This window comes from Ranitomeya variabilis, chromosome 5 (assembly GCF_051348905.1).
Source record: "Ranitomeya variabilis isolate aRanVar5 chromosome 5, aRanVar5.hap1, whole genome shotgun sequence".
Lineage (NCBI taxonomy): Eukaryota > Metazoa > Chordata > Amphibia > Anura > Dendrobatidae > Ranitomeya > Ranitomeya variabilis.
The window spans coordinates 518,572,081-518,644,169 of record NC_135236.1 but is presented as its reverse complement, the minus strand read 5'-3'; positions in this window follow the sequence as shown (position 1 = coordinate 518,644,169).

Sequence of the window (72,089 nt, the reverse complement as noted above, 5' to 3'; positions counted from 1 at the left end):
CTTCTGGCATCATTGTTTGGCTGCCTGCGCCTCTGCGGCCGCCCTGACCCACACAACGCCCCTCGGTGTCTTATTTCTTGGGACTGCGAGGGTGTGATTGATGGGCATGAGCAGTGCATCACTTCGTCTGTCCCTCATCTCCTTCCGCCTTCTTCAGACTGTGCGGCTTCATGGCCGTGGCATGCGATAAGGGATCAGCTGACGCCGCACAGTCTGAAGCGGGTGTAAGGACCCGAGTGTGAGAGGCGAACATATGTGCTGCGCCAGGCCATGAATCCCAGCCCCGCAGTGTTTTAACAATGTTAAGACACTGCGGGGCTGGGATTCATGGTCATCGCGAACCGCACCGGCCGACATTAAATGATGTCAGAAGATGGGCAGCGCTAACAGCGCTAGGCCAGGGGATAACACGACAGCGCAGACTCCTGTACAGCAAATAACAACGCTCAGGAGGCTGCACCCAGCACCAAGGTGGGATTCTTGACATCTGTGCTGCGTCTCATTACAAAGGGAACTCGCGCCTCCAACACAGTTTGACTGTATAAAGGGCTAAATGTTATACTTGTTTCATTCAGCGTGTGCAAGGAGCAAAATTAAAAGAGCAACCTTTGACTTGTGCAGCACTACTGCTGCATAAGCTGTGGCTCTTCTACTTTGTATCCCCTGAGGGGGGGATAAAGGTTACCTTTGAAATTGGTTCAAGTAGGCTTCGGCCTACACTCTGCTCCCCCTGCAGAGCCCGGGCTCCAACACCGCCAGTTGGGGCCCGGTACTGCTAGCTGCACAGAGCCAAACACCAGCCAATGTGTCAGTGGGGTTCAGCACCGCCAGCTGTTCCCCTGCTGTGCAGCCGGCAACGTGTCCTGCAACTGCCACGCAGGCACAACAGACCCAAAGCTGCCGCCAGTGCAGGCTTCGGCCTACACTCTGCTCCATCTCCTCCTCCTGCTGACCCCGGGCTCTAACACCGCCAGTTGGGGCCCGGTACTGCTAGCTGCACAGAGAAAAACACCAGCCAATGTGTCAGTGGGGTTCAGCACCGCCAGCTGTTCCCCTGCTGTGCAGCCGGCATCGTGTCCTGCAAAAGCCACGCAGACACAAGAACTGAAATTGAAGGGAACCTGTCCCCCCTCCCCCAGGCGTTTGTACGTTTTTAAGGCCACCTTTTACAGCGGTAATGCTGCATGTGTGCAAGGTGGCTCATAAACGTATTCTCCTCGCACATGTGGAACTGAAAACACGTCTAAAATGTGTCCTCTGTGTGACCATTTAACCGTCCCGGTGGTGTGACTTTCCTTTGTAATGACACGCTGCAACCCCCTTGGTAGCGCTGCCCGTCTTCTGGCATCATTGTTTGGCTGCCTGCGCCTCTGCGGCCGCCCTGACCCACACAACGCCCCTCGGTGTCTTATTTCTTGGGACTGCGAGGGTGTGATTGATGGGCATGAGCAGTGCATCACTTCGTCTGTCCCTCATCTCCTTCCGCCTTCTTCAGACTGTGCGGCTTCATGGCCGTGGCATGCGATAAGGGATCAGCTGACGCCGCACAGTCTGAAGCGGGTGTAAGGACCCGAGTGTGAGAGGCGAACATATGTGCGGCGCCAGGCCATGAATCCCAGCCCCGCAGTGTTTTAACAATGTTAAGACACTGCGGGGCTGGGATTCATGGTCATCGCGAACCGCACCGGCCGACATTAAATGATGTCAGAAGATGGGCAGCGCTAACAGCGCTAGGCCAGGGGATAACACGACAGCGCAGACTCCTGTACAGCAAATAACAACGCTCAGGAGGCTGCACCCAGCACCAAGGTGGGATTCTTGACATCTGTGCTGCGTCTCATTACAAAGGGAACTCGCGCCTCCAACACAGTTTGACTGTATAAAGGGCTAAATGTTATACGTGTTTCATTCAGCGTGTGCAAGGAGCAAAATTAAAAGAGCAACCTTTGACTTGTGCAGCACTACTGCTGCATAAGCTGTGGCTCTTCTACTTTGTAACCCCTGAGGGGGGGTTAAAGGTTACCTTTGAAATTGGTTCAAGTAGGCTTCGGCCTACACTCTGCTCCCCCTGCAGAGCCCGGGCTCCAACACCACCAGTTGGGGCCCGGTACTGCTAGCTGCACAGAGCCAAACACCAGCCAATGTGTCAGTGGGGTTCAGCACCGCCAGCTGTTCCCCTGCTGTGCAGCCGGCAACGTGTCCTGCAACTGCCACGCAGGCACAACAGACCCAAAGCTGCCGCCAGTGCAGGCTTCGGCCTACACTCTGCTCCATCTCCTCCTCCTGCTGACCCAGGGCCCTAACACCGCCAGTTGGGGCCCGGTACTGCTAGCTGCACAGAGAAAAACACCAGCCAATGTGTCACTGGGGTTTAGCACCGCCAGCTGTTCCCCTGCTGTGCAGCCGGCATCGTGTCCTGCAAAAGCCACGCAGACACAAGAACTGAAATTGAAGGGAACCTGTCCCCCCTCCCCCAGGCGTTTGTACGTTTTTAAGGCCACCTTGTACAGCGGTAATGCTGCATGTGTGCAAGGTGGCTCATAAACGTATTCTCCTCGCACATGTGGAACTGAAAACACGTCTAAAATGTGTCCTCTGTGTGACCATTTAACCGTCCCGGTGGTGTGACTTTCCTTTGTAATGACACGCTGCAACCCCCTTGGTAGCGCTGCCTGTCTTCTGGCATCATTGTTTGGCTGCCTGCGCCTCTGCGGCCGCCCTGACCCACACAACGCCCCTCGGTGTCTTATTTCTTGGGACTGCGAGGGTGTGATTGATGGGCATGAGCAGTGCATCACTTCGTCTGTCCCTCATCTCCTTCCGCCTTCTTCAGACTGTGCGGCTTCATGGCCGTGGCATGCGATAAGGGATCAGCTGACGCCGCACAGTCTGAAGCGGGTGTAAGGACCCGAGTGTGAGAGGCGAACATATGTGCTGCGCCAGGCCATGAATCCCAGCCCCGCAGTGTTTTAACAATGTTAAGACACTGCGGGGCTGGGATTCATGGTCATCGCGAACCGCACCGGCCGACATTAAATGATGTCAGAAGATGGGCAGCGCTAACAGCGCTAGGCCAGGGGATAACACGACAGCGCAGACTCCTGTACAGCAAATAACAACGCTCAGGAGGCTGCACCCAGCACCAAGGTGGGATTCTTGACATCTGTGCTGCGTCTCATTACAAAGGGAACTCGCGCCTCCAACACAGTTTGACTGTATAAAGGGCTAAATGTTATACTTGTTTCATTCAGCGTGTGCAAGGAGCAAAATTAAAAGAGCAACCTTTGACTTGTGCAGCACTACTGCTGCATAAGCTGTGGCTCTTCTACTTTGTATCCCCTGAGGGGGGGATAAAGGTTACCTTTGAAATTGGTTCAAGTAGGCTTCGGCCTACACTCTGCTCCCCCTGCAGAGCCCGGGCTCCAACACCGCCAGTTGGGGCCCGGTACTGCTAGCTGCACAGAGCCAAACACCAGCCAATGTGTCAGTGGGGTTCAGCACCGCCAGCTGTTCCCCTGCTGTGCAGCCGGCAACGTGTCCTGCAACTGCCACGCAGGCACAACAGACCCAAAGCTGCCGCCAGTGCAGGCTTCGGCCTACACTCTGCTCCATCTCCTCCTCCTGCTGACCCCGGGCTCTAACACCGCCAGTTGGGGCCCGGTACTGCTAGCTGCACAGAGAAAAACACCAGCCAATGTGTCAGTGGGGTTCAGCACCGCCAGCTGTACCCCTGCTGTGCAGCCGGCATCGTGTCCTGCAAAAGCCACGCAGACACAAGAACTGAAATTGAAGGGAACCTGTCCCCCCTCCCCCAGGCTTTTGTACGTTTTTAAGGCCACCTTGTACAGCGGTAATGCTGCATGTGTGCAAGGTGGCTCATAAATGTATTCTCCTCGCACATGTGGAACTGAAAACACGTCTAAAATGTGTCCTCTGTGTGACCATTTAACCGTCCCGGTGGTGTGACTTTCCTTTGTAATGACACGCTGCAACCCCCTTGGTAGCGCTGCCCGTCTTCTGGCATCATTGTTTGGCTGCCTGCGCCTCTGCGGCCGCCCTGACCCACACAACGCCCCTAGGTGTCTTATTTCTTGGGACTGCGAGGGTGTGATTGATGGGCATGAGCAGTGCATCACTTCGCCTGTCCCTCATCTCCTTCCGCCTTCTTCAGACTGTGCGGCTTCATGGCCGTGGCATGCGATAAGGGATCAGCTGACGCCGCACAGTCTGAAGCGGGTGTAAGGACCCGAGTGTGAGAGGCGAACATATGTGCTGCGCCAGGCCATGAATCCCAGCCCCGCAGTGTTTTAACAATGTTAAGACACTGCGGGGCTGGGATTCATGGTCATCGCGAACCGCACCGGCCGACATTAAATGATGTCAGAAGATGGGCAGCGCTAACAGCGCTAGGCCAGGGGATAACACGACAGCGCAGACTCCTGTACAGCAAATAACAACGCTCAGGAGGCTGCACCCAGCACCAAGGTGGGATTCTTGACATCTGTGCTGCGTCTCATTACAAAGGGAACTCGCGCCTCCAACACAGTTTGACTGTATAAAGGGCTAAATGTTATACGTGTTTCATTCAGCGTGTGCAAGGAGCAAAATTAAAAGAGCAACCTTTGACTTGTGCAGCACTACTGCTGCATAAGCTGTGGCTCTTCTACTTTGTAACCCCTGAGGGGGGGTTAAAGGTTACCTTTGAAATTGGTTCAAGTAGGCTTCGGCCTACACTCTGCTCCCCCTGCAGAGCCCGGGCTCCAACACCGCCAGTTGGGGCCCGGTACTGCTAGCTGCACAGAGCCAAACACCAGCCAATGTGTCAGTGGAGTTCAGCACCGCCAGCTGTTCCCCTGCTGTGCAGCCGGCAACGTGTCCTGCAACTGCCACGCAGGCACAACAGACCCAAAGCTGCCGCCAGTGCAGGCTTCGGCCTACACTCTGCTCCATCTCCTCCTCCTGCTGACCCCGAGCTCTAACACCGCCAGTTGGGGCCCGGTACTGCTAGCTGCACAGAGAAAAACACCAGCCAATGTGTCAGTGGGGTTCAGCACCGCCAGCTGTTCCCCTGCTGTGCAGCCGGCATCGTGTCCTGCAAAAGCCACGCAGACACAAGAACTGAAATTGAAGGGAACCTGTCCCCCCTCCCCCAGGCTTTTGTACGTTTTTAAGGCCACCTTGTACAGCGGTAATGCTGCATGTGTGCAAGGTGGCTCATAAACGTATTCTCCTCGCACATGTGGAACTGAAAACACGTCTAAAATGTGTCCTCTGTGTGACCATTTAACCGTCCCGGTGGTGTGACTTTCCTTTGTAATGACACGCTGCAACCCCCTTGGTAGCGCTGCCCGTCTTCTGGCATCATTGTTTGGCTGCCTGCGCCTCTGCGGCCGCCCTGACCCACACAATGCCCCTAGGTGTCTTATTTCTTGGGACTGCGAGGGTGTGATTGATGGGCATGAGCAGTGCATCACTTCGCCTGTCCCTCATCTCCTTCCGCCTTCTTCAGACTGTGCGGCTTCATGGCCGTGGCATGCGATAAGGGATCAGCTGACGCCGCACAGTCTGAAGCGGGTGTAAGGACCCGAGTGTGAGAGGCGAACATATGTGCTGCGCCAGGCCATGAATCCCAGCCCCGCAGTGTTTTAACAATGTTAAGACACTGCGGGGCTGGGATTCATGGTCATCGCGAACCGCACCGGCCGACATTAAATGATGTCAGAAGATGGGCAGCGCTAACAGCGCTAGGCCAGGGGATAACACGACAGCGCAGACTCCTGTACAGCAAATAACAACGCTCAGGAGGCTGCACCCAGCACCAAGGTGGGATTCTTGACATCTGTGCTGCGTCTCATTACAAAGGGAACTCGCGCCTCCAACACAGTTTGACTGTATAAAGGGCTAAATGTTATACTTGTTTCATTCAGCGTGTGCAAGGAGCAAAATTAAAAGAGCAACCTTTGACTTGTGCAGCACTACTGCTGCATAAGCTGTGGCTCTTCTACTTTGTATCCCCTGAGGGGGGGATAAAGGTTACCTTTGAAATTGGTTCAAGTAGGCTTCGGCCTACACTCTGCTCCCCCTGCAGAGCCCGGGCTCCAACACCGCCAGTTGGGGCCCGGTACTGCTAGCTGCACAGAGCCAAACACCAGCCAATGTGTCAGTGGGGTTCAGCACCGCCAGCTGTTCCCCTGCTGTGCAGCCGGCAACGTGTCCTGCAACTGCCACGCAGGCACAACAGACCCAAAGCTGCCGCCAGTGCAGGCTTCGGCCTACACTCTGCTCCATCTCCTCCTCCTGCTGACCCCGGGCTCTAACACCGCCAGTTGGGGCCCGGTACTGCTAGCTGCACAGAGAAAAACACCAGCCAATGTGTCAGTGGGGTTCAGCACCGCCAGCTGTTCCCCTGCTGTGCAGCCGGCATCGTGTCCTGCAAAAGCCACGCAGACACAAGAACTGAAATTGAAGGGAACCTGTCCCCCCTCCCCCAGGCGTTTGTACATTTTTAAGGCCACCTTGTACAGCGGTAATGCTGCATGTGTGCAAGGTGGCTCATAAACGTATTCTCCTCGCACATGTGGAACTGAAAACACGTCTAAAACGTGTCCTCTGTGTGACCATTTAACCGTCCCGGTGGTGTGACTTTCCTTTGTAATGACACGCTGCAACCCCCTTGGTAGCGCTGCCCGTCTTCTGGCATCATTGTTTGGCTGCCTGCGCCTCTGCGGCCGCCCTGACCCACACAACGCCCCTCGGTGTCTTATTTCTTGGGACTGCGAGGGTGTGATTGATGGGCATGAGCAGTGCATCACTTCGCCTGTCCCTCATCTCCTTCCGCCTTCTTCAGACTGTGCGGCTTCATGGCCGTGGCATGCGATAAGGGATCAGCTGACGCCGCACAGTCTGAAGCGGGTGTAAGGACCCGAGTGTGAGAGGCAAACATATGTGCTGCGCCAGGCCATGAATCCCAGCCCCGCAGTGTTTTAACAATGTTAAGACACTGTGGGGCTGGGATTCATGGTCATCGCGAACCGCACCGGCCGACATTAAATGATGTCAGAAGATGGGCAGCGCTAACAGCGCTAGGCCAGGGGATAACACGACAGCGCAGTCTCCTGTACAGCAAATAACAACGCTCAGGAGGCTGCACCCAGCACCAAGGTGGGATTCTTGACATCTGTGCTGCGTCTCATTACAAAGGGAACTCGCGCCTCCAACACAGTTTGACTGTATAAAGGGCTAAATGTTATACGTGTTTCATTCAGCGTGTGCAAGGAGCAAAATTAAAAGAGCAACCTTTGACTTGTGCAGCACTACTGCTGCATAAGCTGTGGCTCTTCTACTTTGTAACCCCTGAGGGGGGGTTAAAGGTCACCTTTGAAATTGGTTCAAGTAGGCTTCGGCCTACACTCTGCTCCCCCTGCAGAGCCCGGGCTCCAACACCGCCAGTTGGGGCCCGGTACTGCTAGCTGCACAGAGCCAAACACCAGCCAATGTGTCAGTGGGGTTCAGCACCGCCAGCTGTTCCCCTGCTGTGCAGCCGGCAACGTGTCCTGCAACTGCCACGCAGGCACAACAGACCCAAAGCTGCCGCCAGTGCAGGCTTCGGCCTACACTCTGCTCCATCTCCTCCTCCTGCTGACCCCGGGCTCTAACACCGCCAGTTGGGGCCCGGTACTGCTAGCTGCACAGAGAAAAACACCAGCCAATGTGTCAGTGGGGTTCAGCACCGCCAGCTGTTCCCCTGCTGTGCAGCCGGCATCATGTCCTGCAAAAGCCACGCAGACACTTGCTCTTGTACCTTCTGCTCCCCATCCTGGTTCCAGTACCGTCAGCTGGTTCCGGGCAGAGCCTTTGGCTTAGGTGCCTCCCTCTGGGTATCCGAGTTCCACCAACGTCAGGTGGTCCTTGGTAGTGCTTTCAGGCACGGGTACCTCCTGCTTAGTAACCGGGTTCCAGTAACGTCAGCTGGTCCTCGGTAGTTCCATTGGCTCTTGGACCTTCGGCTACCCATCCGGGTTCCAGCACCGTCAGCTGGTTCTCGGCAGTGTCTTTTGCTCTTGTACCTTCTGCTCCCCATCCTGGTTCCAGTACCGTCAGCTGGTTCCGGGCAGAGCCTTTGGCTTAGGTGCCTCCCTCTGGGTATCCGAGTTCCACCAACGTCAGGTGGTCCTTGGTAGTGCTTTCAGGCACGGGTACCTCCTGCTTAGTAACCGGGTTCCAGTAACGTCAGCTGGTCCTCGGTAGTTCCATTGGCTCTTGGACCTTCGGGTAGCCATCCGAGTTCCAGTTCCATCAGCTGGTTCTCTGCATTTTCTCAGCCTTCTTGTACCTTCTGCTACATTTCCAAGTTCAAGAGACTAAACACGATGACCCGGAAGACCACCCCTAAGATGACGACGACACCAGAGACGACAACCACCGTGATGACGACGACCCTGGAGACGATGACCCTGAAGACCACCCCGATGACGACGACCCCGGAGACGACGACCCTGAAGACCACCCCGATGACGACGACCCCGGAGACGACAACCCTGGAGACGACGACGACCTGGAAGACCGAGAAGCAGAAGAACAAGAGGCTGCAGAACAAAGAGCAGAAGAACATTAAGCATAACACTAAATATCAGAGCAAAAAATATTATCTAAATTATAAGCAGAAGAAGACTAAGCAGTGTATGGGGGTGAGTCCGTTCCTCCTCGTGGTGCCCCTGGATAAAGCCTGATGCTGCAGGCCAAACTGAACGCGGACAAATGTAACTGTTTTGTGACAGGCAGAACGGAAGGTGTAATCTTCAAACTTTTAAAGATAACAACTACGGGAATGCCTGACACAAATAAGAATATGATGAAGAAGTAGAATATGATGAAGATAATAGTAAAATAAAAAGAATATGAACAATGTAACCCAAAAAATAATAGGTAGAAGATGAAGAAGAAGATGAATAAGGTGAAGAAGTTGATGTCAAAGAAGCTGATGATGAGGATAATGAAGAAGAAAGTGTGGGAGAAGTAAAAAAGAAGGTGAAGGGCGTGGAAGTAGTGAAACATCAATATCTGACAAAATAAAAAAAAAATTAACATAGTCAAAATCTTTCTAACGCCGAACGTCATAAAAAAAAAAAAAATCCTGCTATTCTATTAGATTGGGCTAAACCTCTGTGCCTTTAATGTCTCCGCCACGTCCCCCAATACAGCCTATATTATTCTTAGTTGTTTTCCTTCATGTAGAATTAACCTACAAGGAAAGAAAGGGTTTATTTTAATTCCGATATTTTCGTCCCATTGACTTGCATTGGGATCGGGTATCGGTATCGGATTAGATCCGATATTTTGACGGTATCGGCCGATACTTTCCGATACCGATACTTTCCGATATTGGAAGGTATCGCTCAACACTAATGGTGAGATCAGTCAAGGACAATCCTCAGACCACCTCCAGAGAGCTGCAGCATCAACTTGCTGCAGATGGTGTCACTGTGCATCGGTCAACTATACAACGCACTTTGCACAAGGAGAAGCTGTATGGGAGAGTGATGCGAAAGAAGCCGTTTCTGCAAGCATGCCACAAACAGAGTCGGCTGAGGTATGCAAAAGCACATTTGGAGAAGCCAATTTATTTTTGGAAGATGGTCCTGTGGACTGATGAAACCAAGATTGAGTTGTTTGGTCATACAAAAAGGCTTTATGCATGGCGACAAAAAAACACAGCATTCCAAGAAAAACACTTGCTACCCACAGTAAAATTTGGTGGAGGTTTCATCATGCTTTGGGGCTGTGTGGCCAATGCCGGCACTGGGAATCTTGTTAAGGTTGAGGGATGCATGGATTCCTCTCAGTATCAGCAGATTCTTGACAACAATGTTCATGAATCAGTGACAAAGTTGAAGTTACACAGGGGATGGATCTTTCAGCAAGACAATGATCCAAAACACAGCTCCAAATCTACTCAGGCATTCATGCAGAGGAACAATTACACTGTTCTGGAATGGCCATCCCAGTCCCCAGACCTGAATATCATTGAACATCTGTGGGATCATTTGAAGAGGGCCATCCATGCTCGGCGACCATCAAATTTAACTGAACTGGAATTGTTTTGTAAAAAGGAATGGTCAAAAATACCTTCATCCAGGATCCAGGAACCCATTAAAAGCTATAGGAAGCGACTTAGAGGCTGTTATTTTTGCAAAAGGAGGATCTACTAAATATTAATGTCACTTTTCTGGTGAGGTGCCCATACTTATGCACCTGTCAAATTTTGTTTGAATGCAGATTGCACATTTTCTGTAGTAAAATAAACCTCATTTCAAGGCAGAAACATTACTGTGTCCAACAGTTATTAGATATATGAAACTGAAATAGCTGTTGCAAAAAAACAATTTTTGTAAAACATTAAGCTTAAGATTAATAGGGGTGCCCAAACCTTTTCATATAACTGTATATGTGCAGCCTGTGGCTCCAACTTATTTCTGCTGCCTCCAAATACTACAGTCTGAACAGAGAGTTTGAATCCCAAGTAAAAGCAGACTTCAAGAAAAAAGAAGGATATGTTAATTAATGAATGTTAGCATGTACAGAGCACAAAGATGCTGTCCCCTTTAATAAAGTCAGAGGAAGAATAGGAACTACTGAGCAAAGAACTCAGTAACACATGCAGGGGATGAGACATCACAGATAGGGAGTAAATTGAGATGAAAGTCGAGACATAGCCCTGACCTAGCGTAACATCTCACCCAAATCGGGAGTGTCCTGCTGGATCCAGGATGGTTGGGAGTGATGACTTCTGATTGGTTGATACCACCACACTCTTAAACACCCATCTACTTGAGTTAGTTCCTCATACTCTTGTTTGCTAATGCTTCTCATTCGGACAGTGGATTGGATCAATGCTCATGATTTCATGAACTATTAAAGATGAAAAATAAAGGCCCACCTAGGCTGAGGTTTGCATGGGCATGGGCATGAGCATGAGCTATTTCTATTGAACTTACACCTTTGGGTAAAGAAAGCCTTAATGGATCTTATGACCAATCCTATTGGCAAAATATTGCCACTGATAAGGCTTTATTGTTTTTTTTTATTGTTACTACCAATATTATTAGAATTATTATTATATAATATTTTACAATTTATTTTATTAATTCTCCAAGCAAAGCCTTCTTGTGTATGCATCCAAGTACCTCTCATCTGACATCTGATATATATATTTTTTTTTTTTAATTTGCTACTGTTACATTTATGATCAGCATTTTTTAATTGTTCAATGGATAATAAAATACCTCCTCATGTATTTCTGGAGAAGGAATGTACCACACAAATTCTTAACTTGGTTTAGTTATCGAGATGGGCTTCAGTGAAGAGGTCTGAACTGGATTGCAAAACTGTAAACGCTATGAAATAATAGCTCATTTACTATGTTCATGAATCACTTAGACATATATAGTGTACATACCGTATGTTTACATAGAGTATGTAAGATAAATGTTTGGTTAGAAGAATATTTCATTGCTGGTATTGCATAAATATGTGTAATCCATTCATCTAAGTTCACCATTGCTGCCTCCTGAGTTTAATGGAACTCTGTACACAACTTCTTTGTCCGCCCTCTCTGTAAAATGTTCTCATGCTAAAAATATCTCATCTTGTCCATTGTTATCATCTAACCGTAAATCTATAAAAACGCATTCACCAGAAGTTAGCTGAAATACCAGCAGACACATACATGCGAGACGTCTCTGCTGCTTTCCCAGAGCTCAGTTATTCTGTACTTTTTAGATAAAGTAATCACGAAACCCTTTTCTTCCTATGTGCCCCTTTCCTGGTTTTCGATTTCAGGTGCCAACTTTTTAGTAGGCATTTCAATGGGTGCTGATTTTCACACCATCTCAGATAAGGTTGTCTGCAGCCAAAGGTTGTGAAACATACAAAGCTTGTTTACATTCTAATGCCAACATGGAGGTCATGTTTAACAATGAAATAGAAGGCTCTATGTTTGTATCAACGCAAAGTGGCCTCAATATGCTGGCAATCTAACATTTTAAATGTGGAAATACAAGTGTTGAAATAAAAAGGACTAAAGATTCTTATCTTTAGGGAAACTGAAAAATTCTATGATTAATAAACAAAATGTAAAAGGGTCGCAGAAGGGTTCCATAATGAGAGGTAGAAGAGGAACAATTAGAGAGGTACTGTGTCTGCAGTGTGATTCCTATAAGTGTTTCCTAGAAGTGTGAAGATTACAGTAGAATTAAAACCTGAAAGATGTATACATACTGCTACCTGCCACCATCGCACTCTAACAAGCATCTCTATTCTTCCGACAGGTATGTTCATCCACCCAGCTCTCCTGCTCTCCTGCTGTCTGTCTATGAAGTGCACATAGTACATCACCCAGCTTTGCACATAGACTCACCTCTGCACCTAGCATTCACATGGTATGCCTTTCAGCTAACCCCAGCTTTACCCCACCCGTGTTATTTATGACGTTGTTTGCTCTGGCTTGATTGTATGCATCTGGTCCTCTCTTAATTCTCTGACCATGATGAGCAGAGACCACTCCTCTCTGCTTCACACCTGAATGCACTTAGTTGTACTTATATTGCATAGTTCAAGTCTGCATAGACTTCAGTCTGCAGTGTGATTCCTATAAGTGTGTCCTAGAAGTGTGAAGATTACAGTAGAATTAAAACCTGAATTGAACCTGAAGGGAACTGAAGGTAACTGGCCAGTCACTGTAAACAATGTTTCTGTTTATTTTTACTCTCACCCCTATAATCCTTCACATTATGCTACCTCCCCTAATCCCTACACCAAGTAAGGAACTGTTTATTTCTGCTTCAATCCTCCCCATCCATCTCACCTCCTCCTCAAAACTGGTCCTTAACCTACAATCCTCTGCCTCCAAACACAGACAGCCCCCTCATGCCCTCTCCTGCTCACACCTGTTAACACTTTCTCTGCTCCTTCTCACTGCTAGTGATATCTCTTCAAATCCTGGTCCTCCTCACCACATTCCCACAGTCATTTCTACCTGCCATCCACGATCTATCACAAAGTTCCGTAACCTCTCTAACCTTATACCCATTCACCCAGCCCCCACTTCCCCAGTCCCACTAACAGGAGCTCTGTGGAACGCTCGCTGTTATGATCCGGTGACCTTAGAGCCGCATGAGACTTTCTCAGGAGTAGGTGGTACCTGTACTGACCGCAAACCCTAAACTGTCACCGCAACTAGAAGTAGCCGTGGGGTGTACCTAACACATCCTAGACACCTCGACACAGCCGGAGGACTAAATACCCCTATAGATGGAAATGTGAATTCTATCTTGCCTCAAAGCAGAACCCTAAAGGATAGGCAGCCCCCCACAAATATTGACTGTGAGTATTAGAGGAAAGACACACGCAGGCAGAAATCAGGATTTAGCAAAAGAAGCCACGCTAGCTAAATAGGAAAGGATAGGACAGAATACTAAGCGGTCAGTATTAAAACCCTAAAAATATCCACAGCAGATAATACAAAAATTCCACCATCTAACTAAAGACATGGAATGTATATCTACATCTCCTGGGAATCCAACTTGACTGAAATATCCAAACACAGTCTAAGCTGGACAAGAAAAAACATTGAATAGTACTGAATTGTAAAGCACACAGCATGTGTGCTGTAGAAACAAAACCAGACACTTATCTTTGCTGATTGGGAGCAGGGCAGGAGGAACCAGACAGAGATGCAAAACCTCCAAGAACAATGGATAACTGGCAAGGGCTAATGAATCCTGCACACCTAAATATCCCAGTCAGAGCTGCAATCAGCAGGGACACCTGCCCAGGATTGCAACCCAGGGACAACTGCATTACTACCAACAACCACCGGAGGGAACCCAACAGCAGAATTCACAACAGTACCCCCCCTTGAAGAGGGGTCACCGAACCCTCACCAGAGCCCCCAGGCAGATCAGGACGAGCCAGATGAAAGGCACGGACCAAATCAGCAGCATGGACATCAGAGGCAAAAACCCAAGAATTATTCTGGCCATAACCCTTCCATTTAACAAGGTACTGAAGCCTCCGCCTTGAAAAGCGAGAATCCAAAATCTTCTCAACCACATACTCCAACTCCCATCAACCAACACAGGGGCCGGAGGATCAACAGAGGGAACAACGGGCACCACATATTTCCGCAATAAAGATCTATGGAAGACATTATGGATAGCAAAAGAAGCCGGAAGGGCCAATTGAAAAGACACCGGATTAATAATCTCAGAAATCCTATAAGGACCAATAAAGTGAGGCTTAAACTTAGGGGAAGAAACCTTCATAGGAACATGACGGGAAGAAAACCAGACCAGATCCCCAACCCAAAGCCGGGCACCAACACACCGACGACGGTTAGCAAAACGTTGAGCCTCCTCCTGAGACAATACCAAATTGTCCACCACATGAGCCCAAATCTGCTGCAACCTGTCAACCACAGAATCCACACCAGGACAGTCAGAAGGCTCAACCTGCCCCGAAGAAAAACGAGGATGAAAACCAAAATTACAAAAGAAGGGCGAAACCAAGGTAGCCGAACTAGCCCGATTATTAAGGGCAAACTCGGCCAATGGCAAGAAAGCCACCCAATCATCCTGATCAGCAGACACAAAGCATCTCAGATAAGTTTCTAAAGTTTGATTAGTTCGCTCGGTCTGGCCATTTGTCTGAGGATGAAATGCGGAAGAAAAAGACAAATCAATGCCCAGCTTAGCACAAAAGGCCCGCAAAAACCGAGAAACAAACTGGGACCCTCTGTCGGACACAATATTCTCCGGAACACCATGCAAACGAACCACATGCTGAAAAAACAACGGAACCAAATCAGAAGAGGAAGGCAATTTAGGCAAAGGCACCAAATGGACCATCTTAGAGAACCGGTCACAAACAACCCAGATGACAGACATCTTCTGGGAAACCGGAAGATCAGAAATAAAATCCATAGAAATATGCGTCCAGGGCCTCTCAGGGACCGGCAAAGGCAAAAGCAACCCACTAGCATGGGAACAACAAGGCTTGGCCCGCGCACAAGTCCCACAGGACTGCACAAAAGAACGCACATCACGTGACAAAGAAGGCCACCAAAAGGACCTACCAACCAAATCTCTGGTACCAAAAATACCAGGATGGCCAGCCAACACGGAACAGTGAACCTCAGAAATCACTCTACTAGTCCATCTATCAGGAACAAACAGTTTCCCCACTGGACAGCGGTCAGGTTTGTCAGCCTGAAATTCCTGAAGAACCCATCGTAAATCAGGGGAAATGGCAGAAAGGACCACCCCTTCTTTCAGAATGACCTCAGGAGAATCAGGCAAAAAACTCCTAGAGTGGGCATCAGCCTTAATATTTTTAGAACCCGGAAGATACGAGACCACGAAATCAAAACGGGAAAAAAACAAGGACCATCGAGCCTGTCTAGGATTCAGCCACCTGGCAGACTCGAGGTAAATCAGATTTTTATGATCGGTCAAGACCACAATATGGTGCTTAGCTCCCTCGAGCCAATGTCGCCACTCCTCAAACGCCCACTTCATAGCCAACAACTCCCGATTGCCGACATCATAATTGCGTTCAGCAGGCGAAAACTTACGGGAAAAGAAGGCACACGGTGTCATCAAGGAACCAACAGGATCCCTCTGAGACAAAACGGCCCCTGCCCCAATCTCAGAAGCGTCAACCTCAACCTGAAACGGAAGAGAAACATCTGGTTGATGCAACACCGGGGCAGAAGTAAATCGGCGTTTAAGCTCCTGAAAGGCAGAGACAGCCGCAGAGGACCAATTTGTCACATCAGCACCTTTCTTCGTCAAATCGGTCAGGGGTTTAACCACACTGGAGAAGTTAGCAATGAAACGGTGATAAAAATTAGCAAAGCCCAAAAATTTCTGAAGGCTCTTCACAGATGTGGGTTGAATCCAATCATGAATGGCCTGAACCTTAACTGGATCCATCTCTATAGATGAGGGAGAAAAAATAAAGCCCAAAAAAGAAACCTTCTGTACTCCAAAGAAACACTTAGACCCCTTCACAAACAAAGCATTATCACGAAGGATCTGAAATACCATCCTGACCTGTTTCACATGAGACTCCCAATCATCGGAAAAAACTAAAATGTCATCCAAATATACAATCATGAATTTATCAAGATAAGTCCGGAAGATATCGTGCATGAAGGACTGAAAAACAGATGGAGCATTAGAGAGTAGTGTTGAGCATTCCGATACCGCAAGTATCGGGTATCGGCCGATACTTGCGGTATCGGAATTCCGATACCGAGATCTGATACTTTTGTGGTATCGGGAATCGGAATCAGAAGTTCCCAGTGTATGGTTCCCAGGGTCTGAAGGAGAGGAAACTCTCCTTCTGGCCCTGGGATCCATATCCATGTAAAAAATAAAGAATTAAAATAAAAAATATTGGTATACTCACCTCTCCGGAGGCCCCTGGACATCACCGCTGGTAACCGGCAGCCTGCTTTGCTTAAAATGAGCGCGTTCAGCACCTTCCATGACCTCACGGCTTCTGATTGGTCGCGTGCCGCTCATGTGACCGCCACACGACCAATCACAAGCCGTGACGTAATTCTCAGGTCCTAAATTCCTAGAATTCGGAATTTCGGACCTGAGAATGACGTCACGGCTTGTGATTGGTCGCGTGGCGGTCACATGAGCGGCACGCAACCAATCAGAAGCCGTGACGTCATGGAAGGCCCTAAACGCGCTCATTTTAAGCAAAGAAGGCTGCCGGTTACCAGGGGTGATGTCCAGGGGCCTCCGGAGAGGTGAGTATATCAATATTTTTTATTTTAATTCTTTTTTTTACACAGTAGTATGGATCCCAGGCCCTGAAGGAGAGTTTTTTCTCCTTCAGACCCTGGGAACCATCAGGATACCTTCCGATACTTGGTGTCCCATTGACTTGTATTGGTATCGGGTATCGGTATCGGCGATATCCGATACTTTTCGGGTATCGGCCGATACTATCGGATACCGATACTTTCAAGTATCGGACGGTATCGCTCAACACTATTAGAGAGCCCGAATGGCATCACAATGTATTCAAAATGGCCTTCCATTCATCACCCTGCTTAATACGAACAAGATTATATGCCCCCCGAAGGTCAATCTTAGTAAACCAACTAGCCCCCTTAATCCTAGCAAACAAATCAGAAAGCAGAGGTAAAGGGTATTGAAACTTGACCATGATCTTTTTCAAGAGGCGATAATCAATACAGGGTCTCAAGGAGCCATCCTTCTTAGCAACAAAAAAAAATCCTGCTCCCAACAGTGAAGAAGATGGCCGAATATGTCCTTTCTCCAAAGACTCCTTAACATAACTCCGCATGGCGGTATGTTCAGGCACAGACAGGTTGAAAAGTCGGCCCTTAGGAAACTTACAGCCTGGAATCAAGTCAATCGCACAATCACAGTCCCTATGCGGTGGAAGGGATCTGGACTTGGGCTCATCGAATACATCCTGAAAATCAGACAAAAACTCTGGAATTTCAGAAGTGGAAGAAGAGGAGATTGACATCAAAGGAATATCATTATGAACCCCCTGACATCCCCAACTAGTCACAGACATAGACTTCCAATCCAACACAGGATTATGTGCCTGCAACCACGGAAAACCCAGCACGATAGCATCATGTAAATTATGCAACACCAGAAATCGACAATCTTCCTGATGGGCTGGCGCCATGCACATGGTCACCTGTGTCCAGAACTGGGGCTTATTTTTAGCCAAAGGTGTAGCATCAATGCCCCTTAAAGGAATAGGGATCTGCAAAGACTGCAAAGGAAAACCACAACGCCTGGCAAACTCAAAGTCCATTAAGTTCAAGGCGGCACCTGAATCCACAAAGGCCATGACAGAAAATGATGATAATGAGCAGATCAAGGACACTGATAATAAAAATTTAGGTTGTACAGTACTGATGGTAAATGAACTAGCGATCCTCTTTGTACGCCTAGGGCAGACTGAAATGACATGAGAAGCATCGCCACAATAAAAACACAACCTATTCTGACGTCTGAATCCCTGTTGTTCCGTTCTAGACAGAATCCTATCACACTGCATTGACTCAGGCATCTGCTCTGAGGACAACGCCACAGCGCGCACAGTTCTGCGCTCCCGCAAACGCCGATCAATCTGAATGGCCAGAGACATAGAATCACTCAGACCGAAAGGCGTGGGAAACCCCACCATAACATCCTTAACGGATTCAGAAAGACCCTTTCTGAAAATTGCTGCCAAAGCATCATCATTCCATTTAGTCAACACAGACCATTTTCTAAATTTCTGACAATACAATTCTGCCGCTTCTTGACCCTGAGACAGGACCAACAAGATCTTCTCCGCTTGATCCACAGAATTTGGTTCATCATATAATAATCCTAAAGCCTGAAAAAAGGCGTCTACATTAAGCAAGGCCGGATTCCCAGATTCCAGGGAAAATGCCCAATCCTGAGGATCACCACGCAGCAGGGAGATGACAATTTTAACCTGCTGAATGGAATCACCAGAGGATCGAGGTCTCAGAGCAAAAAACAGTTTACAGTTGTTTTTAAAACTCAAAAATTTGGACCTGTCCCCAAAAAACAAATCACGAGTAGGAATCTTAGGCTCTAAAACTGGAGTCTGAACAATATAATCCGAAATACCCTGTACCCTAGCAGCAAGCTGGTCTACACGACAAGCTAATCCCTGAACATCCATGCTAGCACAAGACTCCTCAGCCACCCAGAGAAAAAGAGGGAAGAAAAGACAAAGCAGGCTACAGAAAAAAAAATGGCTCTTTCTTCCCTTCTTCTGAGATGCATTTAACTCATTGTGGGCCAGTTGTACTGTTATGATCCGGTGACCTTGGAGCCGCATGAGACTTTCTCAGGAGTAGGTGGTACCTGTACTGACCGCAAACCCTAAACTGTCACCGCAACTAGAAGTAGCCATGGGGTGTACCTAACACATCCTAGACACCTCGACACAGCCGGAGGACTAAATACCCCTATAGATGGAAATGGGAATTCTATCTTGCCTCAGAGCAGAACCCCAAAGGATAGGCAGCCCCCCACAAATATTGACTGTGTGTATTAGAGGAAAGACACACGCAGGCAGAAATCAGGATTTAGCAAAAGAGGCCACGCTAGCTAAATAGGAAAGGATAGGACAGAATACTAAGCGGTCAGTATTAAAACCCTAAAAATATCCACAGCAGATAATACAAAAATTCCACCATCTAACTAAAGACATGGAATGTATATCTGCATCTCCTGAGAATCCAACTTTACTGAAATATCCAAACACAGTCTAAGCTGGACAAGAAAAAACATTGAATAGTACTGAATTGTAAAGCACACAGCATGTGTGCTGTAGAAACAAAACCAGACACTTATCTTTGCTGATTGGGCAGCAGGGCAGGAGGAACCAGACAGAGATGCAAAACCTCCAAGAACAATGGATAACTGGCAAGGGCTAATGAATCCTGCACACCTAAATATCCCAGTCAGAGCTGCAATCAGCAGGGACACCTGCCCAGGATTGCAACCCAGGGACAACTGCATTACTACCAACAACCACCGGAGGGAACCCAACAGCAGAATTCACAACAGCTCGCTCTGTCCGCAACAAGCTTTCCTACATCCATGATCTTTTTGTTACTACCAAACTTTCCTACCTTGCCATCACCGAAACCTGGCTCACCAGTTTTGACACAGCCTCCCCTGCTGCACTCTCTTATGGTGGCTTCCACCTTTCTCACACACCCCGCCCCAGCAGCAAACATGGTGGAGGAGTTGGTTTTCTCCTGTCAGATAACTGCTCCTTCACCCCAATCCCACTGCCACCCTCTGTTACCCTCCCTTCCTTTGAGGTGCACTCTGTGCGCATCTACTCCCCCTCCAACCTCCAACTGGCTGTCATTTACTGCCCCCCAGGGCCAGCCACCACCTTCCTTGACCACTTCACCATCTGGCTACTTCATTTCCTTTCTGCGAACATCCCCACTATCATCATGGGCAACTTCAACATCCCCATTGACACTTCCCTCTCAGCTGCCACTAAACTTCTATCTCTCACTTCCTCCTTCAGCCTCACTCAATGGTCTTCTACAGCCACCCACAAAGATGGTCACACACTGGACCTCATCTTCACCCACCTCTGCTCCCTATCTAACCTCTCTAAATCACCTCTTCCTCTCTCTGACCACAACCTTCTCACATTCTCTTCCCTCTCCACTCCATGTCTACAATCCCCACCCCACAAACTTTCACACCCTCGCAGAAATCTTAAACATCTTGACCTACATTCATTCTCTGAATCCCTCCTTCCTCTCACAGATATAAGTTCCTTACACAATGTGGATGACGCTGCCGCTCTATATAACACCACAATAGCTGTAGCTTTGGAATCTGCTGCCCCACTTACACATACCAAAGCTCGCAAAATCAACAGACAGCCCTGGCACACCAGCCTGACCAAAGAACTGAGGCGAGCTTCCAGGGCTGCTGAGCGCAGATGGAAAAGATCCCACTCCAACGAGCACTTCATCGCATTCAAACAGTCCCTCACTACTTTCAAGACCACACTCGCCACAGCTAAACAAACCTACTTCTCATCTCTCTATCCTCCCTGTCTCACAACCCTAAACAGTTATTCAACACCTTCAATTCTCTCCTCCGTTCCCCAGCACCTCCTCCCTCCCCACTTATCTCAGCTGAAGACTTTGCCTCATTTTTCAAGCAGAAGATTGATAACATCAGAGACAGTTTTGGTCAAAACCCCCCAGAGCCCTTCCTCCTGACTTCCCAGCCCTCCACCTCCAAAACCAACTTCTCCACTATTGCAGAAGATCAACTCTCCACTCTACTCTCAAGATCACATCTCACCACCTGTGCACTTGACCCGATCCCATTCCACTTCATCCCAAACCTCACCACAGTCTTCATCCCAACCCTAACCCATCTCTTCAACCTATCACTAACAACTGGTGTTTTCACCTCAAGCTTTAAACATGCCTCCATCACACCTATCCTCAAAAAGCCTTCTCTTCGTCCATCCTCTGTATCTAGCTAGCACCCTATATCACTTCTCCCCTATGCCTCAAAACTACTGGAACAACACGTCTACCTTGAACTGTCCTCCCATCTCTCTTCTTGCTCCCTCTTTGACCGCTTACAATCTGGCTTCTGGTCACACCATTCCACTGAAACTGCCCTAACTAAGGTCACCAATGACCTCTTAACCGCCAAGAGCAAGCGACACTACTCTGTCCTCCTCCTCGACCTGTCGGCTGCCTTTGACACAGTGGACCATTCCCTATTATTACAGACCCTCTCATCCCTTGGCATCACAAACTTGGCCCTATCCTGGATCTCATCATACCTAACAGACCAGACATTCAGCGTCTCCCACTCACACACCACCTCCTCACCTCGCCCCCTATCTGTCGGAGTCCCACAAGGTTCAGTCCTAGGGCCCCTGCTCTTCTCCATTTACACCTTTGGCCTGGGACAGCTCATAGAATCTCATGGCTTTCAGTATCACCTCTATGCTGATGACACACAGATCTACATCTCTGGACCAGATATCACCTCCCTACTAACCAGAATCCCTCAATGTCTGTCCACTATTTCATCCTTCTTCTCCGCTAGATTTCTGAAACTTAACATGGACAAAACAGAATTCATCAGCTTTCCCCCATCTCACGCAACCCCCCCAACGAACCTATCCATTACAGTAAATGGCTGCCCACTCTCCCCAGTCCCACAAGCTCGCTGTCTCGGGGTAATCCTTGACGCTGATCTCTCCTTCAAACCACATATCCAAGCCCTTTACACTTCCTGCCGACTTCAACTCAAAAATATTTCACAAATCTGTACATTCCTCAACAAAGAATGTGCAAAAACCCTAGTCCATGCCCTCATCATCTCTCACCTTGACTACTGCAACCTCCTGCTCTGTGGCCTCCCCTCTAACACTCTCGCACCCCTCCAATCTATTCTAAACAATGCTGCCCGACTAATCCACCTATCCCCCCTGCTATTCCCCGGCCTCTCCCCTCTGTCAATTCCTTCATTAAAAGATTTAAAAACCAGTGTTTACTTAAAAATTGTTACAGATTGATATTTTTTCCAAAAAATTCCATGTAAAATACACAAAGGTTTTCTTGGATCCATCATTAGCTAGAAATAAAAGGGATTTTAAAGAGGGGTATTATAACAACGTCCCAAAGGGATTTTCCTAAATTTGGATTGATGTCTGAAAACTAGGGACAGTATCAGAGAGACCAGCACAGCCAGCAAAAGATAAAAAGTGCAGGTGCAACATGACTCCGTCCCAATCCCAGGGACCAAACAGTCAAAAAAAGAAAATATGTCAGGAGCTAAAAAGATAATATCAAAACATGTGAGGTGTCTATTTCACACAAAAAATGCAACATTTCGACCAAACATAACAGTAATGTGGACTGAACTGCATTATGCATCCTCCCACATACAAGTAAATTAAATAAGCAAAAAAGTGCAATAAAACATATCAAATACATCCCTTGCATGGTCCGCAAACCATATTTATAGACAAAAGTAGATAAAATAGTGAAGACAAGTGCCCTAAAAAAATTCATATATAATTACCAAAACACTGTTCTCTGTGTCTGGCTGGATCTTATGTGCACGCGCCTGTTCTGTGTGATCTTTTGGTTGGATTTGGTTAGGTTTGGAGCTTCAAGAACAACAACTCGTAGAAGGTTGTTGTTTTTTATAATCTTTGTTATTAATTGTTAATAAAAGGCTGCTGTGGCCAATTTAATTCGACATCAGTGCATGGTGTGGTTATTCAGTGGAGTGGGATAACATGGCAGGGAGATCAATGGAATGGGTGTTAAAGTAAGCTGACATGACTCACAAATATCCCTTTGTCATGTCACTGTCCAAATATATTTGGACCTAACTGTAGATTATTTAATACATCAACCTTTTCAGAGTTTATTGGGGCTTATTAGGGCTTATCATTCAGCCCCCAGACAATGATGAACTAATTAAAATGTAATTTGGATTTAAAATGTTTTTTTCCTGCCTATGCAGCATCAATAGTAAAAAGATAGAATGTTAAAAATAATAAATAAATAAAAAATCGTGATATTCTCACCTTCCGGCATCCCCTGCAGCCTTCCCGCTCCTCGCGATGCTCCCGGCAGCTTCCGTTCCCAGTAATGCCTCACAGCAATGACCCCAGATAACGTAGCGGTCTCGCGAGACCGCTACGTCATCACAGGTCATTGCCCCAAAGCATCCCTGGGAACGGAAGCATCGCGAGGAGCGGGAAGGCTGCCGGGGACACCGGAAGGTGAGAATATCACGATTTTTTCTTTAAATTCTTTGTTTTTACAGGTATTTGGTTCCCAGGGCCTGGAAGAGTCTCCTCTCATCCACCCTGGGTACCATCTGCACATGATCCGCTTACTTTCCGCATGGTGGGCATAACCACATGCAGAAAGTAAGTGGATCAATGCATTCCTATGTGTGCGGAATCCCCGCGATTCCGCACAAAGAATAAACATGCTGCGTTTTTTTCCAGAATGTGATTCCGCCAGGAAAAAACTCATCATGTGCACAAAAATTGTGGATTGCATTCTAATAATGGGATGCTTAATGTATGCGTTTTTTTTCGCGGTTGTATCGCGTTTGTATAGCGAAAAACCACAAAAAAAATGCGAAAAATCCTGAATGTGTGCACACAGCCTTAGAGCTGCCAGGTGACCATAGAGCCATTTTAAGTTCACCCTAAGACAGTCAGTTTCAAGTCAATTGACGTACAATTGTTAACATGAAAATGTGGTCTGTTCTCTGCTATACTGTTGCCTCTTCTATGTAGTGTAGACCACCAAAGAGTTGTAGTGGAGACCACCAAAGACTGTAGGAATAAAATAAGCCAGCATAAATTCATAATAAAATAAATTACCATATTTCCTGCCGTAGTGCGTTTTTTTGGCACAATGTTGCCCAACTCAAGTTTATGATCATTGACAGTATGAGCCAACCACAAAGGTAAGGTGAAAACTTGTTGAAGTGATTAGAAGTTAAATGAATTTGTAAGCTAGACACCTTGCACCCTGAGGGAGTAAGTAAAGGTACCTTCACACGAAACGACGCTGCAGCGATAGCGACAACGATGCCGATCGCTGCAGTGTCGCTGTTTGATCGCTGGAGAGCTGTCACACAGACCGCTCTCCAGCGACCAACGATGCCGAGGTCCCCGGGTAACAAGGGTAAACATCAGGTTACTAAGCGCAGGGCCGCGCTTAGTAACCCGATGTTTACCCTGGTTACCATCGTAAAAGTAAAAAAAACAAACAGTACATACTTACATTCGCGTCCCCCGGCGTCCGCTTCCTGCACTGACTGACTGACTGAGCGCCGGCAGTAGCAGGGCACAGCGGTGACGTCACCGCTGTGCTGTGCTTTCACTTTCACTTTGCGGCGCTCAGTTAGTGTGGGAAGCAGACGGCGGGGGATGCGAATGTAAGTATGTACTGTTTGTTTTTTTTACATTTTACACTGGTAACCAGGGTAAACATCGGGTTACTAAGCGCGGCCCTGCGCTTAGTAACCCGATGTTTACCCTGGTTACCAGTGTAAAATATCACTGGTATCGTTGCTTTTGCTGTCAAACACAACGATACACGGCGATCGGACGACCAAATAAAGTTCTGAACTTTATTCAGCGACCAGCGACATCACAGCAGGATCCTGTGTCAAACTAAACGATATCGCTAGCCAGGACGCTGCAACGTCACGGATCGCTAGCGATATCGTTACAAAGTCGTTTCGTGTGAAGGTACCTTAAGGAATTTACAATTGGGATATATTAGCTATGGCATATTTATTGGGTTAGAATAGGGAACTATTAACCCCAGTGAGATGATTTGAAACCTCTTTAATAGGAAATGGGTGGTCATATTACCAAGTTTTGAACATTAAGAGCTTTTTATGACGTTGTGCATTTTTTATATTTATTTGTTCTTCCTTTTTCAAACAAGATGTGTTGCATTGCATCGACAGACCTAAGGGCCCCATTTTTTTCTTTAACGATTTAAATTTTTTCAAAGGCTTGTGAATATGGTTTATCTATCGTTAAGTTTATTTTTGATATGGTGCTAATGTGAGTCTACATATTATGACCACGTATTTCAGATCTGCTTAACTGTACCAATTGCAGGGGCATTAGCTCTAATAAATTCTAAAAAGTTTCTGTGACCGATGCTATTAATTCAGATTAAATTATATATGTGGCATGCGCTCGGTCTTTTGGGGAATTGACACTGTGTACACTAATGCGGTTTGTTTAGTGAGAAGGAACTCCAAGTTCTTGATCCATCATTTGGATATTCTTTAACTCACTTTTTGTTTTTTTAGTGGTGACAGTTTTACCCCAAATTCTGGTGTGTGGTTCATGAATTTTGTCCAACATCCAAAATTGTCTTTACTTTTTTTTTCTGCAACTTTTTAGTGCAAAATGTAACATGTTCCACTAAAAAATAACATGTTCCACTAGAATTTTTGCTCAAAAATTTCAGAGACTTACAAAAAGGTGCAAATTAAAAGAAAAATTACAAATGAAAAACAGACAAAAACATCATAAGCTATGCAAAAAAAGCCCAAATTTAAAAATGAATTGAGCCTCAATTGTTTGCTGGTCCTATCAATATTCAAGGGATTGTTCAAGTGTTTTAAATTGATAGCCTGCCGTTAGGATAGGTGGATAGGCTATGAATATCTCATCGGTGAGAGTGTGACACTGTGTTTGTTGGAAACTGCATATCTGCCTCTTATTCAAATCAAGTGGGGGTCGCACCCTCATCAATTAGTTATTGATTATTATTATTATTACTTATTTATATAGCACCATTGATTCCATGGTGCTGTACATGAGAAGGGGTTACATACAAGTTACAGATATCGCTTACGGTAAACAAACTTACAATGACAGACTGATACAGAGGGGCGAGGACCCTGCCCTTGCGTGCTTACATTCTACAGGATGGTGGGGAAGGAGACAATAGGTTGAGGGTTGCAGGAGCTCCGGTGTTGGTGAGGCAGTATCTCCGATAGTGATGAGGTGGCAGCGGGGTCAGTGCAGGCTGTAGGCTTTCCTGAAGAGATGGGTTTTCAGGTTCCATCTGAAGGATCCGAATGTGGTTGATAGTCGGACGTGTTGGGGAAGAGAATTCCAGAGGATGGGGGATATTCTGGAGAAGTCTTGGAGGCTGTTGGATGAGGAGCGAATAAGTGTGGAGGAGAGAAGGAGGTCTTGGGAGGACCGGAGATTACGTGAGGGAAAATATCGAGAGATTAGTTCAGAGATATATGGAGGAGACAGGTTATGGATGACTTTGTAGGTCAGTATTAGTAGTTTGAACTGGATGCGCTGAGGGAATGGGAGCCAGTGAAAAGATTTGCAGAGGGGGGAAGCGGAGGAGTAGCGAGGAGAGAGATGAATTAGTTGGGCAGCAGAGTTAAGGAAGGACTGGAGAGGTGCAAGGGTGTTAGCAGGGAGGCCGCAGAAAAAGATGTTGCAGTAGTCAAGGCATGAGATGATGAGGGTATGCACAAGCATTTTAGTAGATAGACGGTTGAGGAAAGGACGGATTCTGGAGATATTTTTGAGCTCGAGGCGACAGGAGGTGGACAGAGCTTGGATGTGCAGTTTGAAGGACAGCGCAGAGTCAAAGGTTACTCCGAGGCAGCGGACTTCCGGTACAGGGGAAAGCATGATGCCGTTGATTGCGATAGATAGGTCAGGTAAGGAGGATCTATGGGATGGAGGAAAGATTATGAGTTCAGATTTGTCCACATTGAGTTTGAGGAAGCGAGAGGAGAAGAAGGAGGATATGGCTGATAAACACTCTGGGATTCTGGACAGCAGAGCGGTGACGTCAGGGCCCGAGAGATGACCTATTGTAAGGATTGACTATCCATGTGAATGTCATCAATGTCCCATTAGAGGGGCTTTCTACAAAAAAAGTACATTTTCATTACTAGAGCTTGGAATAATTAGTTACACAATTGGATGTGCTAAAAAATATGCTCCTGTGCCGAGATAATCTTATATATGTGCGCCTTTTATGTACTGGTTGCGTCTGACAGTGCTGGGAGATGGGTGTCCATTAGCTGGGTTTCAGTCATTCTCAGCCCCTTTTTAGGGTCATCTTGATGTGATGGGATGTCTTTTATTTTTATTCAAACTTATGTTAACTATATTATTTTCATGCACTATTGCTATTTATTTATTGCAGGGTATTTGCTTCCTTTATTTACATCTTAGGTTTTGTCTGTTTAGTGGCCAGTATGAACATGCTCCTACATGCTGCATGCACACCAACTTATATTCCAGTTCATCTCTTTAGGTTTTCGTGCATGAACATGGCTTGAGCATACCACATCTCCTGGTATACAGACATTACTGCAGGGGATCTCAGCTGATTCTTTTTGTGCAGCAAAACATTTCCCTGCCTGTTTTTAATCAATGTTTTACCTCAAATAAAGAATCAGCTGAGATCCCATGCTGTCTTATCTGTAAACTCTCTTGCTTCCTCCCCTGCCCAGGAGATGTGGTATGATCAGACCATGTTCCTGCATGGTCAGACAAGGCCATTACACAGTACACAGCAAGGGAACATTTTTAAGATTATCTCAGCACAGGAACATTTTTTGAAAGAAACATACAATTGTGGAGATTATTATTGTTTCCAAGATCTATTGATTAAAATTAACTTTGTCTGTAGGGAAACTCTTTTAACTCTTCTCTATATGAATACCATTCTATACAGATTGTTTGCTCAATTACAGTTACAGGGATCATACAGAAAATTGCTGTTAATTATTTCACAACATGTTATGGATTTTTATCCTCTTTAAAACATTCACTATGTATTATTTGCATTTAATAATGTCCACAAATGATAGATGGAACCTTATAACTCCTGTCAATATGTCATATTAAAGTGTATAAATCATCATGAGGAAAGGTGGCACCTCTGAGCTCAGCACAACCATGTATAGATGTGTAACATCTCTGCCTACTGACTTTATTGGGCATTCTGTAACAATATATACCCTTGCATTCTTGGAGTTATTGCAGCGTGGTCTGCTCACTGTCTAAGAAACCTACTAAAGGACCAGGGTTTCCTATGGTCCTAGGGTTTGCTTGGCAACCTCCAACCGTGTGGAAGGAAAAGGAGACTATATCCTGTAACACACAAGGAAGATACTGATACTAATGCTTCCTTCACATGTCCTGATTTTACCAATACTGGTTATCAGGGTTGTGTGTCTGTGTGACATACTTATGGCACATGTGCTTCGTGTGTGTGGCATCCCTGTGCTGTCCGTCTGACACATACCAGAATAGAATGCCGAACAGTTTAGGTTTTAAAGGTGTTATAGATGTGCAAAAATATAGATAGATAGAACAGGCCGGCATTCACAGGAGATCTACAATGAAAAGCATGGGGGGTCTTCTGCTGAACCCTGGCTGTCATACCAAGCCATTGGCCCCCCTTGATCACATGACAGGGGCACCGATGGGCGTGTGTTATGACACGCTTCCAGAGTGCTTGATTTAAAAGGAACCTGTCACCCCCAAAATTGAAGGTGAGCTAAGCCCATCAGCATCAGGGGCTTATCTACAGCATTCTGTAATGCTGTAGATAAGCCCCCGATGTAGCCTGAAAGATGACAAAAAGAGGATAGATTATACTCACCCCTCTCTGACCTTTCCCGGCGCCTGCGCACTGCAGTACTTTGCTCTTCCCTCAACAGGGCAGACAAGGTATGCCTGCGCCGGAGCCTCAGCGTGACTACAAGAAGAGGACATGATCGTATGAAGATGGGAGACGCTGGACCAGACCACGACGCCTATCGGACCGGACCGCAGTGGGACCGCCCCTGGGTGAGTATAATCTAACCTCTTTTTCTCATCTTTCAGGATACATCGGGGGCTTATCTACAGCATTCACCTTCGATTTTGGTGGTGACAGGTTCCCTTTAAATGTCACTGTCAGTGATAGACAGTGTTGCTTAACATATTAACATGATCAAATCAGCTGTCATGTGTCAGAAAAGCTGCGGGCTCAGCGTTGGAGCTCGCATCAAAGGGAGAGACACGAAGTATGACTTATCTATACATCATAGGTCATAAAGGGGTTAGCCTATGATTAATTTTTCCAGATTAAAGATTTTTTTCAGTGGAAAACTGTGATTTTGGCGAGGGTGTTTTTACTTTTTTTGCTGTATATTAAACTATCCTGTCAGTCCTTGACTAACTATCATACCCCACCTCCATTGGGATCTGAATGGCCGTTGTCTGTGACAAAGGCCTCTGTTTGCCATAACAATGCATTGACACCCCATGATTGCACTGTGGGGTGTCATTGAGATGACAGAAGGAATGCTCTCCCAAACTCCTCATCTGTCCCTGTCACTATTGACAGACACATATGAGATGTTAAACTGTTTGGATTGGCAAAAACACTAGAAGAGAAGGCGTACTGTGCAATCAAATGATGTGTGTATCAGTCAGGGAGCAAAAAGTGAAACGTGTTCATGACGGACATATACATTATATGGGGCTAAGGCATTAATATCTATAAAGTTACAGATAGTACATTTCAAAACATTAGAATATCTGGGAAGTTCATGACATCTAAAATAACTGAAAAAATTAGGCTCGCTCTGTATTCTGTACCTGAAAACAATTTGTTAAATAGGACTGCATGTGGTACATTACAAAAAAAAAATCTGGCATAATGTTCTCAATTTCTGAAATATAGCAATGATTTACAAGAAATGTCGTTTTGCTTTTACAGTAACATTTTTTGAATAAATCCTTATGGTGGGGCCTCATGGAACTGATGTCACTACTTTGTAACCTAACATTTCTCACCAGACTAAACTGAGTAAGAACAGACATTCTTTCTATTTACATTGATCTACTGTTACTACATTGGGCCCCACTTCTCTTAATGTAGCATATTTAATAAACTAAATTTGCTTTTTACAAATTAACATGGCTTTCTTTTACTTTTACGTTTGTAAATGGATTCATTTTTGTTTCGCAAAGTTCAATATATAATTGAAACACTTTATCTTTGTTAGATACTCTTTTTAGGTTGTGAAGTATTATATAGTATTGCACTGTTTCACACAATTTTCGCTTATTTTAAAGCGTAACTGTTGTTTTATTTATTTTTTCCCCATATATTAATGCTACAAGTAAAAATGAAAAAATGGGTAACGATTCTCCTTCTGGAAGTGTAAGGAGCCATGCAATGCTTCTGTGGGAATTTAAATATTCAAATAGTCTTTTCGGAGAGGAGGAGAACTAGAACTCTAGTTCTACCAATTGGATGTAGCTATCCTAAGGGTCAATAGCAACTCTTTAATCTCTATACCCCCCAATGTTGTTTGCATCTTCATGACCAGGCCAAATTTTACAATTCTGACCAGTGCCACTTTATGAGGTAATAACTCTGGAATGCTTCAACGTATTCCACTGATTCTGAGATTGTTTTTTTTTTTGTGAAATATTGTGTTTCATGATAAAGGAAAACATTCTTCAATATGATTTGTGCTTATTTGTGAAAAAAATAAAACATTTTGAAAATTTTCAAACTTTATGACACACAAAATAGATAATAAATACCATTTTCCATACGTCTACTTTACATCAACACAATTTTAGAAGCATTTTTTTGTTAGTAAGTTAGAAAGTTAAAAGTCGACTAGCAATTTCTCATTTTTACAAGAAAATTTACAAAACCATTTTTTCAGGGACCATATCACATTTGAAGAGCCTTTGAGGAGCCTAAGTGACAGAAAATACCCCAAATTGATGCCATTCTAAAAACTGCACCCCTCAAGGTGCTCAAAACCCCATTCAAGAAGTTTATTAACCCGTCAGGTGCTTCACAGGAATTTTTGCAATGTGGAAGGAAAAGTTAACATTAACATTTTTTCACAAAAAAATTACATTAGACCCAAAATTTCTTTATTTTCACAAGTGAAACAGAAGAAAATGCACTACAAAATTTGTAATGCAATTTCTCCTGAGCATGTTGATACCTCATATGTGAGGGAAAAGTACTGTTTGGGTGTACGGCAGGGTTCAAAAGGAATGGAGCACCGTATGACTTTTTGAATGCAAGATTGGCTTGAATCGGAAGCCGATGCCATGTCCCATTTGGAGAGCCCCTGATGTGCCTAAACAGTGGAAATCTCCCATAAGTTACCCCATTTTGGAAACTAAACCCCTCAAGGAAGGTATCTGAATGTGTGGTGAGCACCTTGAACCCACAAGTGCTTCACCGAAGTTTATAACGTTAAGCTGTGAAAATAAAAAAATCACATTTTTCCCATAAAAATGTTATTTTTGCCCCATTTTTTTTATTTTTACATAGGTAATAGGAGAAATTGCACCATACAAATTGTTGTGCAATTTCTTCTGCGTATGCCGATACCCCATGTGTGCAGGAAAACTACTATTTGGGCACCACAGATCACGGAAGGGAAGGAGCGACATTTTACTTTTTGAATGCAAAATTTGCTGGAAACATTAGTGAACGCCATGTCTTGTTTGGAGAGCCATTGATGTGCCTAAACAGTAGAAACCCCCGACAAGTGACCCCATTTTGGAAACTAGACCCCTCATGGAATGTATCTAGATGTGTGGTGAGCACCTTGAACTACCAGATGCTTCACAGAGGTTTATAATATTGAGCTGTGAAAATAATTTAAAAAAAATTTCCCATAAAATATAGATTTTTGCCCCATTTTTTTATTTTTCACAAGGGTAACAGGTAAACTGCAATATAATTTGCTATACAATTGCTGTACAATTTCTCCTGAGAATGCTGATACCCTATATGTAAGGAAAAACTACTGTTTGGGCTCACAGCAGGGCTGAGAAAGGAAGGAGTGACGTTTTGGAACAGACTTTGATGGATTTGTGTGTGGGTGTCAAGTTGTGTTTGGAGAGCCCCTAGTGTGCCTAAACAGTGGAATACCCCTACAAGTGACCCCATTTTGGAAACTGGATCCCTCAAGGAATTTATCCAGATGTTTGGTGAGCACTTTGAAGCCCCAGGTGCTTCACGGAATTTTACAAAGTTGATCTGTGAAAATGGAAAAAACATTTTTTTCACACAAAACTGTTGTATTAGCCCCAATTTTTCCATTTTCACAAGGATAAATAATAAGGATAGTGACCCAAACACCAAAAGACACGATGTAGATCATTAAAAACCATTTATCTATAAAGCCGAATACATACCCAAATGCACCCAATATACCAATGATGAACAACCGTTAGCTTTTGGAGCCACTAGTGTCGTGTCTAGTGTTGAGCATTCCGATACCGCAAGTATTGGGTATCGGCCGATATTTGCTGTATCGGAATTCCGATACCGAGATCCGATACTTTTGTGGTATCGGGTATCGGTATCGAAACAACATTAATGTGTAAAATAAAGAATTAAAATAAAAAATAATGCTATACTCACCTCTCCGACGCAGCCTGCACCTTACCGAGGGAACCGGCAGCGTTGTTTGCTTAAAATTCGCGCTTTAACTTCCTTACTTGAAGTCCCGGCTTGTGATTGGTCGCGCGCCGCCCATGTGACCGCGACGCGACCAATCACAGCAAGCCGTGACGTAATTTTAGGTCCTTCAGGATTTTAAAATTACGTTCCGGCGTTGTGATTGGTTGCGTCGCGGTCACATGGGCGACGCGACCAATCACAAGCCGTGACGTCACGGGAGGCAGGACACGCGCGCATTTTAAAATGCGCGCGTCTCCTGCCTCCCGTGACGTCACGGCTTGTGATTGGTCGCGTCGCCCATGTGACCGCGACGCAACCAATCACAACGCCGGAACGTAATTTGAAAATCCTGAAGGACCTAAAATTACGTCACGGCTTGCTGTGATTGGTCGCGTCGCGGTCACATGGGCGGCGCGCGACCAATCACAAGCCGGGACTTCAAGTAAGGAAGTTAAAGCGCGAATTTTAAGCAAACAACGCTGCCGGTTCCCTCGCTGAAGTCAAGGCTGCGTCGGAGAGGTGAGTATAGCAATATTTTTTATTTTAATTCTTTATTTTACACATTAATATGGTTCCCAGGGCCTGAAGGAGAGTTTCCTCTCCTTCAGACCCTGGGAACCATCAGGAATACCGTCCGATACATGAGTCCCATTGACTTGTATTGGTATCGGGTATCGGATTAGATCCGATACTTTGCCGGTATCGGCCGATACTTTCCGATACCGATACTTTCAAGTATCGGACGGTATCGCTCAACACTAGTCGTGTCATAATATATGGATTATGTGACTCACCATTGGATTCTCAGTGAAGAAGAAAAATTGGGACTGACTATTTGTTGACATGTCATTAAATATGGATTACGCGATTCACTAGTGAATTTTAAGTGTAGAAGAGAACCTGGGACTGGCTATTTGTTGAGTGGCCTTGTACTGCTTTGATATATTAAGTGTGATTTATAGCACCTTTATTGGCAAATGCAATGTGTATTAGATATAGAATATTTGAATGTCTGATGATATATGTTCTACATGGGTGGCACTGTGTTTATAATCTCAGATACATGCATGGTTTTTTAGAGTATGGATATACATATATATAGATCCATTCTGAATGTCAATGTATGGGTTAGTTATGTAAGGGTATCTATGATAGGGTTTAGATGCACAATAACCGGTTGTTATGTTGATGTTCATCATTGGTATATTGGGTGCATTTGAGTATGTATTCGGCTTTATAGATAAATGTTTTTTAATGATCTACATCGTGTCTTTTGGTGTTTGGATCACTAACCTTATTATTTGTCATATAATTATGACTTCACAGTAGTATAGGGTCGGGTCACATAAGGGTTGATGGCACTGATTGCCTGCCTCCAACCTGCAGGAGAGGTGGCAATCGTTCCTCACTATCAATTTCTGATCCGGCTTTACTTCAATGCGCTACACCTTGATACACTACTGGACAATACTCTGTACTCCTCCTTCTAGACCTGTCCTCTGCTTTTGACACAGTTGACCACTGCCTCCTACTAAAGATCCTCTCCTCCTTTGGCATCAAAGACCTCGCCCTATCCTGGATCTCCTCATACCTTTCCAACCGCACATTCAGCGTCTCCCACTCCCACACTACCTCCTCATCCCACCCTCTCTCTGTTGGAGTCCCCCAAGGCTCTGTTCTAGGACCCCTACTCTTCTCAATCTATACACTTGGCTTGGGACAACTCATAAAGTCCCATGGATTCCAGTACCACCTCTATGCTGATGACACTCAGATCTACCTCTCTGGCCCAGACGTCACCGCTCTGCTGTCCAGAATCCCAGAGTGCCTATCAGCAATATCCTCCGTCTTCTCCTCTCGCTTCCTCAAACTCAATGTTGACAAATCTGAACTCATCATCTTTCCTCCATCCCACAAATCTTCCTTACCTGACCTATCTATCGCAATCAACGACATCATGCTTTCCCCCGTACCCGAAGTCCGCTGCCTCGGAGTAACCTTCGACTCTGCCCTGTCCTTCAAACCGCACATCCAAGCTCTTTCCACCTCCTGTCGCCTCCAGCTCAAAAATATCTCCAGAATCCGTCCTTTCCTCAACCCTCAATCTACTAAAATGCTTGTGCATGCCCTCATCATCTCCCGCCTTGACTACTGCAACATCCTTTTCTGTGGCCTCCCTGCTAACACCCTTGCACCTCTCCAGTCCATCCTTAACTCTGCTGCCCGACTAATCCATCTCTCTCCTCGCTGCTCCTCCGCTTCCCCCCTCTGCAAATCACTTCACTGGCTCCCATTCCCTCAGCGTATCCAGTTCAAATTACTAATACTGACCTACAAAGCCATCCATAACCTGTCTCCTCCATATATCTCTGAACTAATCTCCCGATATCTTCCCTCACGTAATCTCCGGTCCTCCCAAGACCTCCTTCTCTCCTCCACACTTATTCGCTCCTCATCCAATCGCCTCCAAGACTTCTCCCAAATATCCCCCATCCTCTGGAATTCTGTGCCCCAACACGTCCAACTATCGACCACAGTCGGATCCTTCAGACGGAACCTGAAAACTCATCTCTTCAGGAAAGCCTACAGCCTGCACTGACCTCGCTGCCTCCTCATCACTACCGAAGCTACTGCCTCACCAACACCGGAGCTCCCGCAACCCCCAACCTACTGTCTCCTTCCCCATAACCCTGTAGAATGTAAGCCCGCAAGGGCAGGGTCCTCGCCCCTCTGTATCAGTCTGTCATTGTTAGTCTGTCTACTGTAAGTGATATCTGTAATCTGTATGTAACCCCTTCTCATGTACAGCACCATGGAATCAATGGTGCTATATAAATAAATAATAATAATAATAATACACTATAAAGCACTATGACTCACTTTTGTGTGTCATGTCTTACGTGTTGCACTTGGTATTCTTTAGTCCTGTCATAAATGTGCACTATATGTATACTTAGGTATATCCTTTTACTTATTTTTCTATAGATTCAAATTTTACATTTTACAATGTGGTGTGTATAACACACAAATATCACAATATGTGTTCACTTTTTCTAAACAGAAATAGATTCACTGTAATATGCATGTATCACTTTTCTAGTATCACTGGTAGTGTGAAGTTCAGAAATATTTTTTATGCACCAGTGAGTATTTATGATTGGCACTGTAGATTAGTTTCTAGGGATACTAACCACAGCCATCCCCCTTGATATACATTATTGGCGTATTTTTATTGGCTTTTCTCCTATTATATGGGGATGACATGTTCTCCCCAGTGTAAAGTCCCTATTATAGGTATCATTATTATGAACAAAACAAGATCCTTGTCACATGAGAATGGGTTTGGCTATTTGTTGAAAATTGTATGACAGTTCATTTACAAAATATGTCTCTGGGAAGAGGTATTCATGAAATTAGCTGTGGGCTTTGTTGTAACACCAGCAGCAGTCGACTATTTAGATGTAAATCAGAACCGTTTTCTGTTATAAATTACGTAGCAGTCACATTATTCTTGATACAAATCATGTGGTAATGATTAATATTTATATGGATGGATTTTCAATACTTACCGCAAGGTTCCAGCCACACTGCTTGGATACAAATTGTATTCGTCATCCTAGAATCTATACCTTATGACACTTCATATAGAGAAATGTCTGTGGGAAAAGAATTTGTGAAATGTTTTCAGGTTCCGAAAATATCATAGCGGCTGGTTAGTTAGATATATAGCCTTGTTTGTTTTGTCGCAAATCTTGTAGCAGTCCCTTATAATATGGGTAGATACTCCATACTACTTCTTAGGCTTCAGCTGCATGTGTTACCATCATATGACATGCAGTATTAGACTCCGCCTTGCTTGAATCCTATTGGTCACTTGAGTAGCTAAATTCCATGACGCCCTATCCATAGATCCAGGAAGAAGCATATGCGAAACGCGCGTCGGGCATCAGAAGGTTCAGCATGTCACTTGGCAACATATTCGGGAAGCTGTGCATTGATTTGGATCTTCACATCTTAGTAAGCTGTCTAGTAGTTTTCACGATCAGTGATGATGCGGTGCACCGTGAAATTCAGTAGTGGATTGATTGGGGTAACTTTACCTGAGCAAGCCGCTCAGTATGGTTCATGATCGGCATGGTTGCGGTATGTTGAGGAATTTGGGAGTAGACTCACCTGTGCAGTGGAGTTGCCATATACTTACATGATTGTGTTACAATTGGTACACATCCGCTCTGCATATATAATGCATTCCTAATGTCTTTTTTCTGCTCCTTATGACAGATAGCTTATTTCAAGAAGTCATTCTTAGGAATATAGAATATTCCATGAATAATTTATGAATAATACTTAAAGTAGGTGAATGTCTCTAGTATTGTGAGCAAGTATTATGTAATGACTGCATGAGCAGCAAATAATTTTTCAGTCCCAACTTGTTTCTGATTTGATATTTATATGCACATGGTTCAGCTGACCTTTAAGAAATAATAGTCATTTGTTTGGAGGCACTATTTTATTGTTGTGTGTATTTTCAATATATGTAAATAAAGGTTAATCTTTTAATGAAAAAATAAAAGATACTTCTTGATTTAATTTGGTTTAATGGCCAAATGGTCAGTATGTTCATATATTTGACGGAGTGCTGCCCACCCTATGTGTAGGAGAATGGCCTGGGGTTATATGTTTACCAAAGTCAAAAGTTTCCATGCACTAAGATTACTATGCCTTTACGCAATTCTGGACTGCCCATATGATTATGTCATATGGAAGCTTCTGAAAGGTTTTTTGACAACATCTGAGTTAATTAGAGACACACCTGTGGATGTATTTTAATGTACACCTGAAACACACTGCTTCTTTGTGTAGCATGGGAAAGTCTCAATAAATCAGCCAAGATATCAGGAAGAGAATTGTGGACTTGCACAAGTCTGGCTCATCCTTGGGTACAATTTCAAGATAGCTGAAGGTGCCTCGTTCATCTGTACAAACAATTATATGCAAGTACAAACAAGATGGGAATGTCCAGCCATCATACCAATCAAGAAAGAGATGGGTTCTGTGTCCTAGAGATGAATGTGCAATTTTCCAACATGTGCATATCACCCCAAGGACAAAAGTAAAAGATTTTGTGAAGATCATGGTGGAAGCCAGTAAGATTGTGTCAATATCTACAGTGAAACGAGTGCAGTATCAACACTGGCTGAGAGGCCTCTCTACCAGGAAGAAGCCATTACTCCAAAAGAAACATAAAAAAAAGCCAGATTAACTTTTGCAAATGCACACAAGAACAAAGACCATAATTTTTGGTCTTTCGTTTTTTTTTTTAAGGAAAAAGGGAGAAGCTTGGAAGCCTAAGAACACCATCCCAACCGTGAAACATGGGGGTGGCAGCATCATGTTGTGGGGTTGTTTTCCTGCAGGAGGGACTGGTGCACTTCACAAAATAGATGGAATCATGAGAAATGAAGATTATGTGGCAATACTGAAGCAGCATCTCAAGATATCAGCAAGGAAGTTAAAGTTTGGATGGAAATGGGTCTTCCAAATGGACAATGACCTGAAGCATACTGCCAAAATAGTAACAAAGTGGCTGAACCCCTTAACAACCACTGATATGCCTTTTACCATTGGCAGAAAGAAGTTTAAAGAACCCCCAGTGTCAGAAATTCTCCGGGGTTGAGTTTTCACCGTCCCCAGTCTTGTGATCACCATTAATTACAGAATAACAGCGATCGCAAAAACACAAAATGTCCAATTTCATATTCATTTCTCTCTCCTCTGATATGATCTAGCATACCAGAGGAGCGAGAAATGGAGTCCCCTGAGCCACCCACAGTACCTCCGTTATCCCTGGGCCCTTTCTTCCTGGAAGAAAATGGTGGGCACATGCGCAGTGTGCTTGCTGAGATTTGCCATCTGGCACCTGGCATCAATAGGAGATTTTTCCTATTGGTTCATTTTGATCCCTATCACTCTACCACAGTGATCAAAATAAAAAAAATTTAAATGAACAACACCTTTATCACTCTCTTAGTTAAGTAAAAATAATAAAATTTAAAAAATGCATTTTTGTTTCATTTTTTGATTAGAGTTGGGGTTAGAGCTAGAGGAGCTAGGGTAAGGGTTGGGGCTAGGGTTAAGGTTGGGGTTAGAGCTAGGGTTAGGGTTAAGCTAGGGTTAGAGTTGGGGCTAGGATCAGAGCTAGGGTTAGGTGTTGTGAATTAGACTTTTTTGGCTCCCTCTAGTGGTTACTAGTGATATGACTCTGGGATTTCCTTCCCTCTGTCTGCACCCAGCTGGGTCGTTACTTCAGGGGTGTTGCTATATAAACCTCCTGGAACCTTAGTCCAGTGCCTGGCATCGGTGTTATCAGACACATTCTGTTTGCTCCTGTTTGCTGGTCCTGGTTCGTGTTAAATTAAGCTAAGTCTTGCTTCTTTGTTTTTTGGGTTATTTGTTTGCTATCATTTTTGTCCTGCTTGTACTAAATGTGATTCCTGTCCTTGCTGGAAGCTCTAGGGGGCTGGTGTTCTCCCCCCGGGCCGTTAGACGGTTCGGGGGTTCTTGAATTTCCAGTGTGGATATTTTTGATAGGATTTTTTTGCTGACCATATAAGTTATCTTTCTATATTCTGCTATTAGCTAGTGGGCCTCTCTTTGCTAAATTCCTAGCTCATTCTTATGTTTGTCTTTTCCTCTTACCTCACCGTTATTATTTGTGGGGGGCTTCTATCCAACTTTTTGGGGTATTTCCTCTGGAGGCAAGAAAGGTCTTTCTTTTCCCTTCTAGGGGTAGTTAGCTCTCTGGCTGGCGCGAGACGTCTAGGATCAACGTAGGAACGTTCCCCGGCTGCTGGTATTTGTGGTGCTAGGATTAGTTATATGGTCAGCCCAGTTACCACTGCCCTATGAGCTGGTTTTCTGTATTTACTGACTTAGCATTATTCCTGAGACCCTCTGCCATTGGGGTCATAACAGTATGCCAGGCCGATATTGAATGTTTAAAGCATTGCAGAAGTGGGATAATAAGAAAGGAAATTCTGAGTTGTTTTTTTTTTTCTTCCTTCTCTTCCTCCCCTTTACCTTTGAGTGGCGTGTGCTTGCTGCAGACATGAATGTGCAGACCTTGATTACAAGTGTTGACCAGCTGGCAGCTCGTGTGCAGGGTATACAAGATTTTGTTACCAGTAGTCCTATGTCTGAACCTAAAATACCTATTCCGGAATTGTTTTCTGGAGATCGATTTAGGTTTAGAAATTTCAAGAATAATTGTAAATTGTTTCTTTCTCTGAGACCCCGTTCATCTGGAGATTCTGCTCAGCAAGTTAAAATTGTTATTTCTGTTTTACGGGGCGACCCTCAGGATTGGGCTTTCTTGCTAGCGCCAGGAGATCCGGCATTGGCGAATATTGATACGTTTTTTCTGGCGCTCGGATTGCTTTACGAGGAACCCAATCTTGAAATTCAGGCAGAAAAAGCCTTGCTGGCTATTTCTCAGGGTCAGGATGAAGCTGAAGTGTATTGCCAAAAATTTCGGAAATGGTCCGTGCTTACTCAGTGGAATGAGTGTGCTCTGGCCGCAAATTTCAGAAATGGCCTTTCTGAAACCATTAAGAATGTGATGGTGGGTTTCCCCATTCCTACAAGTCTGAATAATTCTATGGCGCTTGCTATTCAAATTGACCGGCGTTTGCGGGAGCGCAAAACCGCTAATCCTCTGGTGTTGTCTGAACAAACACCTGATTTAATGCAATGTGATAGAATTCAGACTAGAAATGAACGGAAAAATCATAGACGTCAGAATGGGTTGTGTTTTTACTGTGGTGATTCTACACATGTTATATCAGCATGCTCTAAACGCCTAACAAGGGTTGTTAGTCCTGTCGCCATTGGTAATTTGCAACCTAAATTTATTTTGTCTGTGACTTTAATTTGCTCTTTGTCTTCTTACCCTGATATGGCGTTTGTGGATTCAGGTGCCGCCCTGAGTCTTATGGATCTGTCATTTGCCAAGCGCTGTGGTTTTGTTCTTGAACCGTTAGTAAATCCTATTCCTCTTAGAGGTATTGATGCTACGCCATTGGCGGAAAATTAACCGCAGTTTTGGACGCAGGTGACCATGTGCATGACTCCTGAACATCGGGAGGTGATTCGTTTTCTTGTTCTGCATAAAATGCATGATTTGGTCGTTTTGGGTCTGCCATGGTTACAGACCCACAATCCAGTCCTGGATTGGAAGGCAATGTCTGTGTCAAGTTGGGGCTGTTAGGGAATTCATGCTGATTCCCCGCCGGTGTCTATTGCTTCCTCTACTCCTTCGGAAGTTCCTGAGTATTTGTCTGATTATCAGGATGTATTCAGTGAGTCCAGATCCAGTGCTCTGCCTCCTCATAGGGACTGTGACTGCGCCATAGATTTGATTCCAGGTAGTAAATTTCCTAAGGGAAGATTATTTAATCTGTCAGTACCTGAGCATGCCGCAATGCGTTCATATATCAAGGAGTCTCTGGAGAAGGGGCATATCCGTCCATCCTCTTCTCCTCTTGGTGCGGGATTCTTTTTTGTGGCTAAGAAGGACGGATCTTTGAGACCTTGTATTGACTATCGGCTACTGAATAAAATCACTGTAAAATTTCAGTATCCTTTGCCTCTCTTGTCGGACTTGTTTGCCCGGATTAAGGGTGCCAAGTGGTTCACCAAGATAGATCTTCGTGGTGCATACAACCTTGTGCGCATTAAGCAAGGTGATGAATGGAAGACTGCATTTAATACGCCCGAAGGTCATTTTGAGTACTTGGTGATGCCTTTTGGGCTTTCTAATGCTCCCTCAGTATTTCAGTCCTTTATGCATGATATTTTCCGGAAGTATCTGGATAAATTTATGATTGTTTATCTGGACGATATTCTGGTTTTCTCTGAAGATTGGGACTCACATGTGGAGCAGGTCAGGATGGTGTTTCAGGTTTTGCGTGAGAATGCCTTGTTTGTTAAAGGCTCAAAGTGTCTCTTTGGAGTACAGAAAGTTCCCTTTTTGGGGTTCATTTTTTCCCCTTCTGCTGTGGAGATGGACCCAGTCAAGGTCCAAGCTATTCATGAGTGGACTCAACCCACGTCAGTTAAGAGTCTTCAGAAGTTCTTGGGTTTTGCTAACTTCTACCGTCGTTTTATCGCTAATTTTTCTAGCGTTGTTAAACCTTTGACGGATATGACCAAGAAAGGTTCTGATGTTGCTAACTGGGCTCCTGCAGCCGTGGAGGCGTTCCAGGAGATGAAGCACCGGTTTACTTCGGCGCCTGTTTTGTGCCAGCCTGATGTCTCACTTCCCTTTCAGGTCGAGGTGGATGCTTCTGAGATTGGGGCAGGGGCCGTTTTGTCACAGAGAGGCCCTGGTTGCTCGGTAATGAGACCATGTGCTTTCTTCTCTAGGAAGTTTTCGCCTGCTGAGCGGAATTATGATGTGGGCAATCGGGAATTACTGGCCATGAAGTGGGCATTTGAGGAGTGGCGTCACTGGCTCGAGGGTGCTAAGCATCGTGTGGTGGTCTTGACTGATCACAAAAATTTAATGTATCTCGAGTCTGCTAAACGCTTGAATCCTAGACAGGCCCGCTGGTCATTGTTTTTCTCCCGTTTTGACTTTGTGGTCTCGTATTTACCAGGTTCAAAGAATGTGAAAGCTGATGCTCTTTCAAGGAGCTTTGTGCCTGACTCTCCTGGAGTCACAGAACCTGTTGGTATTCTTAAAGAAGGAGTTATTTTGTCAGCCATTTCTCCTGATTTGCGACGTGTGTTGCAGAGATTTCAAGCTGGTAGACCTGACTCTTGTCCACCTGACAGACTGTTTGTTCCTGATAAGTGGACCAGCAGAGTCATTTCCGAGGTTCATTCCTCGGTGTTGGCAGGTCATCCGGGAATTTTTGGCACCAGAGATCTGGTGGCTAGGTCATTTTGGTGGCCTTCCTTGTCACGGGATGTACGGTCATTTGTGCAGTCCTGTGGGACTTGTGCTCGAGCTAAGCCTTGCTGTTCCCGTGCCAGCGGGTTGCTCTTGCCCTTGCCTGTCCCGAAGAGGCCTTGGACACATATTTCCATGGATTTCATTTCTGATCTCCCGGTGTCTCGGGGTATGTCTGTCATCTGGGTGGTATGTGATCGCTTTTCTAAAATGGTCCATTTGGTGCCTTTGCCTAAGCTGCCTTCCTCTTCCGATCTGGTTCCTGTGTTCCTTCAGAATGTGGTTCGTTTACACGGCATTCCTGAGAATATTGTGTCTGACAGAGGATCCCAGTTTGTTTCCAGGTTCTGGCGATCCTTTTGTGCTAGGATGGGCATTGATTTATCGTTCTCGTCTGCCTTTCATCCTCAGACTAATGGACAAACTGAGCGAACTAATCAGACTCTGGAAGCTTACTTGAGGTGTTTTGTTTCGGCAGATCAGGATGATTGGGTGACCTTCTTGCCGTTGGCTGAGTTTGCCCTAAATAATCGGGCTAGTTCCGCTACTTTGGTTTCGCCATTTTTCTGCAACTCTGGTTTCCATCCTTGTTTTTCCTCGGGACATGTGGAGCCTTCTGACTGTCCTGGAGTAGATTCTGTGGTGGATAGGTTGCAGCAGATCTGGAATCATGTGGTGGACAACTTGAAGTTGTCACAGGAGAAGGCTCAGCGTTTTGCCAACCGCCGCCGCGGTGTGGGTCCCCGACTTCGTGTTGGGGATTTGGTGTGGCTGTCTTCTCGATTTGTTCCTATGAAGGTCTCCTCTCCTAAATTTAAGCCTCGCTTCATCGGTCCTTACAAGATATTGGAAATCCTTAATCCTGTGTCCTTTCGCTTGGATCTTCCGGTTTCGTTTGCCATTCACAACGTGTTCCATAGGTCTTTGTTACGACGCTACGTTGTGCCTGTGGTTCTTTCTGCTGAGCCTCCTGCTCCGGTGTTGGTTGAGGGCGAGTTGGAGTACGTGGTGGAGAAGATCTTGGATTCTCGTCTCTCCAGGCGGAGGCTTCAGTATTTGGTCAAGTGGAAGGGTTATGGTCAGGAGGATAATTCCTGGGTGGTTGCCTCTGATGTGCATGCGGCCGATTTGGTTCGTGCCTTTCACGCTGCTCATCCTGATCGCCCTGGTGGTCTTGGTGAGGGTTCGGTGACCCCTCCTTAAGGGGGGGGTACTGTTGTGAATTAGACTTTTTTGGCTCCCTCTAGTGGTTACTAGTGATATGACTCTGGGATTTCCTTCCCTCTGTCTGCACCCAGCTGGGTCGTTACTTCAGGGGTGTTGCTATATTAACCTCCTGGAACCTTAGTCCAGTGCCTGGCATCGGTGTTATCAGACACATTCTGTTTGCTCCTGTTTGCTGGTCCTGGTTCGTGTTAAATTAAGCTAAGTCTTGCTTCTTTGTTTTTTGGGTTATTTGTTTGCTATCATTTTTGTCCTGCTTGTACTAAATGTGATTCCTGTCCTTGCTGGAAGCTCTAGGGGGCTGGTGTTCTCCCCCCGGGCCGTTAGACGGTTCGGGGGTTCTTGAATTTCCAGTGTGGATATTTTTGATAGGATTTTTTTGCTGACCATATAAGTTATCTTTCTATATTCTGCTATTAGCTAGTGGGCCTCTCTTTGCTAAATTCCTAGCTCATTCTTATGTTTGTCTTTTCCTCTTACCTCACCGTTATTATTTGTGGGGGGCTTCTATCCAACTTTTTGGGGTATTTCCTCTGGAGGCAAGAAAGGTCTTTCTTTTCCCTTCTAGGGGTAGTTAGCTCTCCGGCTGGCGCGAGACGTCTAGGATCAACGTAGGAACGTTCCCCGGCTGCTGGTATTTGTGGTGCTAGGATTAGTTATATGGTCAACCCAGTTACCACTGCCCTATGAGCTGGTTTTCTGTATTTACTGACTTAGCATTATTCCTGAGACCCTCTGCCATTGGGGTCATAACAGTTAGGGTCGGGCTAGGGTTAGGGTTGGGGTTAGGGTTGTGTTGATGTTAGGGCTGTGGTGTTGGGGTTAGGATAGTGTTTTGGTTAGAGTTGTGGTTAGGGTTATGGTTGTGGTTATGGTTGAGATTTGGCAATTTTCAAACTTTTTGCCAAATTTCCGTTTTTTTCATAAATAAACGCAAGTCATATCAAAGAAATTTTTCCACTAACATGAAGTACAATTTGTCAAAAAAAAACTCTCAGAATTAGTGGGATCCATTGAAGGGTTCCAGAGCTATAACCTCATAAAGTGACAGTGGTCAGAATTGTAAAAATTGACTTAGTCACTAAGTACAAAATTGGCTTGGTCACAAAGGGTTTAAAGATAGCAAAGTCAATGTTTTGGAGTGGCCATCACAAAGCCCTGATCTCAATCCTATTGAAAATGTATGGGCAAAGCTGAAAAGGCAGGTGAGAGCAAGGCGACCTACAAACCTGGATCAGTTACACCAGTTTTGTCAGGAGGAATGGACCCAAATTCCGACCAACTATTGTGAGAAGCTTGTGGAAGCATATCCCAAATGTTTGACCCAAGTCGTTCAGTTTAAGGGCAATGGTACCAAATACTAATGAAATGTATGGAAACTTTTGACTTTGCGGTAAGTAATAAAAATGCCTTAAAACAATGTCTCTTTCTCATTATTCTGGCATTTGGCAAATATTAATAAATATGGTAATCCTAATTTACCTAAAACAGGAAAGGTTTATTCTGATTTCTTCTTAGATATTGAGAAAAACAGGCCTATGTGTCTTTTTATATAGTGTATGTAATCTTCTGGTTTCAACTGTATCTTTATTCTATTTTAGTGATGCCACAATTGTCCTTGTCCACTAAAAAGTTATGTTCTATGTTATATTTTCATAAAAGTGATTCATTTATAGGCTGTGTATTTTGCAGGCTATTGTGATGATGCCAACATAGTGTGTGTTCTGTTGTGATGATATCACTATAATGTTTGCATTCCTATGCTGTGTTCTATTCTATTTTTGCAAATGTGTCTTCATTATCGGCTGGATTATATTTTGATAATGTCACAGTAGCCAACATCTTCTTGTAATAAATTTTCTCATTTGTTGATGTCTTAATCATCTTCATTGTTTAAGGGAGGGCTGATTTTTAGAGTGTCTCTATACAATATTTTTTTTTCAATTAACAAAAATATATTGTTTATCCCTTGGTAAACCACAAAAATCTTTGGTAGTTTAATTTATTATTTTTTATTAATATATCCCAAGAATACCAATAGAAAAGTTATTATAAATTTCTTTCCATTAGGGAATTTGTGGCTTATAGGAAGGAATTTGAATGACTGCCTGGAAAGTGAGCTTTATTATTCACTTTTAGGATTTCCAAATGTTTAGAAAATTAGAAAACAAATGTTGAAGGTCCTGTGCTTGTTTTGAAAAGTCATTTTGCTTTAAAAGACTTCCTTTAACCCCTTAGGGTACCGTCACACAGTACCATTTTGATCGCTACGACGGTACGATTCGTGACGTTCTAGCGATATCGTTACGATATCGCAGTGTCTGACACGCAGCAGCGATCAGGGACCCTGCTGAGAATCGTACGTCGTAGCAGATCGTATGGAACTTTCTTTCGTCGCTTGATCACCCGCTGACATCGCTGGATCGTTGTGTGTGACAGCGATCCAGCGATGTGTTCGCTTGTAACCAGGGTAAACATCGGGTAACTAAGCGCAGGGCCGCGCTTAGTAACCCGATGTTTACCGTGGTTACCAGCGTAAACGTAAAAAAAACAAACAGTACATACTTACATTCCGGTGTCTGTCCTCCGGCGTCTCAGCTTCTCTGCACTGTGTGAGCGTCTGCCAGCCGGAAAGCGAGCACAGCGGTGACGTCTGACGTCACCGCTGTGCTTTCCGGCTATGGCGCTTACACAGTGGAGAGAAGCAGAACGCCGGGGACAGACACCGGAATGTAAGTATGTACTGTTTGTTTTTTTTACGTTTAAGCTGGTAACCAGGGTAAACATCGGGTTACTAAGCGCGGCCCTGCGCTTAGTTACCCGATGTTTACCCTGGTTACCGGGGACTTCGGCATCGCTCCAGCGCCGTGATTGCAACGTGTGACCGCAGTCTACGACGCTGGAGCGATAATCATACGACGCTGCGACGTCACGGATCGTGCCGTCGTAGCGATTAAAATGGTACTGTGTGACGGTACCCTTAGAGACATCTGCTATACATATACTTGCACATGTACGTTGCACTGTTAGTGATGTCCGTTTTTTGTAAGATAATGAAATAGTATTTAGTATCTAGTAGCTTTATAGGTAAGTCATTTGGGGAGCAGACGTCGCAGTGATAGTGATGTCCATTTTTTTTCTCACAAAAAAAATAGTACCTAGTACCTTTATAGGTGGGGCATTAGGGGACCAGACATCGCAGTGTTAATGATGTTTGCTTTTTTTCTTTTCAGAAAAAACCCAATAGTTAATACCCAATAGCTTTATAGCTAGTGCATTAGGGGAGTAGACATCGCAAGTGTTAATGATGTCTGGATTTTTTTTGCAGAAAAAAAACAGTTGTTAATACCTAGTAGCAGCTTTATAGGTAGGGCATTAGGGGAGCAAACACCCCAGTGTTAGTGACATCCGTTTCTTGTTTTTTTTAAAGAAAAATATTAGTTCCTAGTAGCTTTATAGGTAGATCATTAGTGTAGTGAATGTCGCTGTATTTTTGTAATACAAAGATTTTTTTACTTTTAACTGACTTTTTCTTTTCATTTTTTTCTTCTATTTTGTCTTCTAAGTGTTTCTTTTACACTTTTCTTTTTAACTTTTCTTTTCTACATTTTTTCTTTACTCTTCATCTCTAGTTTTTTCTAATTTTCTGTTACTTTAATTAGCTTTTTTCTTCTTTTATTGTAAATGTCATAATAAATAGTATCTTTTATACACACACCACACAATACATGTGTAAAACTACCGTATATACTCGAGTATAAGCCGACCCGAGTATAAGCCGACCCCCCTAATTTTGCCACAAAAAACTGGGAAAACTTATTGAATCGAGTATAAGCCTAGGGGGGAAAATGCAGCAGCTACCGGTAAATGTCAAAAGTAATAATAGATACCAATAAAAGTAAAATTAATTGAGACATCAGTAGGTTAAGTGTCTTTGAATATCCATATTGAATCAGGAGCCCCATATAATGCTCCATACTGTTCATTATGGCCCCATAAGATGTTCCATATTAAAATATGCCCCATATAATCCTGCATAAAGGTTAATAAAGGCCCCATAAGTTGCTCCATATACACATTTGCCCAATATAATGCTGCACAAATGCTGATTATGGCCCCATAAGATGCTCTATAAAGATATTTGCCCCTTATAGTGCTGCACAAACGTTATGGCCCTATAAGATGCTCCATACAGACACTTGCCCCATATGCCGTACTGCCCTATAAACGTTAATTATGGCCCCATACAGACACTTGCCCCATATAGTGCTGCACAAACATTATGCCCCTATATAGTGCTGCAGAAACGTTATGGCCCCATATAGTGCTGCAGAAACGTTATGGCCCCATATAGTGCTGCGGAAACGTTATGGCCCCATATAGTGCTGCAGGAATGTTATGGCCCCATATAGTGCTGCAGGAATGTTATGGCCCCATATAGTGCTCCAGGAACGTTATGGCCCCCATATAGTGCTGCAGGAATGTTATGGCCCCATATAGCGCTGCAGGAATGTTATGGCCCCCATATAGTGCTGCAGGAATGTTATGGCCCCATATAGTGCTGCAGGAATGTTATGGCCCCATATAGTGCTGCAGGAATGTTATGGCCCCATATAGTGCTGCAGGAATGTTATGGCCCCATATAGTGCTGCAGGAATGTTATGGCCCCCATATAGTGCTGCAGGAATGCTATGGCCCCATATAGTGCTGCAGGAATGTTATGGCCCCATATAGTGCTGCAGGAATGTTATGGCCCCATATAGTGCTGCAGGAATGTTATGGCCCCATATAGTGCTGCAGGAATGTTATGGCCCCATATAGTGCTGCAGGAATGTTATGGCCCCATATAGTGCTGCAGGGACGTTATGGCCCCCATATAGTGGTGTAGGAATGTTATGGCCCCATATAGTGCTGCAGGAATGTTATGGCCCCATATAGTGCTGCAGGAATGTTATGGCCCCATATAGTGCTCCAGGAACGTTATGGCCCCATATAGTGCTGCAGGAACGTTATGGCCCCATATAGTGCTGCAGGAACGTTATGGCCCCATAGATGTTCCATACAGACACTTGCCCCATTTGCTGCGATAAAAAAAATAAATCACATACTCACCTCTCCGTCGCTCAGGCCCCCGGCACTTTCAATAGTCACCTGCTCCTCGTTCCGGCGCCGATCTGTCTCCAGCACTGACGTTCAGCAGAGGGCGCGCACTGACCACGTCACCACGCCCTCTGACCTCAGCGTCACTGCTGGAGACAGATCGGCGCCCGGAACGAGGAGCAGGTGACTATCGCGCAGCGCTGCGCTCCCCTCCCCGTATACTCACCTGGTCCTGCCGCTGTGTAGATCCTGCTTCCCCGACGCCGCAGCGCTTCATCCTGTACTCAGTGGTCACATGGTACCGCTGATTACAGTAATGAATATGCGGCTCCACCCCTATGGGAGGTGGAGCCGAATATTCATTTACTGTAATGAGCGGGACCATGTGACCGCTGAGTACAGGAAGAAGCTGAAGCTGCTGCTGCCGGCGCCGGGGAAGCAGGGACCGTGCCTGGACTAGGTGAGTATTTTTAGACAGCCCCCACTCCCCCTCCCCTGCCGACCCCCGGTATGACTCGAGTATAAGCCGAGAGGGGCAATTTCAGCCCAAAAAAGTGGGCTGAAAATCTCGGCTTATACTCGAGTATATACGGTACTTCTTACACACACATACCCAGTATTTAGAACATTAAAATAAAAATGTCTCAGTCGTTAAGAAGACACTTTCAGCATAGGAGGCAAACGATTTCTTGCATCCAAAACAGATTAAAAAAGCAAAAAACTTGGCACTCAAAGTAGATAAAAGTAAATTTATTGATTTAATATGCAATCCAAATAAAGGTTCACAAACATTTCTGTCTATATTAGACATTCCTCAATGTGCTGCATAACAAGACAAAAGGAATCCACAAAGGACAAACATTAACATAAATTATACATAGTCATTTACTAGATTTCATTAATAACATAGGGGTAGAGAATGGCATGTTGATATTATATACCTCCAATCTTCTGTGTGTCATCAAAAAATAGCTCTATAATAGTGATGAGAGAATTTGCTCGGAAATCGATCACCAAATATAAATTCCACATGAATATGGCACATTCGAATTCGTGATCGGAAACATGAGCAAAATTTTATAAGATCAGAAAAAATTGGTAACATTCGGTAAAAAGTGCTTGAAAATATTTGCATTTCCACAAAAGTATTTTCAGCAACGATAATGGTGGTGTGTCATGAGCGCTGGCATGTGTTTGATGAGGGAAGGGGGTTTGCAGAGCTCAGAGGTGCGGCGTTCTTGTTATTTTTTTCCCCTAACTTTATGTGTGCACATTGTGGCTAGCCAATCAGGGTGCAGGAAACATCCACAATTTCCTGACACACCGGTTTGTGTCATTGGCTGCTGAAATCACATGTCCTTCTCCATACAAAGAGCGGGCATCTTGTTTCAGCACAATTTTAACACTGTAACAGCACAGAGAGGCATCTCCTGATGCTGGCACTGTTAACAGCAAGATTTTAGCTAGTTAGCTAGGCTGTTGTTTATCAGTCAGATAGTTTAGCTAGCTACTGTCCAGTGTGGCTGTTAAATTTACCTTCCAGCATTTTGTTTTTGCCATTACTGAGGTCCACAGACAAAGTCAGCAGGGCACATGGCATACAAGTGTGTTGTACACTGCTTTTATTGTGCTCCATGGATAAGAAAAAGCATTCTACATTTTTTTTTTCACTAGCTAAATGAGAAAGAGCCTGCTGTATCCTACCTTGTCATTTAGTGTTGTGGTGATATGAAACTGTCTGCAGACTTAACGCACATTAAAAAATATCTATAATTTTTCTGTTGCAAAACATTATACAGCCCGACGTATCCCACTTTGTCATTTTGTTGGGTTGAAATTAAGCTTTTAGCAGATCTCACGCACGTAACTGAAAACATGTTTCTGTTGCTAAACGTCATACAGTAGGGGTTGTGACTTGCAAATAGTTTGTAGCATCTAGTGTGTTATAGAGGCCTGATCCACAGGCCACCAAAAAAACAAATACTTCTGTTACTAACGTCATCCAGTAGGGGACATCTCACTTTCAAATTGTTTGTAGCATCTAGTATGTTATAGAGATCTGTTCCAGAGGCAACCCCCAAAAAATTTCTGTTACTAACGTCATACAGTAGAGGACATCTGACTTTCAAATTGTTTGTAACATCTAGTGTGTTATAGAAGCCTGATCCAGAAGCCACCAAAAATTCTTGTTATTAACGTCATACAGTAGGTGACATCTGACTTTCAAATTATTTGTAGCATCTAGTGTGTTACAGAGGCCTGTTCCAGAGGCCACCAAAAATTATTCTGTTACTAACGTCATACAGTAGGGGACAACTAACTTTCAAATTGTTTGCAGCATCTAGTGTGTTATAGAGGCCTGTTCCAGAAGCCATAGTAAATTTGTCTGTTACTAACGTCTTACAGTAGGGGACATCTCACTTTAAAATTGATTGTAGCATATAGTGTGTTACAAAGGCCTGTTCCAGAGGCCCCCCCAAAAGTCTTCTGTTACTAATGTGATACAGTAGGGGACATCTCACTTGTTTGTAGCATATCTTCTTTGTCATACAGGCCTCATCCACACTCAAACAATTCTTTCTTCTGTGACGAACAAAATTCAGTACACCATATTTCACCTTGCAATTTATTGCCATTGAAATTCAGCTGTTTGCAGAGCTGTTGCAGAGTTAAAAATCAAATTTTTTGTTGCTAAAACTGTCATCTTACCACAATATCTGAGCAACATGACTGGGAAACAGCGAGGCTGTGGTGGAAGTGGAATTGCTTAGTGTTCAAGGTGTATGTGGGGTAGGTGGTAATGTTTGTGAAGCACTTGTGAACCAACAATGTCACGTCCTATGCAAAGACAACTGACAACTTCTGTTACTGGATGGACTACTCCACTACCTTTCTTTAGCAGAAGCAGAGAGGTATGCTTTGTTGATGAGGCCCAGAAAGAGCATGTGCTTGAGTGGATGGCAAGCGTAGCTTCAAGTGGCCTCTCCTCTTCTTCCTCCACCTCAACATCACACCCAGTACAGTCCACAGAGATGGCACCCAAATTACACTTGCTTCCCCCCACGTCCCAGCTCTCCAATCGTACAACTGACTGTACGGAACCACAGATGGGTGAGTCTTAAGAGCTGTTCATACTTTCTATGCCATGGTCATCAGAAGTCTACTCAAAAACTTCACAGAGTCAAGAGGAGGAAATCAGCACCAATGCACTCATTTTTTTAGCTTGGATCCAGGGCAGGATGAAGTAGGGATCAGGCAGCATCCTGATCCTTGTCATCAGATGTTGACCCCCGGGGGAGGTGATCCTGATGAGATTCATATATCTGAGGCTCATGTGGACTGTACTGTGCTGTCAGCGTAGGAGGAGGAGGGAGGAGGGCGACTCCAAGGGCAAGGAATGTGATAACATAAAGGATTATGATGATGAGATGTTTGATCCCAGTTGGTGCAACATAGAGGCACACAGATGAGTAGGTCATCGGAGGAGGAAGACAAGGTTACGCTGCACCGTATGTTGCAGACACGTAGTGATGCAGCCACTATGAGCAATGCATCCTCAGCCACAACTGTGGCTGTGACCCGCAGCGTCCGTGGGCCTGAAACTCACAGGGGTGGCAAGGGTTGCCTACCCTGTGCCTTTTTTGGGACTGCAAAGAATGAGTCAACTCACATAATCTGTCAATTTTGACAAAAAACTGAGTAGAGGTAAAAAAGTGAAATAATTTGACTGCTACATGTATCAACCTTCACATGTGCAATCAACATGTGTTACTCTTTTAATCCCACTGCACTAAAAAGCACTACCAGCGGACCTCAACAACCATCAGCCGCCCCATCAACTGCATCTGCTGCTTCTTCCTCCTCCTCTTTTACCGTGCCAACTATTGAGACGCAAGTCTTTGACCACAGAGCCTCAGGTTCTTTACCCACTCCAGTCACGCTGACTGAGAGCCTGCCATCAGCTGTAATGGAAGTGGATATGCCTGCTGTTTTTGACCGATCTCAGAGAACGAGCACACCACAAGTTTCTCAATCCACCGTAACTTTTCCACCTGAACCTCTCTCATGTTCCAGCAGTTTGTCCGGTTCACTGTACTCTGCCCTCTTTCATCACTGCAGCCCACGGTTCCACAGTTGTGGTCGCGTTAAAGATTGTTTCCACTCCACCATCTCCAATCTGTTGGCCACGGAAATGCTGCTTTTCCACCTGGTAGATACAGACAGTTTCCAAAAGCTGATGACCATCGCCGTGCCCAGTACCAATTGCTCAGTCACCATTACTTTTCTGAGAAAGCTGTGCCTGTGCTACACCAGCATGTCACAGACAACATCACCCATTCCTTGACTAAATCTATGTCTGCCAGGGTGCACTTCACCACAGATACTTGGACAAGTAAGCATGGAGGCTGTGGGGGCAGGCGCTGCTCCACAAGTCTTGGAATCCCCAAGGTTTTCAGGACAAAACTATATTTAACAGTTCCTCCACTGCTTCTGACTCCTCCTCTATCTCCTCTAGTGCCTCCAACCAGGCCATCAACCTCTGCCTTAATGAGACATGTGCTCCAACAGTGCAGAGCAAATCCCCACCACCTCTGTACTGTGCAGCCAGAGCTCACTACAATCAGGCAGTGTTAAAATTGATATGCCTCGGAGATTGCAGTCATACAGCTGGAGAGTTGTGGACAGCTCTCCAGGCTGTTTGATCAATGGCTGTCTCCGCTGACCCTACATCCAGAGAAGGCTGTGTCCGATAATGTTGCGAACCTGGTGGCAGCCCTATGGTTAGGCAAGCTAACACACGTGCCTTGCATGGCTCACGTCCTAACCTGGTGGTACAGCATTTTCTCCGCCACTATCCTGGACTGGGTGAGCTGCTACAGAAAGCACGGAAGTTGTGTGCTTATTTCCACCATTTGCACCCCTCATGTCGTCGACTTGCATCGATACAGAGGTCTTTGTCCATGCCAGTTAACAGTTTAATATGTGATGTGCTAACACGGTGGAATTCCACTCTGCACATGATGCAGAGACTGTGGCAGCAGCAATGAGCCCTGACGCAATATATCATGTCTTATAGCCTGGGCCAAGGCAGTATGGACGTGGCGCATATCAAATTTACAAAGTGGGTGCAGATTAAGGACCTCTGCACCTTTATGCACAGTTTCAAAGAGTGGTATAGTGGTATAGAATGTTGTCTATAAGATTGTAATGTAATGTCTCTTATATAGGATGTACCACCAGAAAATTAAAGGTAAGAATATCAGAGCATTTGAGGGATGTGGTCAATACTAATACTGGGAATCGCAATATATCAGCAGTTGCCAAACACTTTGCTACACATCACGCAGGAAGCACGTCTAGTATGAGGATTCAAGGAATTGAACATGTTAAAATGTCGCAGCGTGGAGGTGATGTGAAAAGATGGCTTCTCACCAGAGAAGCTTTCTGGATATATAATTTACAAACTAGATATCCATTAGGTCTCAACCGAAAAACTGAAATAATGTATCACTATTGTTAAACTGTATTATGTGTTTATATTTTAACTTTTGTAAATTTATTTGATAGTTTTGTACAAAATGAAGTGTTATATTTACATTTATATATGCAAAGGGTAGAATTCTAGTTTAGGACCTGCAGTCCTGGTCAGGTGACTTGAACTGCTTTAGACATTGGTCCGAGCAATATATAAAAGAATTAAATCAATCGAAAAACTAAAATAAAATAATGTGTTAATATTGTTAAACTTCATTATGCGTATATATTTTAACTTTTGTAAATATACTTTATAGTCTTGTACAAAGTATTTGTATTTGTATATGCAAAAGGTAAAATGTCCTTTCAGGACCTGCAGCTCTAATCAGGTGACTTGGACTGCTTTTGGTATTGGTCCAAGCAAAATATAAAAAAATCAGTATGTGCTTGTTAGGATTATGCATTGATTGAGATCTGACACGATCAAAACGCGTCGCATATTTCTTGTACCTAAGCATTTGCATGTATGCAAGGAGTTATGGAATTGAAGGAATTTTAAGGAATGAATAAAGAAACATTGTTTTATGGAGCCGGAACGCTTTTCTTTTGTTGCTGCATCTTCTCTCGTCATGGTCCTGGATGAAGTTCCGAGAACCTGCGTTTGATCGGTGAGCTGGCTGAGGTTTATATAACCATAAACCTTTTTTTTTTTTTTTTTTAACCCACCTGAATGCCTGCTGTCCTGGGAGAGAGTGGGAAAATGATTTGGGAAAAGGTGTGGAGCGCCCCCAAACGCAGGGCAGCGGGGTACTCGGTACCGGGTCCGTCTGTCTCGGTTCTGGGGATGTCACGGTGGCCCGACCCGGTCCGTGGCCCTGCTAAGGGGCGTACAATTAAAGGTGTAGGTAGAAGTCTGTCAAGTGTTCGTGACGCCACCTGTGGTATTCGGTCAGGATGACCGACGCTGCTAGGGGTCCGCTGGGGTGATGGAATGGCAGCTAGATGTTATACCTTCCCACAGGTGAAGTATGTCCCCAGGGCTTCCCTTGAGGTGTAGATGATGATGGTGTAGGTCGCAGTAAATAACAAAGACACAGGGTTGCAGTCTCTTTACCTTTTACTGTAGACTTCGGCATCCACAATCCGGAGCACTGCTAACAGGGCTGGCTGAGACCGGCCGGTCTGAAGGTACATCCAGTTCCCTTTACAGGTGGAAATCAGTAGCCTTCCTACTTGCGCCTGTGTGTTGTAGTACCTCCCTGCTGAGCACCACGGGATAATCCTCACAACCTTTGTATAGGTTTCTGATGTTCTCTTTCTCTCCGTCCCCCAGTGTGGATAGGACGCACCCATATGACGGGGTAGGCCTGGAGTTATTTTATAGGGACCCTAGAGACACCCCTCTCCCACAATTGCCTCCATTGTCTGCTTAGGTGAATAGGTGAGACAGCCAACCTAAAGTTAACTGCCCTGCCGCGATTGGAGTAGTGCGTAGAGCCAGTACTCCCTCGGTCTTCCGGCCACTGGCTACGTGCCTCAGAAGGATGTTGCCACGATCTTAGGGGCACGACTCCTTCCGGTATTATCTCCTTAGTGCTGTGATCTCGTTTCTCACTTCTCCACAATATACTTCGCTTCTTGTCCTTTCTTAAGATACTGCCGCAATGAGGTGCAGGCGCGGTTCCGTAACAATCTGTCTCTTGCTAGGCCACTGTCAGGATCCCACCCCTGACAGGGACCCCCCTGAATCTTCCCAGCAACTCCCTCTCTCACAGGATGTTGCCTGGGCAAAACCCAGTCAGCTTCTCCCTAACTTCCTATCCAACCCCCAGTTTTTCCAGAGTGTGAGGAGTGGCCTAATACATAAAACCTTTTGCTCCCCCTGGTGGCTGGAGTGTGAAGTGTAGTGTGTGACTGTGATACCTGGTCAGGTGAACTCCTTTAGTACAATCAGACGTAACATCGCTCCCCTTAGCGGCAGACCGACATTACTGCAACGACCAGGACTCTGGGGCGCTGCAGGTGCACACACTGATGGATCAGGGTTATCATCTTTATGTGGATAACTTCAACACCAGCATCCCATTCTTCATGTCCTTCTCTGCCAGAGGTACTGTTGCATGCATAGGAAAAGTCAGAGAGACCTCTGTGAGCCACTAATTGGGAAACTGCTCATAAAGAGTGAAAGAAGAGCGACAACAAGTTGGTGGTTAAGGGTACTGTCACACTAAACGATTTACCAACGATCACGACCAGCGATACGACCTGGCTGTGATCGTTGGTAAGTGGTTGTGTGGTCGCTGGGGAGCTGTCACACAGTCAGCTCTCCAGCGACCAACGATGCCGAAGTCCCCGGGTAACCAGGGTAAACATCGGGTTACTAAGCGCAGGGCCGCGCTTAGTAACCCGATGTTTACCGTGGTTACCAGCGTAAAAGTAAAAAAAACAAACAGTACATACTTACATTCCGGTGTCTGTCCCCCGGCGCTGTGCTTCTCTCCACTGTGTCTGTGCCAGCCGGAAAGCACAGCGGTGACGTCACCGCTGTGCTCGCTTTCCGGCCGGCCGGCGCTCACAGTGCAGAGAAGCAGAATGCCAGGGGACAGACACCGGAATGTAAGTATGTACTGTTTGTTTTTTTTAACTTTTATGCTGGTAACCACGGTAAACATCGGGTTACTAAGCGCGGCCCTGCGCTTAGTAACCCGATGTTTACCCTGGTTACCAGCGAACGCATCGCTGGATCGCTGTCACACACAACGATCCAGCGATGACAGCGGGAGATCCAGCGATGAAAGAAAGTTCCAAACGATCTGCTACGACGTACGATTCTCAGCAGGATCCCTGATCGCTGCTGCGTGTCAGACACAGCGATATCGTATGGATATCGCTGGAACGTCATGGATCGTACCGTCGTAGCGATCAAAGTGCCAATGTGTGACAGTACCCTAAGGGTACCGTCACACAGTACCATTTTGATCGCTACGACGGTACGATTCGTGACGTTCTAGCGATATCGTTACAATATCGCAGTGTCTGACACGCAGCAGCGATCAGGGATCATGCTGAGAATCGTACGTCGTAGCAGATCGTTTGGAACTTTCTTTCGTCGCTTGATCACCCGCTGACATCGCTGGATCGTTGTGTGTGACAGCGATCCAGCGATGTGTTCGCTTGTAACCAGGGTAAACATCGGGTAACTAAGCGCAGGGCCGCGCTTAGTAACCCGATGTTTACCCTGGTTACCAGCGTAAACGTAAAAAAAACAAACAGTACATACTCACATTCCGGTGTCTGTCCTCCGGCGTCTCAGCTTCTCTCCACTGTGTGAGCGTCTGCCAGCCGGAAAGCGAGCACAGCGGTGACGTCTGACGTCACCGCTGTGCTTTCCGGCTATGGCGCTTACACAGTGGAGAGAAGCAGAACGCCGGGGACAGACACCGGAATGTAAGTATGTACTGTTTGTTTTTTTTACGTTTACGCTGGTAACCAGGGTAAACATCGGGTTACTAAGCGCGGCCCTGCGCTTAGTTACCCGATGTTTACCCTGGTTACCGGGGACTTCGGCATCGCTCCAGCGCCGTGATTGCAACGTGTGACCGCAGTCTACGACGCTGGAGCGATAATCATACGATCGCTGCGACGTCACGGATCGTGCCGTCGTAGCGATTAAATTGGTACTGTGTGACGGTACCCTTAGTATAAGGACAAAATGGATGTCCTTATCTTGACCACAATACACAGTGACAACAGCTCACCTATCAGTGTCCCAAATACCACAACAGAAGTCCCAAAGCTAGATTGTATTCTGGATGATAATAAATTCAAGAGGGTTGTAGATCAAACAGATTAGGTCCTGAATCCATACAATGCCATGCGGAAAAAAAGGTATGGTACAAAAAGCTGACCGTGCACATTGTACAGATGGCACTGTGCTGTTTCGGAACGTAGGCAATATGGGAAGCTTCCTTCAGTTTTAAGAAGTTGTTATCAAGGCTTTAATGTTTGGCAGCCAGGAAAGTGAGCGGGTTATGAATGTGTGTACACTCAAACATGGGAAACGCTGCATCTACACCCAACTGGTCCGTGTACAGACCAGAAAGACCCTAGCCGCACAACTAAAAACATCACCTTGTACCTAACTCCCTAAATTGCAGTCAAGGAGTTTCTCAAACATCCTGAGGAACAAGAGGGGGGGCTTCAACATCCTACCACCAAGGAGAAAGAAAGTGTGAAGAGAGCTAAGAAAACCCTATGTGAGACATGATATGTTCACATACGGTAGGGAGGAAAGATTTAGGAGATCCAAAAAAAAAAGAACAAGTATAACCTCTCAGAAACCTAACAGTGGTAAAAGGAAAAGGTCCTGGGAGGAAAAGCAAACAGATTCACTGCAAAAATACAATTGGAGTTTACCAAGTAAGGTAAACCACTTTGCTGAAGGGCTGGAACTCCTGGACACACATCCATCAACAGGTGTAGCCAGCAAGGAAGTGCATTTAAGGCTGAACATACAAAACCCCAAACAGAATTAGATAGGGTAAACCAAAATAGGAAAAATGAGATAAGCAAACCAGGAAAAGAAAATAAAGACTAAAGAAACCATAAGCATTTGGACAGGGAAAAAAGGGCTCTATCTCACCAGACAGTGGAACCGACCACACAGCAACAGGTCACCGGATCAAATCCCCAAACCAAGCTATGACAGAGGATCTCAATACTTCTGAAACTGAGGGTGCCTGTATTGTACCAGAGGAATATTTCCCCTATGAGGTTCCCCAGACTGCAAGTAAGGGAAGAACACAGAAACAGTGCAGAGTATACTCCGAAAGAGGAATATGATAAGACACAATTTGCCATTGTATAACCTGCCCTAAGAAAACTGGCCTTTGCATTAAGGATTGCTTCAAAGCGTACCACACATCCATGAATTTTTTAAATGTTATTTTACCCTGTTAACACAACTTACTGATACCATCACACTATAATTTCAGACATCAGTAAAATTGTAAGTATTATTATTATAATAGTTATTATTTCGAGCCATGGCGACTTAATGGATGAATGCTCTGTAGGAAGATCACTTTTGTAAAAATCTAGATAGGTCCACCAAAGTCTTTTCTGCTGATATCTTGATAGTATTATGCCATTGGGTTGCTTGTCTTCCTCTTCGCTTTGTTCCTTCTGTACTTCTGACCATAATGTCCTTCTCCAATGATTGCTCTGTATGATGTGTCATCCATGCTATTGGTAACATCCTTCTCAAGCACCACATTTAGAAGGTGTTGATTCTTCTTCTGCCTTGCTTCTTTATGTTCCATGTTTTGCATCCATATTTGTTTTGTGCTAAAAACAGGAACGATCCCAGAGGGAGTAAAGTAAACCATGAAATACAAAATAAGATATAAAGTATGTACTGTTAGGTTGTATGCTGCCTACTTCCCTAAAAGAAACAGAAGCTAGGTGTAGAATAAAGAACTGAAAGAGCAAGGAAATAAACCTTAGCTGGAATTTCAATGACTGACTTTAATTACAGCAGAATGGCTGAACAGCCACAAGAATCTATCACCAGTATGAAATGCCAGAAGGGGAGACAGAATATAAAGCTGCACCTTAACTCCTTCACGACCTTGCCCTTTTCCGTTTTTGCGTTCATGTTTTTCGCTCCCCTCCTTCCCAGACCCATAACTTTTTTATTTTTCCGTCAATATGGCCATGTGATGGCTTGTTTTTTGCGAGACAAGTTGCACTTTTCAACTACATCATTGGTTTTAGCATGTTGTGTACTACATAACGGGAAGCAAATTTCAAGTGCGGTGAAATTGCAAAAAAAGTACAATCCCACACTGGTTTTTTGTTTGGCTTTTTTGCTAGGTTCACTAAATGCTAAATCTGACATTTTGATTCTCCAGGACATTACGAGTTCATAGACACCAAACATGACTAGGTTACGTTTTATCTAAGTGGTAAAAAAAAATTCCAAACTTTGCTAAAAAAAATAAATTGTGCAATTTTCCTTTACCCGTAGCGTCTCCATTTTTCGTGATCTGGGGTCAGGTGAGGGCTTATTTTTTAAATGCAGAGCTGCCGTTTTCTTTTGACCGCCCGTTATTACATTTTATTGCAATGTTGCGGTGACCAAAAAAACGTAATTCTGGCGTTTCTAATTTTTTTCTCGCTACGCCGTTTAGCGATCAGGTTAATGCTTTTTTTTTATTGATCGGGCGATTCTGAACGCGGCAATACCAAATATGTGTAGGTTTGATTTTTTTTATTGTTTTATTTTGGATGGGGCGAAAGGGGGGTGATTTAAACTTTAAAATTTTTTTATTTTTTTCATATTTTTAAAAACATTTTCTTTTTACTTTTGCCATGCTTCAATAGTCTCCATGGGAGGCTAGAAGCTGGCACCGCTCGATCGGCTCTGCTACATAGCAGCGATCGTCAGATCGCTGCTATGCAGCAGAAATGCAGGCTTGCTATGAGCACCGACCACAGGGGGGCGCTCACAGCAGGCCGGTATCAGTAACCATAGAGGTCTCAAGGACCTCTATGGTTGCCATCCTGATGTATCGCTGACCCCCGATCATGTGACGGGGGTCGGCGGTGCGATCATTTACGGCCGCGCGGAAACGCGCTGTCAGCGGCATTTAACTGGTTAATAGCGGCGTGTGAATCGCAATTTCACCCGCCGCTATTGCGGGCACATGTCAGCTGTTCAAAACAGCTGACATGTCCCGGCTTTGAGGTGGGCTCAGCGCCTGAGTTTGGGAAGGGGTTAAAGGTGATAAGGCAAACAAATGAAAACACCTGTGTTATGCTAAACAAACTGCAACCAGAACAATAGAAACCAAACACCCAGAGAAAAATATGTGTCTGCTGTGACAGAGAAGCCGACCACAAAACATGTTTGGAGCGCCCCCAAACGCAGGGCAGCGGGATACTCAGTACCGGGTCTCTCTGTCTCGGTTCTGGGGATGTCACGGTGGCTCGACCCGGTCCGTGGCCCTGCTAAGGGGCGTCCAATTAAAGGAGGTAGATGGGAGCTACGGTGTAGGTCGCAGTAAATAACGAAGACACAGGGTTGCAGTCTCTTTACCTTTCACTGTAGACTTCGGTATCCACAATCCAGAGCACTGCTAACAGGGCTGGCTGAGACCGGCCGGTCCGAAGGCACATCCAGAGTTCCCTTTGCAGGTGGAAATCAGTAGCCTTCCTACTAGCGCCTGTGTATTGTAGTACCTCCCTGCTGAGCACCACGGGATAGTCCTCACAACTCTTGTAACTGTTTCTGATGTTCTCTCTCCGTCTCCCAGATGATATGGATAGGACGCACCCGTATGACGGTGTAGGCCTGGAGCTATTTTATAGGGACCCTAGAGACGCCCCTCTCCCACAACTTGCCTCCGTTGTCTTCGTAGGTGTAAAGGGTGGACAGCTAACTTGGAATTAGCTGCCCCTGCCGCTATCTGGAGCAATGCGTGTAGTCAGTACTCCCTCGGTGTTCCGGCCACTTGCTACGCACCTCAGAAGGATATTGCCACGATCTTAGGGCACGACTCCTCCTGGTATTATCTCCTTAGTGCTGTGATCTCGTTTTCTCACTTCTCCACAATATACTTCACTTCTTGTCCTTTCTTAAGATGCCGCTGCAAGGTAGTGCAGGCACGGATCCGTAACGATCTGTCTCTTGCTAGGCCGCTGTCAGGATCCCACACCTGACAGGTCCTCCCTAGAACTCTCCCACGCTGCTTTCTGACTAACTTCCTATCCAACCCCCAGTTTTACCAGAGTGTGAGGAGTGGCCTAATAGATAGAACCGCTCCCCCTGGTGGCCGGAGTGTGAAGTGTAGTGTGTGACTGTGATACCTGGTCAGGTGAACTCCTTTAGTACAATCAGATGTAACATCGCTCCCCTTAGTGGCAGAGCGACATTACTGCAACGACCAGAACTCTGGGGCGCTGCACTCCCCCCCGGTTAAATCCAGTACTCCCGGACTGGGAAAAGAAGAACAATACATGTTAGCAAAAGACATACAACATTTTGAAATGCTGTAAACAATTAAATATAACAGTGCTTCCCTTTATGGGAGGTGAGGACACTTGAACGTTACAAACAAAAACATATCTACATTACGCTTAAAGTTTTAAATAACATTTATAATTAACTGACTATAAATAACTGTTATGACCCAGCCGGGCATACTATCTACTAAGTGCAATTTCTGAACAATAATTTAACTTTTCCTTTAAGGGCGTGTATAAGCAACCCACTAAAGGCATATCATCAAAACTTTAAAGCGAAAGCTCCTCTTTTTGTAAAACCAGTAGAGGGCACCTTTAAGAGGGTGCAAACTATATACAAGCAACAGTTTTTGCATCATTCACCATCCATGATTCGGCAGTCTTTTGATAACAAAAAGTAGAAAAATTGAAACAATAGGGATCCCGGGTCAACAAAGGGATCCCTTTTAAAAGTGGTGGAGCAATTCACTGTCCATTACTCCATTGTCCATTGCAAAACTGTAACAAAGACATATAGACAACATTTTTGCAGCACCCGTTAATATTTCCAAGTTTTGTAGCGAATTGGGGTTTGATTCTTGGTGCTACGTGTAGACCTCCGCAGTGCAGGGGTTGCTAGTGACCTAACAGGGTCCTCTGTGCTTGCTATCGCTGGTGTAATGCACTGTCTTCTAGCTACACTTCTAGTGAGTCTAGGTAGCACTGGTATGCTGGGGCTCTCACGACTGCTGCTACTAATTGTGGGCATAGCAGGTTCACCGATAGCAGAGGGGGAACCAACCGGTTCAACTGTTGGCATGGTATCCTCTGGTGGACCCTGCTGTGATCGAGGTTCCGGATGATCTGCCATCTCATTTGGTTCCAGCGGCTTCAGCTGAAGAATCGTTAACACAGGTACCACGATGGCCTGATTTATTTGAGTTCAAGACTGGGGGAAATCGCCAAGAAAAGTGTGTATCATCTCCTCTTCCACGGGCGGAGATGTCCCTGGGTCTGTTTCTCTATCTCTCAGCTTGTCAGGTCATATTTTGAGGTGGTCCCTGGATATCGCCGTTGAAGTCTCTCCCCCATCCTTGCTGATGAGACAGACCTTGGTATTGTCAAAATCGGATGGCAGGATGATATATGGTTCCACCTCCCATTGATCGTCAAGGTTGTGTAATCTTCTCTTCCGTTTGAGCACTTGCTCACCGGGCGACAAGGGAATTGCAGGAGCATGCTGGTTGTAGTCCCTTTCTTGTTTTTGCCGGGCTTGGGTTAAACTCCTTTCCACGCATTCCTGTATTTTGCGGTACCTTTGCTGCCTTTCTGTATCCCAATCTGCATTTGGCGAGGTGTCTTCGGGGGTCAGGACCCCCATATCCAGGTCAACAGGTAATCTGCTCGATCTCCCTCGCATCAGATATGCTGGAGTGCAGTTGGTGGAATTCACCGGGATGTGGTTGTACATATCCACCAAGTCCGGCAATTTGGTTGGCCACAAGTTCCGTTCTTCCACAGGCAAGGTTTTCAGTGGGTCGATTACCACTTGGTTCATCTTCTCGCACATCCCGTTGGCCTGTGGGTGATACAGCGTCATTCTGATCTTCTTACACCAGTATAAACTGCAGAATTCCTGGAACACCTCTGCTTCGAACGCTGGCCCTTGGTCGGTCAGCACCTTCTCCGCGTACCCATGCGGTCTACAGAAGTACTGCTGGAAGGCTTTGGCGGCCGTTCGGGCCGTCAGATCTTTGACCGGCACAACTCCCAGAAATCTAGAGTAGTGGTCTATGATGGTAAGAGCGTAGACGTAGCCTGACCGGCTGGGTGTTAGCTTCACGTGATCTAGCGCGACCAGCTCAAGCGGCCGTTTGGTGATTGGCTTCAGAGGAGCCCTTTGGCTGTCTCGGTCCTTGCTGCGCAGGCTACATGGGCCGCACTCTCGACACCACTTCTCGATGGCTTTCTTCATACCAATCCAGTAGAACCTCCCGCGGAGTAGGCTCTCCAACTTCCTCCATACGAAGTGTCCTGCCCCATCGTGGTACCCTCCCAGAACCATTGGCGGATCTTGCTGTGGGACTACTATCTGCCATACCAGCTCATGAGTGCGGGGGTCGATGCTTCTTCGGCACAGCTTACTATCGTGAATAAACAGTTTGCCTCTCCCCTTCCACAGTTGTTGTGTCTCTTGTGGATCATGCGGGCCGGGATGCGAACCAGCCTGCGTCAGGAGCTCTTTCACCCGACGGACCGCATGGTCACCGTCCTGGGTTTCTGCCCATCTGTGGTGGGGCAGGGGGTTCAACGTGGCGCCCTGCTTGTTCTTGCGCTTATTTGCCACATGATGGGAACACTGGGTGGCCTTGGGGCGATGGAAAGCGGGCGACTCTACCTCTTCAAGGGCTTCCGGGTCTTCTCCAGTCTCCGGCAAGTTGGGCATCCTGGACAGTGCATCGGCATTCGCATTCTTGCGCCCTGCCCGGTACTTGATGGTGAAGTCAAAGTTGGAGAACCGGGCCATCCACCGCTGTTCCAAGGCATCAAGTTTTGCGGTGTCCAGGTGGGTTAGTGGATTATTGTCCATGAAGACGGTGAATTTCGCTGAGGCCAGGTAGTGCTTGAACCTCTCCGTCACTGCCCATACGACGGCAAGGAACTCTAGCTTAAAGGAACTGTAGTTGTCAGGGTTCCTTTCAGTGGGACGAAGTTTTCTGCTGGCATAAGCAATTACCCTCTCCTTGCCTTTCTGGACCTGGGACAACACGGCTCCCAATCCCACGTTGCTGGCATCCATATACAGCACAAACGGTTGGTCATATTCAGGGTAAGCCAGGACCTCTTCTCCCGTTAGTGCCTACTTTAAACAAGTGAAGGATCCCTCCAGTCCGTCGTTCCAGTCAAATGGGGTATTCCTACTCTTGGTCTTCTTGGACTGACCCACCAACAGGTCTTGCAAGGGCGCGGCTTTCTTGGTGAAGTCCTTGATAAATCTCCTGTAGTAGCCTACCAACCCGAGGAACTGCCGGACTTCATGGAGGTTGCTGGGCTTTGGCCAGTCCTGGATCACAGTGACCTTGTCGGGGTCTGGGGCCACTCCCTCGGCACTCACCACATGGCCCAGGTACTGCACTTTGGGTTTTAGCAGATGGCATTTGGTCGGTTTTACCTTTAAGCCAAAGTTGGACAGGGCTTCAAACACCTTGGCCAGGTGCTTCAGATGGTCTTCATAGGTCTTGGAGAAGACAATGACATCGTCCAGAGACAGCAGTACGGTCTCAAAGTTCTTGTGTCCCAGACAGCACTCCATCATCCTCTGGAACCGCTCCTTTAAGAGTTTATCCTCATCTTGCATGCCGCCTGGGTCATTCTGCTTGATGGCCTGCAATGCCTCTTGGAGATTAAGGGCATAGTCCCGTAAGCTATCCTGCGGTCTCTGCTTGCACCCATAGAACGTCAATTTAATTTCAGTGGCGGTGCAAGTGTCAAAGGTGGTTTTAAGCTTTGCAAAGACTTGCTGTGCAGTTCTCTTATCCGCAGCGGGCCAGGACTTTACTTCTCTCAGGGCCGCTCCAAATAGTTGGCCCGTTATCATGTGAACTTTCTGAGGCTCTGTCAGGGGATAAAACTCAAGCAGGCTGCAGATCCCTTCTTTAAAGTCAGTTAATGTATGCGATTCTCCAGAGTATCGTGGGAGCCAGGCTGCTTCAGGTATGTATGGCATGGAGAAGAGCATAATGGCCGCCGTGGCTGCATCAGTGTCCGGCTGGCTGATGGGAGCGACAAGCTCTGCGGGAGCCGGTGGCGGTACCAGGCCCGCAGCTGTGCCGACTGCGGGGGCCAGAGGGGCTTCTGCGGCTGCGACCACCGCTGCCTCCCCTCCCGGGTTGGACATGGCCGCTCCTCCCTTCTGCTAACGTGGTAGAAGTCGGGGGGACCTTCGGGGTCAGCACTTCACTGCGTTTCCACTTCCGGCTTTCCAGGCAGCAGCACGGCACCCGTCTTCCCGCTTCACGCTCTTTTCAGCCGGCTCCGCCCACGAAACTGTGGCTCCTCCCCTCGCGCTCCACACAGCGCAGCAATGGCGGATTTTGGCGGCAAATGACAGTACACAGTTCAAGCACAATTCAGACACAGTTCCAAGGCACACATGACCTGATTCTCAGGCTTAAGTAGATCCTGTTCGTGACGCCAAGTTTGGAGCGCCCCCAAACACAGGGCAGCGGGGTACTCGGTACCGGGTCTCTCTGTCTCGGTTCTGGGGATGTCACGGTGGCTCGACCCGGTCCGTGGCCCTGCTAAGGGGCGTCCAATTAAAGGTGTAGATGGGAGCAGCGGTGTAGGTCGCAGTAAATAACGAAGACACAGGGTTGCAGTCTCTTTACCTTTTACTGTAGACTTTGGTATCCACAATCCAGAGCACTGCTAACAGAGCTGGCTGAGACCGGCCGGTCCGAAGGCACATCCAGAGTTCCCTTTGCAGGTGGAAATCAGTAGCCTTCCTACTAGCGCCTGTGTGTTGTAGTACCTCCCTGCTGAGCACCACGGGATAGTCTGTTATGGTCTGGTGATTTAGGAGCGACATGCGACTAGCTCTGAGCAGGTGGCAACTATACAGACCGCAGTTCCTGATCTTAACACAAACACTAGCAGTAGCCGTGGGATGTTCCTGTCACTCCCTGGACACCTCGTCACAGCTGGAGAACTAGCTAGATAGGTAGTACAGAATAGGACACTGTGCGGTCAGTAATAAAAACTAGAAAAAGTCCACCGCAGAGAAATGCAAAAATCTCCACACCTGACTAAAGGTGTGGAGGGCAAAATCTGCTGCCCAGAGCTTCCAGCTTAGCTGAATAGATCCATACTGATAAGCTGGACAAATGAGCAAAACATAGAAAGTACTGAACAATGAAGTCCACAACAAGTGAACTGCAAAAGGACAAGCAAGGACATAGCTTTGATGAACTGGTCAGAGTGTCAGGGAAATCCAAAGAGCCGTGACTCCAAGCTGGGACAATTGACAACTGGCATTGATTGAGGGATAAGGCCAGACTAAAATAGCCGAGCCAGAAAGACGATCAGTGGAAACAGCTGCAGATGCTAAATCCAAGAAGCAGCCATACCACTCAAAACCACAGGAGGGAGCCCAAGAGCAGAATTCACAAAAATGCTACTTACAACCACTGGAGGGAGCCCAAGAGCGGAATTCACAACAGTACCCCCCCCTCGAGGAGGGGTCACCGAACCCTCACCAGAGCCCCCAGGCCGATCAGGACGAGCCAAATGAAAAGCACGAACCAAATCGGCGGCATGGACATCGGAGGCAACCACCCAAGAATTATCCTCCTGGCCATAACCCTTCCACTTGACAAGATACTGAAGCCTCCGCCTTGAAAAACGAGAATCCAAAATTTTCTCAACCACATATTCCAACTCCCCCTCAACCAACACCGCCCCGGCAGGAGGATCAACAGATGGAACAACGGGTACCACATATCTCCGCAACAAAGATCTATGGAAAACATTATGGATGGCAAAAGTGGCTGGAAGGGCCAAACGAAAAGACACTGGATTGATAATCTCAGAAATCTTATAAGGACCAATAAACCAAGGCTTGAACTTAGGGGAAGAAACCTTCATAGGAACATGACGAGAAGATAACCAGACCAAATCCCCCACACGAAACCGAGGACCAACACACCGACGGCGGTTAGCAAAACGCTGAGCCTTTTCCTGAGACAACGTCAAATTGTCTACCACATGAGTCCAAATCTGCTGTAACCTGTCCATCATAGAATCTACACCAGGACAATCAGAAGGCTCAACCTGCCCTGAAGAAAAACAAGGATGGAAACCAATATTACAAAAGAAAGGCGAAACCAAAGTAGCCGAACTAGCCCGATTATTAAGGGCAAAATCGGCCAACGGCAAGAAAGCCACCCAATCATCCTGATCAGCAGACACAAAGCATCTCAAATAGGTTTCCAAGGTTTGATTAGTTCGCTCAGTTTGGCCATTAGTCTGAGGATGGAACGCCGAAGAAAAAGACAAATTAATGCCCATCTTAGCACAAAAGGTCCGCCAAAACCTGGAAACAAACTGGGAACCTCTGTCAGACACAATATTCTCCGGAATGCCATGCAAACGAACCACATGCTGAAAAAAAAATGGAACCAAATCAGAGGAGGATGGCAATTTAGGCAAAGGTACCAAATGGACCATTTTAGAGAACCAATCACAAACCACCCAGATAACAGACATCCTCTGGGACACAGGAAGATCCGAAATAAAATCCATGGAAATATGCGTCCAGGGCCTCTCAGGGACAGGCAAAGGCAAAAGCAACCCACTAGCGCGGGAACAGCAAGGCTTAGCCCGGGCACAAGTCCCACAGGACTGCACAAAAGAACGCACATCCCGCGACAAGGAAGGCCACCAAAAGGACCTAGCAACCAAATCTCTGGTACCAAAAATCCCAGGATGACCGGCCAACAGAGAACAATGGACCTCAGAAATTACCTTACTTGTCCATCTATCAGGAACAAACAGCTTCCCCACAGGACAGCAGTCAGGTTTATCAGCCTGAAATTCCTGAAGCGCCTGCCGCAAATCAGGGGAGATGGCAGAAAGAATCACCCCTTCCCTAAGAATGCCAACCGGCTCAAGGACTGCAGGAGAATCAGGCAAAAAACTCCTAGAGAGGGCATCCGCTTTAACATTCTTAGATCCCGGAAGATATGAGACCACAAAATCAAAACGGGAGAAAAACAGGGACCACCGAGCCTGTCTAGGGTTCAGCCGCTTGGCCGACTCGAGGTAAATCAGATTCTTATGATCAGTCAAGACCACAATGCGGTGCTTGGCTCCCTCAAGCCAATGTCGCCACTCCTCAAATGCCCACTTCATAGCCAACAACTCCCAATTGCCGACATCATAATTGCGTTCCGCAGGCGAAAACTTTCGGGAAAAGAAGGCACATGGCTTCATCAAGGAACCATCAGAATTCCTCTGTGACAAAACGGCCCCTGCCCCAATCTCAGAAGCGTCAACCTCAACCTGAAAGGGAAGAGAAACATCCGGCTGACGCAAGACAGGGGCAGAAGTAAATCGGCGTTTAAGCTCCTGAAAGGCAGAAACAGCCTCAGAGGACCAATTTGTCACATCAGCGCCTTTCTTCATCAAATCGGTCAGGGGTTTAACCACACTAGAGAAGTTGGCAATGAAACGGCGATAAAAATTAGCAAAGCCCAAAAATTTCTGAAGGCTCTTCACAGATGTGGGTTGAATCCAGTCATGAATGGCTTGGACCTTAACAGGATCCATTTCTATAGACGAAGGAGAAAAAATAAACCCCAAAAAAGAGACCTTCTGAACTCCAAATAGGCACTTAGACCCCTTCACATACAGAGCATTATCATGAAGGATCTGGAATACCATCCTGACCTGCTTCACATGAGACTCCCAATCATTGGAAAAAATCAAAATATCATCCAAATACAGAATCAAGAATTTATCAAAATAATTGCGGAAAATATCATGCATAAAGGACTGAAATACAGAAGGAGCATTAGAAAGCCCGAAAGGCATCACCAGGTATTCAAAATGACCTTCGGGCGTATTAAATGCAGTTTTCCATTCGTCACCCCGTTTAATACGAACAAGATTATATGCCCCTCGAAGGTCAATCTTGGTAAACCAACTAGCCCCCTTAATCCGAGCAAACAAATCAGAGAGCAAAGGAAAAGGGTATTGGAATTTGACCGTGATCTTATTAAGAAGGCGATAATCAATACAGGGTCTCAAGGAGCCATCCTTCTTGGCAACAAAAAAGAATCCCGCTCCCAATGGTGATGAGGACGGCCGAATATGCCCCTTCTCCAAAGACTCCTTTACATAGCTCCGCATGGCTGCATGCTCTGGCACAGACAGATTGAAAAGTCGGCCCTTAGGGAACTTACAGCCAGGAATCAAGTCAATAGCACAATCACAGTCCCTATGTGGAGGAAGGGAACTGGACTTGGGCTCATCGAATACATCCTGGAAATCTGACAAAAATTCAGGAACATCAGAAGAGGGGGAAGAGGAAATTGACATCAAAGGAACGTCACTATGTACCCCTTGACAACCCCAACTAGTCACAGACATCGATTTCCAATCCAGCACTGGATTGTGTACTTGTAACCATGGAAAACCCAGTACAACAACATCATGTAAATTATGCAACACCAGAAAACGGCAATCTTCCTGATGTGCTGGAGCCATGCACATAGTCAGCTGAGTCCAATACTGAGGTTTATTCTTGGCCAACGGTGTAGCATCAACACCCCTCAAGGGAATAGGACTCTGCAAAAGCTGCAAAGAAAAACCACAGTGCCTAGCGAATTCTAAGTCCATTAAGTTCAGAGCAGCGCCTGTATCCACAAATGCCATGACAGAAAAAGATGACAATGAGCAAATCAGGGTCACAGACAGGAGAAACTTAGGCTGTACAGTACTAATGGTAACAGATCTAGCGACCCTCTTAATACGCTTAGGGCAATCAGAAATAGCATGAGCAGAATCACCACAGTAAAAACACAGCCCATTCTGACGTCTGTATCCCCTCTGTTCCACTCTAGTCAACATCCTATCACATTGCATAGGCTCAGGACTCTGCTCAGAGGACGCTGCCATATGGTGCACCACCTTGCGTTCGCGCAGGCGCCGATCAATCTGAATGGCCAGAGACATAGATTCGCTCAAACCAACAGGCGTGGGGAACCCCACCATAACATCCTTAAGGGCTTCAGAAAGACCCTTTCTGAAAATTGCTGCCAGAGCATCTTCATTCCATTTAGTGAGCACAGACCATTTTCTAAATTTCTGGCAGTATAATTCTGCCGCTTCCTGACCCTGACACAGGGCCAACAAGGTTTTTTCCGCATGATCCACAGAGTTAGGTTCGTCATACAATAATCCGAGCGATTGAAAAAATGCATCTACATTAAGCAATTCCGGATCCCCTGACTCAAGGGAGAATGCCCAGTCCTGAGGGTCACCACGCAGCAGAGAAATAACTATTTTAACTTGCTGAATGGGGTCACCAGAGGAATGGGGTTTCAGAGCAAAAAACAATTTGCAGTTATTTTTAAAGTTCAAAAACTTAGATCTATCCCCGTAAAACAAATCCGGAGTAGGAATTCTAGGCTCTAAGGCCGGAGTCTGAACAACATAATCTTGAATACTCTGTACTCTTGCAGCAAGCTGATCCACACAAGAAAACAACCCCTTAACATCCATGCCCGCATCCAAATCCTGAACCACCCAGAGATTAAGAGGAAGGAAAAAGACAAAACAGACTAAAGAAAAAAAAATGGCTCAGAACTCTTTTTCTTTTCCTTCTTTTGAGATGCATTCAGCTCATTTTTGGCCAGTTGTACTGTTATGGTCTGGTGATTTAGGAGCGACATGCGACTAGCTCTGAGCAGGTGGCAACTATACAGACCGCAGTTCCTGATCTTAACACAAACACTAGCAGTAGCCGTGGGATGTTCCTGTCACTCCCTGGACACCTCGTCACAGCCGGAGAACTAGCTAGATAGGTAGTACAGAATAGGACACTGTGCGGTCAGTAATAAAAACTAGAAAAAGTCCACCGCAGAGAAATGCAAAAATCTCCACACCTGACTAAAGGTGTGGAGGGCAAAATCTGCTGCCCAG